Source organism: Varanus komodoensis, unplaced genomic scaffold, assembly GCF_004798865.1.
Source record: "Varanus komodoensis strain SLA01 unplaced genomic scaffold, ASM479886v1 scaffold41, whole genome shotgun sequence".
NCBI classification, from domain to species: Eukaryota; Metazoa; Chordata; class Lepidosauria; order Squamata; family Varanidae; genus Varanus; species Varanus komodoensis.
In genome coordinates this window covers 647,878-718,816 of record NW_025335954.1, presented here as the reverse complement: position 1 = coordinate 718,816, position 70,939 = coordinate 647,878, and the positions used below count along the sequence as shown (strand labels likewise).

The 70,939-nt window shown below is 46.4% G+C and overlaps 3 protein-coding genes across 3 annotated transcripts in view; 1 reads left to right on the top strand and 2 right to left on the bottom strand.

Moving 5' to 3' along the window:
- Positions 1-13,345: 13,345 nt before the first annotated feature.
- Positions 13,346-35,465, top strand: LOC123029792 (keratin, type II cytoskeletal cochleal-like). The gene is made up of 9 exons (XM_044443112.1): positions 13,346-13,720; positions 14,993-15,201; positions 23,734-23,794; positions 25,385-25,480; positions 25,605-25,769; positions 27,148-27,273; positions 30,617-30,837; positions 34,020-34,054; positions 35,105-35,465. The coding sequence occupies exons 1-9, from the start codon at positions 13,346-13,348 to the stop codon at positions 35,263-35,265; spliced, it is 1,449 nt and encodes a 482-aa protein (XP_044299047.1). The 3' UTR covers positions 35,266-35,465.
- An 11,168-nt stretch (positions 35,466-46,633) lies between these two features.
- On the bottom strand, positions 46,634-59,017 carry LOC123029791 (keratin, type II cuticular Hb1-like). The gene is made up of 10 exons (XM_044443111.1): positions 58,946-59,017; positions 58,001-58,243; positions 54,585-54,793; positions 53,459-53,519; positions 53,199-53,294; positions 50,983-51,147; positions 50,178-50,303; positions 49,023-49,243; positions 47,430-47,461; positions 46,634-46,926 (listed from the first exon to the last, which is right to left on the bottom strand). Exons 1-10 carry the CDS (start codon positions 59,015-59,017, stop codon positions 46,634-46,636), a joined length of 1,518 nt encoding a protein of 505 aa, XP_044299046.1.
- Positions 59,018-66,625: 7,608 nt separating this feature from the next.
- LOC123029790 (keratin, type II cuticular Hb5-like) overlaps positions 66,626-70,939 on the bottom strand; it is a 10,102-nt gene continuing 5,788 nt past the window's right edge. Inside the window, exons 6-9 of the mRNA XM_044443110.1 lie at positions 70,520-70,645; positions 69,146-69,366; positions 66,991-67,022; positions 66,626-66,876 (exon numbers count right to left, since the gene is read on the bottom strand). Coding sequence (XP_044299045.1) covers positions 66,626-66,876; positions 66,991-67,022; positions 69,146-69,366; positions 70,520-70,645 — 630 coding nt within the window. The remainder of the gene's footprint in view (positions 66,877-66,990; positions 67,023-69,145; positions 69,367-70,519; positions 70,646-70,939) is intronic.

The following is a 70,939-nucleotide window of genomic DNA, read 5'->3' as shown; positions in this document are numbered from 1 at the left end:
AGAAGGCAAAGGAGGTCCCGAGCAAATACTGAGCAGCATGTGGTCCAACTTGATGCCATACCCTCGGGGGCGGGGGGCTGTCAGGGAGAGGCAGTGTGGTGTAGTGGTTAAGAGCATGGGACTGGGACTCAGAGGATCCGGGTTCTAGTCCCCGCTCAGCCATGGAGCCCACTAGGTGGCTTTGGGCCAGTCACAGACTCTCAGCCCAACCTACCTCACAGGGTTGTTGTTGTGGGGATAAGATGGAGGAGGAGAATGATGTAAGCTGCCTTGAGCCCTTTGTAGGAAAAAGGCAGGATATAAATCGCCATATAAATAAATAAAATAAAATCCACCAATCAGGAGTGACCAGATTATTGGGCCATCCCCATAGGATGGAGTGCCCCTCCCTCACCCCACACACATGCATGCAACGTGCCATTCAGCGTGTGTGTGAGAGCCAGTGTGGTGTCGTGGCGATGAGCACTAGGCTGGGACTCGGGACCCCTGGGCTCTAGTCCCCACTCAGCCGTGGGGCTAACTTTGGGTGACTTTGGGGCAGTGCTAGACTCTCACCCCAGCCCTCCTCACAGGATTGTTGTGGCGATAAGATTAAGAGGAGGATGAGAATGTAAACTACCCTGAGTTCCTTGAAAGGAAAAAAAGGTGGGATAGAAACCTAATAAATAAATAGGCAAACAAACACAAAGAGGTAGGTAGGTGGAAAGTGTGAATGCGAAAGATTTCCTGGTTGCCTCTGACAAACTTGGCCCTCGAAAGGTGATAGGATGCCAGCTATCATGGCTGGTGTGTGACAGGAGGGAACTGTGCAATGGAGAATCTAGTGTGTGGGCTGGAGATTTTTAGAACAGGCACGTTTTTTTCAAGCTTTTCCACAAGCAGTTCCACAAATGAGGCCCCGCAGCTGAGAGAAAGTTGCTTGTCACCTCTTCTCTAGATGGTGGGGAAACCCAGATCCGGTCCTCTGAGGCTGATCTTAGTGGCGGAGTAGACTAGCAGAGTAGCAAGTAATATTGTGATCCCCCACTCCTATCAAAGGCACGGATACATTATTTTTAAAAGCAATTTAAATACTAAAATAAAATAACGAGAGATTAATCTGTGGTTTGATATCATCCTATTTATGATTCTCTACAGCATTTGACAGAGACATACAAGTAAACTTGTGATATTGTTCCCATATGGGGTGGGCCACATAGTTCAGTAGTAGAGCAAATACCCTTAGTAATAGAGACCAGATGATGTTACATGTACAGAAGGCAAATGTGTATATCACATGTAGTGATGGGTTTGGTTTAGTTTCCTCAAAGAATTTCTGAAAAATTAGCTTCAAAATGATTGTTAGCATTGCCTGGTGTCATAGAAATATCCTAGTGTGTCCCTCCACAGGGTGGACCGATGATGTCTTGGTAATGTATGCTTAATTATATATAAGCAAACAGAGAATTGCAGCTGCACATTTCAAAACAGAATGGACTCTGTCACTGTTCCACATTTCAGAAACTTCCTCTAATCTCCTGCTGGTTTATCTTTTGTCTCTGCCCAGGTTCAGACTCAGCCAAGCTGTTTCTCTGTGTCTTCCCTTACCTCTGGTGGATGCATTTCTCCAAGGAGGGAACGTCATTTTACAGTATGCCAGCAGACTCAAAATTATAGGAAACGTATGTGATAAGCTCATTCACATTAACTGAGGAGGGCCAAACTCATAACCATGCATTTGGGGCATGGTTTACTCCTAAGAAGATGAAGAACGTGGGTTTCACCACCTCCACCACCCCTGTTGCTGCAGATACTTGAATAAGGAATGCTTCCGCTCTCATTCTGTAGTGAAGGAAAACAACCAAGCCCAGGTCAAATAGTAAAATATGGAACAGAGCTGTAAACAGAACCCAGATCTTCTAGTTCATATCGCATTCCAGAGCCTCTCCCTCTGTACCACACACTGTGTTTGTTACGTCACTACAATACTTAGGGAAATATTTTGAGGTCCAAACACCCCTGTATCCACCCATTGGCACAGGAAATCCACAGCAGCACACAAGAACATCTGCCTTCCACTCCAAAGAGAAAAAAAAGAAAAGAGCAAAGCGCGTACATTGAGAACACTCCTATATCATAAAAACTAGATGCTACCCCGTTTCCCCGAAAATAAGACCTAACCGGAAAATAAACCCTAGCATGATTTTTCAGGATGCTCGTAATATAAGCCCTACCCCCAAAATAAGCCCCAGTTAAGATCGTCAGCCAGATGGATGCATTTAGTATGTCCGTTGCAACACAATTCAGTGTTTGGTGAATGACGATGTTCCAGAAGAAGATGACATGACTGTATTTGAATAAATGTAGATTTTTGTACATGAATAAATGTAGATTGCTGTACATGAAAAATAAGACAGCACCTGAAAATCAGCCCTAGTGTGTCCTTTGGAGCAAAAATTAATATAAAACCCGGTCTTATTTTCTGGGAAATACGGTCATATTGGGTCAAGAACATCAAGATGGAGGAGGCATGCACTGTTCTTGCATCTCAGAGTTTCTTCTTAAGGACAGAGCTTAAGAAGAAATTTATTGGTTGGACAAATATTAAGCGGAGTGCAAAGCAGACCTGCAGACCGCACCATGGTCCTGGACAGGGATGCGTGAGGAATCCGTCTGGGATGGGAGTTCATTGGATTCTCCGTGCTTGACTCCTTGGGCTCCAGCCTGCTTTGCAGCAGCTCTGAGTTGGAGTTCCTGGCGAGGGCCCCCGGCATTTGTGGGCCCTCGCCAGGAATCAAGCCCCACAAGCTACACAAACAGTGTTCTTCTGAGCCACCTCAGAATGCTGCACCTGATGCATTGGTCCCTCAGGGCTCGCCAGGGATGGAGCCCCATGTGACTGCTCTGCAGGGACATTCCTCCCCTGCCACACACGCATCAGCTGTCTGGGCTGCTGCACTGCTGTGGAAGAAGGTTGCCAGTGGCATGCCTTTTTATTTAAACATCATTTTAATTGTTAAAATATATGATCTGGCCAGGGCAACTTCCTCTTCCTTCTCTCTCCTCCTCCTATATTCTTTATTTACTTATTTTATACTGTTAATTTTAATTTTATATTATTGTATCTCAATGTATTTTTTGTATTTTTGTATTTATTGGTAATTTATTATGTTGTATTGTATTTCAATGTGTCTTATTGTGTTGTAAGCCGCCCCGAGGCTTCGGCAAGGGGCAGCATAGAAATGTTATAATCATCATCATCATCATCATCATCATCATCATCATCATCATCCTGCAAGTGTTAATGGACTCCCCCTCTGCTCAGCTCCCTTTGCAAGTCCGGGTCAAGCATGAGAGGCAATTTGTGAATGCTGGAGGAATGGATTCTGCAAGGGTTCATCCCAGCCCTAGTCCCAGTACTAGGCGTTCTGTTTCCTGATGTTTAAAGATAAAAATAGAGGGCAGAAACGACGGGAGATACGTCTGGTGGGTTACTGCATTGTGCATTACATATTTGTTTTGCCAGACTATAAACCAGCAAGGCAAAGATGTGACTCCCGAGAATTTTGGGTGCAACTCCCTCAGCCAAGGGTGAGTAGGAGTATTGGTGTCTTGCTGGTACAAGAAGCAGTGGGTAGAAAATATGGGCAGTGAACTGTGTGGAGAACTTCATTTTTTTCCTGTTTATCTGGCCTGCCAAATGAATGAACATTCCATTGCAATTCTTGATGGTTCTTGAGGCTTATTTTGCTTTACCACCCATGCTTTCTGAATTCTGCTTTAAGTACAGAAATTTCTAAAGAAATTCTGCAGTGGTACCATGCATGGTTGGGTGCAGCTTTTAAATTTCTGGATATTGCAATATGGTTCTCCAATTAAAAAAAAATAGCAAAGTCCATGCATATGGGGAATGAGCACACAAAAATGCGTATGAACTTTTGCAAAGACTTAAAAAAAATCTCAAAGTTCAGGGCAAACCAAAGTAAAGACTAGAACACATGAGAAATAGAAAGAACCAGCACCAGCCAATCTGCCTATACTCACTTGAATGTATCTTCTGTGCAGTCATAGGGAATCCATACTTTGAACAACAGTCCTTATGTAGCCAAAAGAACACCTTGCCTAAAGGTGGATATTCACAATGTCAAATTTCAGGTCATTTTCCTTCACAGCTCCTGCTTTCTGCCCACTCTAAAGTTGTTCCAAATCTCTGCATGTGAAACAGGATCTCAGTTTTTCAGACCCTAACCCTGACCAGGCCCATATCCCAAATGTCAATATGGGGCTGAAATACGGATACCTCAAAGCAGATTCCCCTAAATGCCATGTTTACCAGGATTTTTCTTGACAGCTCGCACTTTCTGGCCACTCATTACAAGTTCAAAGCCTCTACACTTTCATGGGAACCCTGGTGTTTTGAACCCTAACCCTAACCTGCACCCTAAATCTAACCCAAATTTGAGGCTGAAACTTGCATATTGGTAAATGGATTTTGGTAAATGGATGGCCAAGTTAGGGTCTCCGTTTCTTCCAAGAACATCATATCAGGTCAATTGATGCTTGTTTCAACGTGAAGACCTGTAAAATAATAATAATAATAATAATAATAATAATAATAATAATAATAATAATAATAGAATCCCAACCCTAACCAGGAGCTCATCTGAAAAGCCAATCTGATGCTAAAATAACCAGGCCTCGTGGTGGGTTATGAAAAAGGCCATATTTACCAGGATTTTTCTTGACAGTTCTTGCATTCTGCCCAGTTGAAACATGATAGAAGACTTTAGAACTCTGTGGGGATCCTAACCCAGTTTCTAAACCTAACCTGAATGTTAACCCTAACCCTAATTTAGAGCTAAAATGCTCATACCTTACCTGGACTTTCTTCCAATGGCCAATATATGCCTGAAATAATCATGCCTCATGGCAGGTTTAGAAAAAGGCCAGAGTTACTGGAATTCACTTGACACTTCTCTCTTTCAACCCACTCTAAACACTTTCAAAGCCTCTGGAACTTCCTGGGGACCCCAGTTTTTCAACCCAAACCACAACTGGATCATAACCCTAATCCTAATATGGGTCTAAATTACCTATGACTCAATGTAGATTTTCAAAAATCATTTTTGTTCACAGTTCATGTTTTCTGCCCACTCTGAAGTTGATCCAAGCCTCTGGAGCTGTGAGAGGATCTTGGTTTTCCAAAACCTAACTCAAATTTGGACCATAACCCCAACCCTAATTTGAGGCTGAAATGCGCATGCCTCAGGGTGGATTTTCAAAACCTCCACATTCACTGGGATTTTTCTTGCGAGCGCTCTCTCTCTGCCCACAATGCACTTCACACATGTGAAGCCTCCGGACCAAGGTGGCCCACCGCTCCCCCCCCCCCCCGAGGCCTGGTTCTGAGGCTCTCTGGCCACTCAGAGCCCCCCATTCCCCTCCCTAGTCCAGATCCCAGCGATGGCACAGCCGTGCTGGGGCAAACTCTCCTGAGGCTTCTGGCCCACCCTGCTCCCTTCTCTTTGGGACGAGAGCTGGGCCCAGCATGCCTCATGCCACCTCAGCTGGCGAGCCTCAAGCGCAAGAGGCTCAGATGGAAGGAGGGGCTGGGGGGTCACAGGGGAGGGTTTCTGGGAGGGAGAAGCCGGGAAGAAAGGGATGGGCCAACCCAGGGGAGCAGTCACTCTGCTTGGACTGAGGTCAGAGGAGGCGCTGCCTGTGATCTGTGGAGATCACAGGTCCACAAAGTGCCTAATGGTTAATTAAATATATTAACTGTGTGCATTGAATTAAATGAATACATTGCAAGAACTTTAATTCATGATATGGAAATGTAATTCATCATGCGGCCCCTGGGCTCCGCATCAAAGTCCTCATGTGGCCCTCGAGGTATGAAAAGGTGGGCCACCCTGCTGCAGACCTTCCTGGAGAGCCCAGTTTCTCAAACCTGAACCCTAAGTAAATACATGGAGGAGAGACTTTAGCAGGCTCAGGGACTTGCAGTGCTTGTCGAAGTGCATCAGATCTGGAAAACACACTCAGCCCAATGAGGACTGACCATGCTTAGTCCTGTTGACTTTTGGGAGAATGATAATGAAAAAACACATTGCGCGTCTGTGTTTTTAACGGAACGGAACAGAATAACCTAGAAGAGGTCGCGGCTGGCTGTGGGGCCCTGAGCAGAAGTGTTCCACTCTGTGATGTTTTCCTGCCGTTTCCACCTTCATGTTTACTGCTGCAGAGCCAGTGTGGTGTAGCAGTGAGAGGGTTGGGCCGAGGAGAGCCAGGTTCTGTTCTCCACTTGAAATGGCATGCACTGCATAAACATCAGGCCAGTCACTGGCTCTTGGCCTAACCTACCTCACAGTGTTGTAATGGTGAAATGCAGAGAAGGAACACATATACTGCTTTGGGTTAGCGCAAGAAGGAAAAAGTGGGATATAAATGCAAAAACAAGAAATACCTGTTCAAAGCCTTCTTCAGTCCTTTATGGGCACCCCACTTCCTTCCTTGTGTCCACCTGTGGTTCCCTTCCAGGCAATGAAGAGTCCATTTTGTTGTACATGCAATTCCCAGAGGTAGATGTGCTGCTAGAAGGCACGTCTGTCCTGCAGTCTCCTCTAAGGATATCATTAACTTCTGTTTTCAATATTCAGTGTACAGGTAACGATGGCTTATGTGCTGCTTTTCCACATAATTAGAAAACCTACAGGCCCTTGGGTCTGGGAGTCCATATATGAGAATCCACGATCTGTTATTACTGCTCTTGCTGTCTTACTGGTAAATTGCAAGCATACCGGCTGCATTCCCACATTATGCAAAGCCACCCTGGCCGTAAGCCATAGTGGGTTGATTGTTGTGCAAACAACCCATGGCGAGCCCAGCCAGAATTTGGAATGATGCCCCTTCCTCCCCTCCTGGTCTTCCTGCAGGTGTCCCAGGTGACACCTCAGGAAGAACGGGCCTTTTCCTCCTCCCTGCTGCTACCATGAGCACTTTCCAGCTCCTGCACCTATTTTTCAACTGTCGAGCTGGCTTTTCTAATCTGCATTCAGGCAGCTAAGAGCAGCCCCTTCACAGCAGAGGCACATCCCATTCCAAACCCATCCAATTCCCACTGAAGTCCCCTTTTTTTGCAAGGACACAGAGTTTTGACAGCTAGCTAGTTTTTGACAGCTAGCTAGTTTTTGACAGCTAGCTAGTTTTTCCCTTTGAAAAAAGGAGGTGTGCTCGGACACTTTCCCAAGTCCCTAGAGGCTTGGGACAATGTGCAAACTTTGCTTCCTGATGGGGCTTAAGGGGATTTTTTTTTTTAAATAAGCGAATCCCAGGGAATATTTCTTCTCATGCAAAGATCCCTTATGCCTTTGTTTCCCCTTGACAGTTCTCCTTCCGTGAGCTGTCAAGAGAAACCAAATGTGGGAAGAAATGTCATCTGCTACACCCATGTGCAAAGAAGCAGTGGCCCCACAGAGATTCCTTGCACACACATGCAAATGCCCTGGGAGAGATGCCAGACCAGATTAGCCTCAGGGCAATTTGTATTGTTTGCTGCCCCAAGATATTATGATTGCAACCACTATGACAGATGGCTAAGAAGGAGTTAGAATAGAACTGGGAAAATGGATGGAGGACGTGCTATTGCTGGTCAATGGCCAATGCCACTCATGATGCCTAAATTGATCCTCTGTCTTCGGAGGCTGTAATGCAGGCTGTAATGGCAGATACTCTGGACAAAATAAGAGCAGGGTATCAATTCCATGCCTTCCAGAAGCATCTTGCTGGTCATCACTATTGAAAAAATAAAGCATGATGATAAGAGTGCTGGTCTAAGGAAGTACAGCATGGTTGTTTGCATATCCTCTAATTCAGACTTCCCCAAGCTGGTGCCTTCCAGATGTTTTCGATCATCACTCACAGCATTCCTGACAATCGGTCATGTCAACTAAGGTTTCTGAGAGTTGCGGTCCAAAAGAACCTGGAAGCCAGCAGGTTGCAGGAGGCTACGTTAATGCAGTCCATTGTGGCACATGCCAGTCCAGCACCATCTTTAATGCAGGGGATCACAACGGCCTATGAATCCTCCGCTGGGCTCTGTCATGGTCATTTCTGCCTCACAGCTCCACTCACCTGGGCCTGTGAGCTCCACCTGTCCTCAGGGATGCCATGACATCACCACACTTCTGTTCCACCTACTCAGCTCAGAGGATTGCCAGGAAATGTTTGCCAGCAAAGATGGGGCAACGCTGTAACAGACTTGGCCACAGGCAAGCTCACGCCGAGCCATAAATGGATGTGGTTGGGGTCATTTCATGTGAGCTGGAGACCTGAAATATGGTGCATGTGTAGAACAAGAACCTCTGATGACTGCATCAGTATGCAGATACCATTTTTGTCGCTCTCTCCTTCAAAATTAAGGCCACAAGGCACCCATTATGAAATCTCAAGAAATTCCATTTATGCTGGGTGGAAGAGTAAAGTCTAAATAAATTATTGCTTTTTCATCTTCATCCCATTCCCATTTTTTGCCCATTTTAAAAATCCATTAGAAAGGATCTAATTTGAGAACAGCAAGACGGAAAATGACTGGCTGCTTCCCAAGGCTATGTATGTAACATCTGCTTATTTTTCTCATCTGCATTCTCAACAATGCTTAGCTTAGGCTTTCAAGTTCAGGGCAAAGTCCTGGGAATCTTGGCTGTCTTTTGAAAAGCAAAGCATTTGTTATTATAGATGTGAAGAGGATCTAGGCGATAGAGAAGCAGCATGCCTTAGCACTTCCGGGCATATCTTTCACTTAAGCCCTTCCAGCTCATATGTTTGTGCTTGAATCGGCATAGATACCCAGCAGAGATCTGGGTGAATGTTACCAGGTGGCCACTAAAAATGTGACCTTTCCAGGTGAACTTGGAGTTACCAGCTCAGGCAGGCATCCAGGGAGAGCCAATGTGGTGTATGCTTAGAGTGTTGGGCTAGCTGAAGAATGATAGTCCTCTGTACCAGATCAGCCTCTGTATTAAAGGACTGGGCAGTAGCCAATGTAGCATCAATTTTTAAAAAGGGATTGGTGGGGGGCGATCAGGAGAATATAGGCTGCTTAGCTTAATATCAGTTCTAGGTAGATTGGCTGCAATTGGTTGAGAGCTTTATTAAAATCAGTAAGTACACAGAAGGACCAGCCCTGCTGAAGCAGAATCAGCATGGTTTCCACAAAGGGAAGTCCTCTAACTAACCTATTAGGGTTCTTTCAGAATGTCAGTAAACAGGGGCGATCCAGTAGCCATGGTTTGCTTAGATTTATTAAATTAGGCTATGGAATTCACTGCCACAAGAAGTGGTGATGTCAAAGTTGAACAGCTTTAACAAGGGACCAAACAAATTCATGGAGAAGGCCATCAAAGGCTACTAGTCTCGCTGGCTATGTGCCACCTCTGTTATCAGAGGCAACATGCCTGTGCACACCAGATGCTGTGGAAATCGGGCAAGAGGAACCCTTGTGCCCGTCCAGCTTGGGAGATGCTATGGACAGCCAGTTCGCCTCTGTGTGAAAGGAGTGCTAGACCCAACGGACCACTGGTCTGATCTAGCATGGCTTCTTTTGTTCCTACCCACAGTTGCCTCTGGTCCTCTCCAGCAATGAATTGTGACACCCGAGAGCTTCTGTGCAATGCAATTTAGCACTCAGGTAGAAAACGGCACATCATTCTCACCCTGTATAAACAAAATGAGAGCACCAATAGCACTGAGTGCATTGTTTTCAGAGGTCCTCATATGGATTAACACAAATCTAACAATAAAGTCATTTATTTATATACATGGAGACAGAGATAATGTGCCCTTGTACAACTGCATACACACATCCTCATCCTCCTCCATTACCCCACTTTCTATCTTGATGGTGTTGGGAAAATTTGGATAAATCCTGGCAGAAAAACATTGCTTCTGTGTTATAAAATCAGTCCTGCACTCCTCAAACGCACCAGCTTCCAAGCTAAGTCACTGTTTAAAATGGCATTCCTCCCCCGCTCCTTTCTCTCATCTTTAGCTGTAAGCTACTGTAGACAGGCCATTCAGTCCAAATATGCATTATATACCTTCACAGTAATCCTTGTTGGAATTCATAGTTTACCAGGAAGTATCTATTTTGCTAGCCCAGAGCTCTTCATGTGCCCTGGCCAATCAGAATGGTGCGGATGCATTACTTAGGGTCTGAGTCTAGATAAGCTTATGAGTTCATGAATAGTTTCTCAGTAGCTTGAATTTACATGTCTAAGCAGACCTGGAGATGGGTTCAAGTTATTCAACTAAAGTGTCAATACACTGCAATTAGAAATATTGTAATGTCATTGTCACTGTATGATTGGCTGATCTTCCTTTATCTGTTCTGTATGTGATGACCTCAGAATCTTATTGTAATGTCTGCATTCTGTCATCAATTGCCCTGTACCTGTGTACACGACCGGGAGGGTATAAAATACCCTGCAGTTGTATTGAAACTTTGCAGCGAATTTACCTCTACGTGCACAGTAATGCATTATTGTGAGTCTACCATGGGAAACTGGGCCAAACAATAAAGCCACAGATGGTCTGAATGCTTGATCTTTCCCATGAACCTGAGTTTTATTTCCTCCTCATGAACTGAAATTCCGGGATTCTGACAATGGCAAGAAGACAGTCATTTATATAAAACTGTTAACTCAAAAGAATGATGTTAACTTTTGGGCACTGACATGATTGGGATTGATAATAGCGATAGCATGCACCGAAGAGTTAGCTGCTCAGGCACTCTTGTTTCTTTGCACTTCCCTACCTCAGGTTCTTCCTCAAAAGAGGGAATGGAGGAGGAGGAGGAGGAGGAGGAGGAGGGAGGCCTCTTGATGCATGATGTGCTTAGATTCCTTAATAGGGCCTGTGTGTGCTCATGGCTGCTCCATCTCAGCTAACCAAATGCCTCAGGCCTGCCTAGCTCAGAAGTAAACATGAGTTTCCTGGAATTAAGATTGAAATCGTAAACAGGCTTGCTAAGAACTCAACACAATTGAGACAGGGGGACTTCTTTGTGGGCAGCGTGTAAAGTTATGCTACATAGCTCAACTCATGCAGCAGAATAATGTCCGGAAATGGTAAAATGCACAGTATTATATCTAGGTAAAGACTGACATTTCTGAATGCTTCCTTGTGCAGAACAAGCAAAGCAAAGCAAAAGAACAGAATGACGACAACAACAAACTACTTCCGGATGAAAGGACCAGCTTGAAAATTTCTCCCTGCTCTGAAACTTTTTTCCAATTGTGAAAGGTCCCTTCCCTTCCTTCCCCTTCCCTTCCCTCCCCTCCCCTTCCCTTCCCTTCCCCTTTAATGGGCTTTGAAAAGTACACATGCACTCCACATTTGTACAGCTAAGAACCTTATTCTTCCCCTCCTCCTGTGCAATGAGGCATTGCTCAACCTCTTTGGACCTGTGGGCGCATTTGGGAATCAGAGAAACTGCTAGGGAACCCCCCCACCCCCATATGGATCCCAGCCAGGATGGGGCTAGCCCCCTAAAAGCAGCCATGGGGGCAAAAGGGAGCCCAAGAGAGGACTGTGCCAAAGAGAGAAACTGTGATTTGAGAGGCTGTGTGGGAGGAGGAAGCAGCAAGGCAAAGGCATAAAGTGGAGAGAAGAGCAAGGTGAGAGGAAAGAAAGAAGATTACCCTTTTACTGGCCTTTTTATTGAATAATAATGCCATATATGGAAGCCAATGCTCCATGATTTGGCAAGTAGCTACCATCTTTACTCTGGATGAGATACAAGGGAATGGTTATTTTGGAAAGGCTCTTGAAAGGACCTGCAATTAATTAAAAACTCTAAATTCTCTCGGTAGTTTCCTTTTTTGTTGTTGCAAATAAATCATTACAGAGCCAGCAATCTGTTCAGACTGAGACCACCCTCGTTATGAAAGGCCTTTATCGAGTTGAGATTCCAAGTTATGCCCACCACAGTTTTGGATGGGCAATATAACAAGGCGCCTTTTGAATGCAGCTTATGCACCTGTGGTTGAAGACATGGTTCATTACATGTTACTCTGTCCTCTATACACTGACACACCTGCAAGATTGTTGAAACCCTTGCTAGTATATGTCTATAGGAATGCCTTGGCAGAAACAGGTTCTTTTTCCCCCAAGTTATACTAATAGTTATAAGACACCCAAAGTTGCTTTGTTTGCTTTGGGAGTGAAATGATCAGGAAGAGAGAATTAGATAGAATTGCTATAAACTGCATTGGCAATGTAAAGTTAAGTAAAAGATGAATTTCTGTCTGTGGTATATTTTAATTTATTTATATTTATATTGTTTGAGATTCTTCATGTGGTTGTCTGTGCTCATACATTTGATGTATTTGTAATGGCCTTTTGCTAATAGAATAAACCTCTTGAATAGAAAGAAATAGCAATAACGGTAATAATGTTAAGGGAGCTTTGAGGTCCCTGTGGGCACCACACTAGGTCCTCCCCTGATGTAAATGTTATTATTGTTTTTGCTATTAAATGTACATCCCATTTGTTTCTTCTTGCAAGGAGTCCAAGTCAGCTTCCAGGGTGCTCCTCCTTTCTCTTTCATCCTCACAACAACCCTGTGAGGTAGGCAATGTGTGTATTATGCATGGGATGAGAAACCTAATGCCAGTCTTCCTGACTTGGTTCCTTCTAGATGTTTTTTGGAATGACTAGTCCCAGGCTTCCTGACCACTGGCCATGCTGTCCTGGGGCTCATGAGTCCTGGAATCCAGAAGGGCACCAGCTTGGGGAAGGATGGTCTCTGCAACATAATGGAATCCATCTTTAAAAAGCCTCCCCCTGCCCCAGAAATGGCACATAATTTGTGTGCAGTGGGACAGATCAAATGTGAGCAACTCCTAATGACACAGTGAAATGCTCCTCACGGTCCCCCCCCCCCCCCCCCTCGTTGCAGGCTGAAAAGTGATTCTGCCACAGACACGGAGGAAGCAAAGAGGAGAAGCAGGATTTGCCCGTGGGCAACTCTCCGATCCACTTGTCCTAAAGCTGCAAAGGTGGGTGAAAAGATGCAAGGTGCAAGGCGAGGGGCCGACAGGGCTTCCCCGGCTGCTTCTCTGCCTTCCCTGCGCGGAGCTCAGCAGGTTGAAGGCAGTGGGATGGCTCCCAGACACACCCAGCTCTTGCAGGCAGTAAAACGATCCCTCCTCTGCCCTCAAGCCAAGCCCAGCTCTTTCTAACGGATAAAAGGAGAGGAAGTGCCTGCCTGCAGGTTCAGAGGGTCTATGTCTCCCTAGCTCCACTGAGCCTCCCTGGCTATTTTCACATTTAGCTCTTCCAAGCATAGAGCCCAGCCTGAGCAGCCATGTCCCTGCTGAACTACTCCTCACGTTCAGCAGGCGGCCATGGTGCCTACAACCAGTACCACCGAGTCAACAGATTCTCCACCGGCAGCCTGTCGGGGAGCCCCGGCTTCAGCAGCACCAGCCTCTTCCACCTGGGCTCTGCCAGCAAGAGGATTGCCCGGGGTGGCCAGGGCTTCAGTTCTGGAGGTAGCCCTGGAGGCTGGTCTGGATATGCTGGTGCACGTCCATCAGCGGGCATTCAGGAGGTGGTCGTCAACCAGAACCTCTTGAGCCCGCTCAACCTGGCATTTGACTCTTCCTTCCAGAAGGTACGCAAGGAGGAGAAGGAGCAGATCAAGATCCTCAACAACAAATTTGCATCCTTCATCGACAAGGTGAGATACGTGACTTCACTAAGATCAAAGGAGTTTCTCTTAGGCTTTGTGGGTTGCAGCTGTGCCCTTAGACCCTCGCTGCTTCATTGCTTGCCAAAAAACTCTCCAGACCTTTCAGATGTTGCATCCAAGGCAGTGTCTGACCTTCACTTGTACAGACCGCCACTGTAGGACCTGGTCGCTTCCCCGCTTTCCTTCCCTATTCCCAGGAGACAATTCCCTAGTTTAAATGGCTGATTAATAGTGGAGATGAGAGAGCATTTCAGCTGTGATCATAACACACGCTGGACGTGAACTCAGTCAGTAAAAGATGTAACCTCTTCTAGATCTGGAAATGCCTTGGCTTATTTTTCTGTGAAGTTCAGATGTTGGCCAGCACATCACATGCAGAAAAAGGTGTGGTGAAGATCCAGAGCGGCACAATCTTGCCCTCCTGCTTCTGTGCATCGGAGCTTCCGTTCTCTAAACCCCCATTTGGAACCAAAAGCCTCCAAAGAGTGTTTAAGTCCTACAGCATCTTTTTGTTGTGGGGCAAAGTGGCTTGCTTTTAAATTCATGAATCTGAAGTTGCGCCAGTTTTACATATGGATCAACTGACTGATCAATTAAGACAGCACCATGAATGGTTCAGTGGTTATAGTGTCGAATTTGGGAGATCCAGGTTATAGTTCCCACTTGGCCATACTGGATGACTTTGGGCCAATCACTGAGCCTCAGCCTAACCTACCTTACAGGGTGGTTGTGAGGACAAAAGGAAGAGGAGGAGGATCATGCATATCACCTTGTCCCCCTGGAGGAAAAAAAGCAGGATATGAATGTAACAGAGAAAGAAAGAAAGACCTTAGGGCTACTGTGAGGGGAAAGATGCTGCAAGAGTTAATGTAAATGATCTTGAGCTGCTAGGATTTAAAGAACTTGAGAAAAAATGTCAGAGGCCTAAAAGTTCTGCAAGATGCCTGCTTGAATGCAAGTGTGGGTTGCTCGTGCTGAGCTCTGTCCATGCTCGACCTGCCTGACAAGCGGTGCTGATAACTGAATGTGTTATGAAAAGCTGCATTTTTCGCAAAGCTCAGTCTGCAAAGCTTTTCCACCCCTGCAGCCATTCTCTTTCCTCCTGCACCCTGAGCTATCTAACCTTCCTCAGAGAAGCTGTGCTCTTACCCCGTCACCCTATCTGTGAGCTGAAGGCCCTGCAAACTCCTCCGTTTCTCCTCCTTTCATGGCATCTCGAATTGTGCTGGAAGAACGATTTGGCCTGTTGGCATTTTGCAGGTTCGATCCCTTGAGCAGCAGAACAAAGTCCTGGAGACCAAATGGAGCCTCCTGCAGGAGCAGAAAAGCACCCGGAGCAGCATCCCATCTGTCTTCGAGACGTTCATCAGCCACCTGCAGAGGCAGCTCGATGCTCTTATGAATGAGCGGGGCCGCCTGGAGGGAGAACTGAAGAGCATGCAGGATCGGCTGGATGATTTCAAGCAAAGGTGATGTCTTCATAGCGACTTTGCAGACCCTGGGAGGTTGAAGTGGCCTCAGGGCATCTCAGGTCCCCTTTGAAAGCAAAGGAAGTGAAGAGGGAGGCATTTTATTCCCTTCTCTCTTAACATTCGAACCTGGGTCATCCCATGAAGCTGATTGGTGGGAGCTTTAGGACAGCTACAGGGAAGTAATTCTTCGTACAACATATAGTTAAACTATGGCATTTCCTGCCACCGAGAAGGGTGGTGGCCCCCAATCTAGATGGCTTTAAAAAGGGACTGGACAGATTCAGGAGGGAGAAGTGGCTACTAGCCTTGCTGGCTCTGTGCTACCTCCCTTACCAGAGGCAGCAGGCCTGCAGACACCAGTTGCTGAGGAGCTTGGGCAGGAGGAGGCCTTGCACCCATCCCGCATGAGCGATCTTGTGGGCAACTGGTTTGCCATTGGGTATACAGAGTTCTGGACAGGATGGACCTTTGGTCTGATCCAGCAGGACTTTTCTTATGTTCTTGAAGCAACCACACTCTAAATCAAGGAATCCTGCAGGCAGCGTGCTGAGTAGAACCCAAATCCAGCCCTTTGGGATTCCCTGGAAGGCCACACTCCTTCTCCTGGCCCAGCTGTCTTCGGTGGTTTCCTGGCTTTGCGCAGGCTTCTTCCCCTGTCCCCTCCCCACCATCCTCAAAGCCTGAATCCTCTTAGTTTCTGGCCAGAATTGCTTTCAGCAAGAATGTGCTGGGGGGTTGGCCCCACCCCTTTGACTTCAGCCAGACCTACCCCTGAATGGAGCTGTTGACAGCCAGTTGGAAGTGGACCTTGGCCCTCGGTCCAAAAGAGATTCTCTGCCCCTGTCCGAAGACTACAACCTATGTGTCTTTAATTAAAAGGAAAGCCTATTGATGTGAACAAGACTGACTTCCAAGCAAGAGTGTGCAGAATAGAAAACAGGCAGCGTGAATCTATGAACGTGTGCTCTGAAGTAGGTCTCACTGCATTTAGTGGGGCTGGCTTCCCCGAGAGTTTACCCTGCGTCTCTGCTTTATTTGCAGAGATGGTGGCATCTTCCAGCACATGCAGGAGGCCCATCAGCAGGGTAAGGGAGGAGCTGCATTAGACCCTAGGAGGATAAGAGGGCAATAAATGCAACACAGGTCTCTTTGCAGGGCTTCAGGCGCTGTGCCCAAGAGCTGGTAGCCAGGCTGCATCCAAGCATATCTCTTCCTGGTTACCCGCTGGGCTGCATGGACGTCAGTGGCCTCTGCAGGCGTGCCTTGGAGAATCCCAGCCCGAGCACGGCTGTGCCCTTTTGCAGAGAGGGTTGGCACGGCGTTGGCTTAAGCCATGGGAAAGTGCATGCCCATTGCTGGCTATGACTGTCTCTGGAACTGTTTCCCGTCCCTCCGGTTATGTGATAGGGCATAACCTTGAGAGAAGGGAGTGTCGATACAGACACATCCTTTGCTTAAGGTAAGAATCTAGAATAAATCTTAATGGAAGGAAAACTTAAAAGTATGGACAACACAGCAAAGTGGATCTGAAGCAGAACATGTTTGTTTAAGCCATGTCAGACTATCTCAGCATCTTTACCAGTCAACCGTTCCAGGATCCTTTGAATGAAATAATGATGAATCAACTGGAGTCAGCCTTAAATAGCTTTAGATTGACCCCCACATGTTCATCCTTCCAGGTAGTGTATGAAAGGCGCATTATGCCAAGGCATTGTATGCAGAACTGTGCAAAACCCGTGACCTATTCCCCAGCATCAATGCTATGTAATGTTTGTAGACACCCATACCTGACTCTTTTTTTTAAATCAACACATAGAAGATATTTGGCTTCAGGGTCAATTCACACAAAGCACAAAGTTTCTGTGCTTGAACACCAGCTGTCCCAATCTTCTAAGTTCACTTGAGGCAAGTGTAAGGTGTGAAGCACGTATTGTGGGATTGGCCAGCAATTATTAGGATGGTATTATTTGGGAACAGTGCCACTGTGACCTTGAGAAGTCCTGATGGTCATATCCAGTATGATACATGTTATTAATACAAATCCAAGCAAGAATCCAAGCAAATACTTTCTATACTGATCCCTAGTCTAGTTAGATTTTAGAAAACCCTGGATACAGTAATATAGTCAGCCTTCTCCAACCTGGCACTGCTCAAATGTTTGGCCTACAACTCTCAGCCAGCATGGCTAACGATGAGAATTATAATCCAGAAAAAGCTAGAGGGCCTCAGCAAACATAGGCGATCTGATCACTTGTTGAAAGACTTTAGAAATTAAAAGATTGATATGATCCCAAAAGAAACCAGAGGAAGGGAGATAAAAGGAAGTTGATAACAGAGTATGCTAAAAGGATGGCTTCCAAACTGTAGAAAGTAGCATTTGAGATCCATCTGGCAAGACACTGCATGCAGAAGTTTGCAAAAAGATATTTAAATCACCCATGTATTCCTCCTCCTCATTGCTTTGTAATGTTGATGGGTCTGCATCTTTCAATATTTTTGTAAGTGACTTCAGGGAATGCAGTTAAGTGAAGAGAACTGGGCCATTCCTGTGTTTAGAAGAGTGGATGCTGAATGCCATATATTTGGGGACTGTTTTCTTATCAGCTGGAAATGTTGGGGAAAAGGAAAGCCACTTTGATCACAAGATAGCTAGGGCCTAGCAAAGATTGCATTACAAGACGAAAGTTGTTCCTGGATGCATTTGGGTGAGCATTTCTTTTAAGGACATTGAAGCAACGCTTCTTCTGCCCAAGCCAGTGACTTGCTTCCTCTGGCATATCATGGGCCATCTGATCATCTGTATTCAGGAAACAGAGAAAGAATATCAGGTTTTTAGTAAATTTTAAAATGCAGCCTTAAAAATAAAGTTGCAAATCTGTCCACACATTCCACAGAGGCAAGTTTCACTAAGTTCAGCCTCTCTCTCTCTCTTTTTCTCTCTCATAGATTAGAAAAGTTTAGACTGTTGAGTTTGGGAAGATTTATAATGGAATATGATGGCAAAAGAAGAAGGGGACGGCAGAGGATGAGGTGGCTAGATGGAGTCACTGAAGCAGTCGGTGTGAGCTTAAGGGGACTCCAGGGGATGGTGGAGGACAGGAAGGCCTGGAGGAATGTTGTCCATGGGGTCGCGATGGGTCGGACACGACTTCGCGATTAACAACAACAACAAATGATTGCATTATGCAAGCATATCAGAGGGATAACAGACTGAAGAGTGAGTGGAAGCTCTGCTTAACTCTTTACAAGAGTTATAAGCAAATAGGTTTCACATAGTTTGGAACGATGTATGGTATAATCCTGCTTGAACTGAATGGCAATTATAGCTGTTCTCCTGCCTGCCTGGCTTTTAAACTATCAAGACTCGACGCAGATGCGACTCTGCTTAGCTCATATGTCGGTGCGGCACAGGTCTTTCTGGAAAGTCCCAATTCTGATTGGAGGGGAGGGAATCACACGCTTGGATGCGCCCTCCCTCCACCTCTGCCCAACAACTCTCTGCACGTGGAGTGCGCTCGTGGCTAAACCTGTTCTGCCGGACATGCCAGCTTTCCTTTGCAGAAGTGGGCATTTCTGGCTGCTGTACAGTTATTCAAGGGCATGGTTCCTTGCCATGAATTTCCCAATGAATTTTCCTCAAGAGGTGCAGCAGCCCTGATACTGAGAAGATTATTATTATTACATTTCTATGCCACCCATAACTGAGGCTCTCTCGGCAGTTCAGTAAGTCACCCAGGTCCAACCCCACTTAGCTTCCAAGATCAGGCAGGATCAGGCACTTCAGGCTAGGCTTGAAAGATTGGTCAGGTCTGCTGTAGGACTCTGTGTGTGTGTGTGGTAGGTGGGTTTTGCTTTCCTTTCCCTTGCAGACTGGGCCCTTGGTTTGGTTTTATGAGTCTCCTGGTGGCTTTGCCTCACAGTTAAACCACAGGCCTGGACTAGGCTATTCCAGCTTTATCTATTTATACAGCTTTTGCTCCTCTTTCGTCAAACGGTCGGGGCAGCATGCATCACTCACCGCCCCCCCTAAATTTTTTCTCCTCTTTGCAATCCTGCAAGGTTGGTTATTTATATACTAAAAAAGGGTGTGTGTAACTGGCCGACTGGCCCAACATCACCTTCAGGGCTACACAAGGAAGGATTTGGACCCAGGTCTCCTCACCCCATGCCCTCTCTCTTCCACACCACCATGCTGAGTCTCTAGATCTTGCACTTGGATCCTGCTGTTTCTCAGTTCTTAAGCTGTCATAAATTCCATTTCAGCTGTTAATGTTGCAGTGTGTTCACACCACCCACTTGTGTGTGTGTGCACCTCCTGCGCAGCCCTGCCGTTGAGCTGAGTTTCTTTTTGCACCCAGTTCAAAGAGTGGAAGAGCTTTTCCTTCCCCCTTCTTTTTCCCTTTGCAAGGAGCAGCTAAGGTGGTGATGGGGAATTAAAAGGCATCTCTAGGGGCAGCCCTGCATCTCATGCAGGCTGCTCTTTAAAAGGTCCCTCTGCGTCCCTGGGAAAGTTCAGTAGAGATCAGCTCTTCCCCCAATACTCCCCACCTAGCTACACTCGGAGTGTTTAAGAAATAGACAAGCTGGCAAGCTGGCTTACACAGGATGGAAAGAAATCCGTACTCCTAAATTCAAGGGAGAAGGATTAATTAGTAATCCTTCTTCAAGGGCAACCCAATTAGGCAAAACTGGTATTTGAACAGGTCTTCACCCCAAGGACCTTGGGAATTAGAGTTTCTGAGAGGAGTGCAAGGAACGATGTGTAACTGAGCAAAGTGGAGAACAGAGAGGTCAGAGAATCTACGCCAAAGAAAAGCCTCCAAAGACTTTGAGCAGGAGGCAGCGGTGCAGCAAGGGCAGTTCTCGTCACACAGCGCCGTGATGGCTTGGTGAGGAGGGGTGCGGATGTGCCGTAGCCTGCGGCGTTGGTGGGCATGTCGTGAGCGGAGCCGGCTGGTGCCAGAGGTCAGACTAGATGGCCCGGGAGACCACTTTTGACTGGCTCTGTTTCTACGTTTCTGTTCCTGTTTCTTGCTAAGCTTGGTCGCAGACCACACAGGCTGGGAGGAAATTCATTCACCCAGCAGCAGTGCACCGGTCCCTGTTGTAGTGCAAAGCATTCTGGGGCAGCATGGCCGTGAATGGGCACGCTCACTGGGCTCACCTCCCTCTGCAGGATTCATGACCCGTGAGGATTTGAACCCCGATCTCCCTTTGATATATGGTACACCTTTGTACTCGCTGCTTAGTATTCCCCAGTTCACTGATTTTGTCCACATGGATGGAGATGCAAGATTTTACTTTCTTCAGCCAGTGTTTGTTAAGTATAGCAGATTAATTTAAGGCGATTCAGGATTAATCTGCAGCACCTTCTGTGCATGGGATGACATTTCTGGCACACACACACGCAGCATATAACTAGGGAACAGTTCATTCAGAAGGACTCTTTAGAATGTTTAGAAGAATATGTGATTATTTTGCAGAGAGGAAATGCTAAAGCTGAGAACAGAGGACACTCGGTGAATCCCGTTGCCTTTTCTATGCCCGTTGTTAAAGTGCAAAGTAGAGAGCCTCACCTTGCCCCTCTCCAGATGTGTTTGATCACATCTGCCAGCATCTCCAGCCAACAGCCTCATTCAGTATGCTGGCTGGGGATGATGGGCACTGAAATCCAGCAGAAATGGAAAGGGCTGCTGTAAAGACTATTCTTTTTAGTATCTGACCATTCCGGTCCCGTGGATATTCATCTGTGTGGTCACGATCACACAGAAAAAGCATCCAGCTATGGAAATGCTGGACTATATTTCACACAGCCCTGTGTGCAAGCCCACGTGTGTGCAGCAACTCTTAGTCTGCAGCCCAAGAGGAGGATGTTCTAGAGGGCTATCAAGATCACAAGGTGTTCTGGGGAAAGTCACTGTTTTTCAGGCTAGGCTTTGCTGTAGAGCAGAGGTTGGAAACTTGGTGCACTGCAGAAGTTTTCATCAGAACTCCCCCAAATCCTTGACCCTTGACCATGCCGGCTGGTGCTGCGGGGAGTTGAAGCTGAACTCCTTTGGGGGACACCCAGGCACTTGCCACTGCGGCAGCAGGAGGCTAAAATAGGCTCAGTGCCACATGTGCCCATGGATGGGCGAACACGTGCTACTTGAGATCACTAGGATTCTCTGAGGGCCATCTCACCACTTGTCTTGCACCCAGTCCCTGTTTGGGACTGCAATCAAACACATATCCCATTTGAAATTCGTGCAGATTTCCTCCACAGGCTAAAGCAGACCGCAGGGGGAAAATTCTGCAAAATCAAACTAGGAAAGTCACCCAAATCAACAGCGAGCATGTCCCACAGTCTGCCGACATTTCTGGTGGGTGTGCATTCATGATATAGCATTTGGAACTTTGAACAGGATGTGCTTGCATAAGAATAAAATTCTTATCCATCCCTCTCACTCTTTCTTTTCTATTTAAAGCATTCCTTAATATCTGTGGCCTTTATTGACTCAGTGCCCAGGAATTCTAGTTTAGATTAGAGGATGATGACAATGACATTTCGTGCAAATGAAATTCAGAAATATTAGCACAAAAGAAATCATAATGATAGAAATAAATTGTCCAATAGACTGACAAAAGGGCAAAGTCCATTTAAACAGCTGGTATAAATGGCATAGAAGTTCTGCTTCCAATGGCACCATCTTTGCTTACAACACTTCAGGTCTCTTTTTTCCCTGCCAATGTCCTTGTTCAAGGACAGCGGCAAAAGCAGGAACAGCCCAGCACATGCGGATTTGACAGCACCGAAGCGGAAAAGAGTGTTCTGTAATTTGCCTTCTTGGTTTGTGTCAGGGTTGGCAAATACTGAAACAGAGATCAATTCCAGCCCCCAGGTCTCAGTGCTTAGGGCAGTTGCCAATCCAGTTATCTGCCATAAGAATGCAGAAAGGGGAACATCACTTCTTTCCCTTTGAAGTCACATCACATGCATGGCTCTCATATCCTTGAAGATCATCTCTCATCTTCAGATCTTCTAAGCCGGTGATTATCTCAGCAGGGTGGAATCATCCATTTGGTAGGTGCGCATTGTTGTGCTTGCCAATGTGGACTTTGGGTAGCTTTTGTTTCGGAACGGGTCCCAAGGAGTCGAGATTTCTGAATAAACCAGCATTGTTTCCTCCAAATACTTTCACCTTGCTAGAAGTGACAGCCACGGTCAGGAATCCATGGCACCTGATTTTTATCGAGGTGGAATTTTCCACACTATTGTGCAGAACAGAGCTTACAGCAAGCAGTATGGCCCCAGCTAGCCACCAATCCTCGCCCGCCATTTGAATATGGAATTTCCTGCCCCTGAAAATGGAAATATTTCTTGCATTACTCTTTATTTATTTGTTTGTTTGATTGAGTTATATGCCACCCAATTAGCTATGGGCTCTCTGGGTGACTTACATACAATCAAATAAAATATAACAATACAAGAAAACACTAATATCCATAAAATTAACCATTATAAAACGATCGATAATAATAAAAATGAATTAAATATATGGAATAACTAACTGATAAAGTAAAAAAAAAACAGAAGGGATATAAAACAACAATCCAATAATACAACATAATTGACAACCAAAATTAAAAACCATAAATTTACAGTTAAAATGGTAGCAGCAGCTAATTTTAAAAGCAAGAGCTCAATAGATTCACCCTTCAAAATAAGTGAGAAACTAAAAGGTCTTTGGCTGGTGCCAGCCTAATTCCTTGTGGGATCGAATTCCACAATCAGGGTGTCGTGGCGGAGAAAGAGCCATGGATCTTGACCACTTTACTCGGGGGAGGAATGCAGAGGAGGGCCACAGATCTTGACCGCAGTGATCAGGAGCGTACATACGGAGAGGGGCACTGCCTCAGATGGTCCGGCCCCAGGCCTTTTAGGGCCTTACATGTCACTGTAAGCACTTTAGGGTCTGGACGGCAACCAGCAGCCAATGTAGCCTCTGTAGGGCCAGCATGACATAAGGTGAGGTTGCTTAGCATGTGTGAGCAGGGACGCTTTTAACAGTGCGAGCAGGGTCTCTGTTAAGTGACCTTAGTGCCCAAGTTCAGGCACATGACCAAAAGTGGATTCCGATATAACACCCAGGATACCATTCTCATATGGCTTCGTGGAGACAATCCGTCTCTAGCTGGCTCACAGAGCTCTCTTGGATCCATGCTGCAATCCTGTACAATCTTACTGGGAAGTAAGCCCCTTGAACGCATAGCACTAACTTCTGAGTAGACAGGCATAACTAAACTCTTCCATCACTGCTCAGTGATTACCTTCCAAGTCGTGAGAATCTGGTCAGAAGGACAGTTTGAAAAGGTAGAAGCAGGAAAAGCAAAATGAAGGAAAGTGGACAGCAGTGGAAGTGAGGCGAACCATTGTTAATGCTGTTCATTTCCTTGGGCAGATTTTTCCTTCCAAGGCTATGTGCTGCGATTTTCTGACTAACCAATAACTGCATTTAAACAATCTGCTTCCTTCTCTTTCACTGTCAGATATGAAGATGAAATCAATAAACGCACAAAAGCCGAGAATGGTTTTGTCCTACTTCAGGAGGTGAGAATCCCTAACCCATCTTATGCCCTATTTATTCACACTTGCATGGCAAATATGCATGTTCTGCCTCCCAGGCCAGGCCAGCTGGGCAATTGCCCTGGTCATTCCCAAGTGGCAAGATTTTTTGTGCTGAGTACCCACATTAACAACTTCTGCCCGACTTGGGAAAACAGATGGGATGGGTTGGATTTGCTTTTCATCCCCACATTTTAAATTGGCCAGCAGCCTATATGTTTCCTTCCCGGAATTCCGAATTGTGTCAGATGAAACGTTAAGTGTAAAAGCTGCAGTGCAGGATGTATGAGTTTGGTCTGCACACATGGCAGAAGAGCTGGTAGACCTTTTCTTTTATCATTTTGAATGGGGCCACTTCGACTGCAGGTGAAGCGTCACATATTTATTTCTTCCATATTTATTTCCTTTAAACTCTCTTCATATAAAAATGAGAAGTCAGGGAATAAATGACCTCTCTGATATGCTAGTTTTCTACACACGAGTAGTTTTTTTTTTCCCCACATAGGAAGAATTCATTCGTGGAGCCTTGCCACACAGAATGAAGTGGTACAGTCCCTGCTCATTTTCCTCCCATCCCATATGCAGTTTATGTGAACTAGGAACCAAATCAGTCAAAATTCTGAAAGGAAAATCCTCAGAAGAATTAGATCTACTTTTTATACAGGATGAGAGAGTTGGGAGGATCAGGGGGAATATTTTTCATAGTTGTGAGTTGTGCTGCAATCTTGGATTTGCAGTGGAGGAGGGATGTCCCACACTTTTGAAAATCAGCTTTATTTAAAAGGAGTATCTAAAAAACTATGGTGTGGCTCAAATGCAATTAATCACACTAAACATTTCGTGTACTTCATTATTATTTCAATTGGATACCCAAAGCAAGGTGTCCATTGTGCAGGCACAGACTTTTTTTCCCCTTATTTACAAATCAAACAAGCGAGGACAGCAAAGGACAGAAGGCACATGGAAAGGACTGGCAACTTAGCCAAGGTCCAACAGATCAGGGCAATGTTGTTAAGGGACTAAGGACTGAATGGCACGTTATGGCAAATGCAGTGTTGGTGTTTTTTCTTTAATCAGTGACCAACACAGCCGCAGGATTGTGACCAAGATTGGCGCATTGGTGGAAGGGTGGTTCACTTCTTCTCTCCCCACACACTGATGTTCCCCCTCCTGCCTCTCTGATCATGGCCATAAGGTTTAGGAAACAAGCCTTAGCTATATGCAGGGAGCCAGGGGATTTTTTTCCGAGCGGCAGAGGTAGAAGGAAGGGATAATCTCTTCTCCCTGAACATTGTGGTCTTGTTAGGAGTCGTACACAGATGCACGCATATGTGCACCTTTAATTTAAAAGAATGCTCTTGGAGCTGTATGCTGCAAAGTTAGTGTAACATGTAGCTTGGCCCTGAGTTATGAGGACAACTCCATTGTAAGAACAACAGTTTTCATTGTTGGAGGATTTGCGCTTGGAATATGGAGATGGGAATTTCCATCATTTGCACATGGTAGCAATCATCTCCCCTTTCTCCTTCTCATTTCACTAACATTTCACTTAGATCTCTGGTTGTGCTTTTTTAGGATGTTAATGCTTCTTACATGAATAAGGTGGACCTGGAGGCCAAGGTGGTCGCATTAACAGATGAGATACACTTCCATCGTGCTCTGCATGAAGCGGTAAGTGAACTTCTGCATGGGTGCCATCTCATTTTCATTTTATCTCTAAATGGTGGTGTAGCTGTACACCATTGCTGTAATTGTTCTTGACCTGAAGAAAATGCATGTCCATTCAATTCTCCAGGAAGTAGAAGAGCTGAAGACACAGATCTCTGATACATCTGTTATCCTCCAAATGGACAATAATCGAGACCTAGACGTGGACAGCATCATTGCTGATGTGAAAGCTCAGTATGAAGAGATTGCCAATCAAAGCAAGATTGAGGCAGAAAAACTGTACCAAACCAAGGTGAGACATGGCGGGAAATGTAGGGCTGTTGGTGATGGACATTTATATACTGCCTTATCTACTAAAAAGCTACACAAGTGGTATACAACTTCTTGGGGAATAACCAACTGGAAGTACTGATTGTTTCCCTTTACAATGACTTGGAAGCCAGTTACGGACTTTACAAAGAAGGAGTCCAATCCATTACATTTCAGTTTTTTGCATTCTCTCTTGCTAGGCGTTCTAGCAACTTTGTTGAGAAATTGCACCGCCCATCAATTAATTCAAGGATGATTATTCCGGCTACCTCTTATTGCTTTCAGCACTGCCTCAGTGAGAAGCACAAAACTCCTAGCTTCTGAATTGCAGAAGCCATAGTGCTGTCACCATGAGTGTAGCCAACTGCCCAGAGAGCCTCAGCTATTGGGTGGTGTATAAATGAATTAAATAATAATAGTAGAAGTAATAATAATTGCTCTTTTCCCTCTTCTGCATTGCTTTATCACCTGATGACTGTTGCTTCATGCTAAACAGATGAACAGACATATGGTGATGGAGAAGCTTTACAGACAGGGTGCAGTATCTTGGCCATAACTTCTTAGTATTCACCCACCTCCCATTCACCTTCACCACCCCTTCCATCCTCATATTCCCCGCATCCAAACCTCAGCTCACTCATCTCTCTCTGTCTTTCTCCCTCTCCCATCCTTTCTCACACTCACACAAACGCACCCCCTCCAAATCAGACACATAAATATCACGTCACTTGATAGTATGCTCTCTTTTCTCGATCCCAGAATAAGGTGAGATAGCTAGACTTACTATAAAGTAAAAATTAAAAGGTGTGGGGAGGGGCGGGGGGAGCTCAGGATCAGCTGATCTTCTATGTGATTAACCTAATTTGTAGTTCGACTTCGAAGAATCAAGACCCTGGAAGGCGCTGTGCTGGTAAAGAGGAGGGTTATATAGAAAGGGGCTAGTCCTGTTTCCAAGGACTCTTGTTGTGTGTGTTCTGCGGGGCAAAGACTGTGATCTGAGGCATGCCCAGCCTGAGGGAGAAAGCCCGATGCTGCAGACCCAGGATGCGTGTCCGCTACTCCAGATCACGTCCCTGAGCCCAGCTCTTGCTTTCTGCCATGTAACTGACTGGCTGCCATTCACTCCTAGAAGGCAAGTAAAGCCAGAGTGGCACCACCCACTCCTGAGTGGGGAAGCCCTTGGCTACAACGAGGTCAAAACCCGCACGCTGTCCCCGAGGCTGGCTGACGCTGCCTGCCGAGACAGGCGTCCCCGGTGGAGGAAGAGGGACTGCCGCACCCGCAACGTGCAATAGAGGCTTCTTTTGCATCCTCCCCACACGCCCCTGTAACCGCACTGTGTGTCGCTGTGTTTGCTGCAGTATGAGCGCTCCCGGGCTGAGGCTGGGAAGCATGGAGATAAGCTGCGTGACCTGAAGCAGGAGATCTCGGAGTATTCCCGCAGGATCCAGAGGCTGCGCTCTGACATCGAACATGCGAAAAAGGAGGTGAGGCGGAGGGAAGGGCTTGCCCTGGCGCTCCCCTTCTTGAAGCCATGCTGTTGAGTTAAGGAAGCTTGGAAAGGGTGGGGTATATCCATGCACGGCCCAGAGGGACCCCACTCCCCACACCGCTTGTGACTTAATCATGTGGCAAATTCTGTCGGGTAGCAAATTGCTGATTCCTCTTGACCGAATGTGCCTTTGTGGCTTCATCTGATCCTTTGAAGTCTGGGCCTGTTTTCTCCAGAAAAGTGCAGGGTAGAATTCTATTCCACCCCGGGCTGAAGAGGGGGAAGGACCTTTGGCAGGGAAGCAGGGCGAAGGAAGCCATCGGCCATTGTCCTTTCCCAGAGGAAGGTTTTCCCAGCCATTCCTAGGCGTTTGATGAGAGGCTTTGCGAGGACTGCTTTCGATGAGGGAAGGGATGTGGGGAGAAAAGGTGAAACACCCTTTTCCTCTCCAGTCTTATGGGAAACCCATCAGAACCACATGCATTTCGCTTTGAAGACTTAAAGATCTGGCTGCTCTAATTGCAGGTCTCCCACATAAGATCTGGGCTGGCCCTCAGGAACAGTGGCAGCTCCAGGTTTCCGAGAGCCCTTGGACAAGGCACCTTCGGGGGCCCTGAGTGAACTGGCTCCCCTCTCCCCTAACCCTTGCCGCCAGCTCCTCGGCCTCTTTCCCCCCACTGCTACCACTCGCTTGGCAGGCTGAGAGCGTCTGCTGCACCTTCTCTCCACTCGGCCAGAGGGAGAGGCAGGAGAATAAGCAGCTTGCAAGAAGGGGAGGATGGGCAACTCCAGGGGGCTCCTATCGAAGACCCCTGCTGGCTAGGCACTGTGATTGACATGGGGCCGGCTCCCCTTCCCTTCTCAGAGGAACTTGGAGCCCCTTGCACTTGTCTTGAAGTACACAGTTAATGAGCCGAGTGCTGCAGTCACAGATGTCCCACATCACATCTAGCTTAGCTCTCCAGAGCTGCAAGTTGGCTTCACGACAGATCTGGCCGGCATGATTTCTGCTCTCTTCTTCTCTTCCATGGCAAGCGTTGGCAGTCTGCTCTGCAGACAGTGCACAGCGTGTCAAAAAAGAGAAAAAGGAGAGGGGGGAAGCCTCTTTGAGGGTGCCCTCAAGGACTGCATAGTTCCTGATGAATTAACCAAGAGCTTGCACAAAGCAGGGAGATAAGCCACTGTGAATCACTCCCCTGCAGCGCTTGCTTGGCTGGAGGGCAGGGCGTCTTCAGGAAACGTCCCTGTTGAAGCAGTGCAGATGGCGTGATCTGGGGAAATTTGCCTCTGGATGACGAACAGGGGTTCTGGATCGCAGACGTTCAGCAGCACAGTCCCTTCCATTGCATACGCACTGTGAGCTTGCATGGTGCTACAGGAGAGGGTGGCACTGGTGACGGAGCAATGGGAGCAAGAGGAGGACATTGCAGTCTGGCATTTGTGGCCTCCAGTGCTCTTCTCATGGGGGCCGCTGGCTGGAGGAAACAGCGGCAGGCCTGGCCCTGAGGCATCGCCAAGGCCAAGTGTGCGCAAGTTCCCCGTCCACTTCCACCCACCCAGAATGACCAGTAGCTTCACCGGCAGGTCTGCAACTGCATCTGAAGGCCCCTCATGCTGAGTCAGAGCACGGGTCCATCTTGGCCAGTACTTGCTACTCTGCATGGTGGTTGCTCTCCACCTCTCAGGCAGATAGGAGCTTCCCATCGTCTGCCACATAAAAGCCACCTAAGTGGAGATGCCGGGGACTGAACCAGGGCTGCTCTGCATGACACTCAGCCGTGGTTCATCCCTCCCCTGACACCTGAAGCCAGCTTCTCTAGGGTCAGACCCATTTGGCCTGTATTGACTGGATTCAGACAACACAAAGGCTGAGTCTGGGTTACCACGGACCCATGGTTGTGCTTGAAATATGGCTTACCATGTTGTTTGAACCCAGCTGCACTAACAAGCCATGGCACCTCAACCACGAACAGGCCAGGAAGAAAACCCATGGTTTGTTGCTGCTGGTGAATGGTGGGCTGCTCAGCATGGAGTGTCCTCTCGATGGGGTTCAGACAACACGATAACCCATGTGTCAGCATCAACACAATGGCTCAAGAGTAACCTATGATCAACCCATACTCAGCCCTTGTCTGTCTCATACCCTGGCCTTGGCCATGTCTGCACTTCACACCCAGTGCCTTCAGGCAGACATCTCCCCCGCCAGTGCTAGATCCTTTTGTCTGGAATGGACAAGAGCCGCCTTCGGACGTCGGACGTGCAGTCCAAGTGCTCGACCATCAGGTCCTCATGGCCTCCTTCCTTCCTCCCATCTGATTCGCTCCTTCCCACAGCTCTTGGCATAGAAAAGGGTGGGACTGAAACAGAAGACAATGTCAATTGCAGGCACTGCTGCAACTTCCAAAAAGGGACTGCATAATTCCAACGGCTGAGCATGTTTTGCACATGCAGGAAAATAAGGTGATAAAATGGACTGTATCGCTTTAGTCAATGGTGGTGGAGGGGCTGTATTGTAATGCATCCCTAGACTCAAGACTTTCTATACCAGGGAGCAATAGAGCATCTGATAGGTTCAGTTAGAACTGTTTTCCTTGATATACTGATTTTCTATGTGCAGGAAAGGGTTTTTACAAAACTGGCAGGAATCATTTGTTCCTTCTGCAGCTTCAGCATTCTACCCCCCTGTTCTGCTTCATGTGTAAACCTTCATGAATCCAAGTTATCCTTATTTGTTTGTTAGATTTATATCCGGCTTTTTTCATACAATGAACTCAAAGCAGCTTACATAATTCTCCTCCTCCTGCCCCACAACAACCCCCCTGTGAGGCAGGTTGGGCTGAGAGTCTGTGCCTGGCCCAAAGTCACCCAGTGGGCTCCATGGCCATGGTGGGACTAGACCTCAGAGCGCCAGAGTCCCAGTGCCATATTTTTAACTACTACACTTCATTGGCTTCCTATAATTATCTTTATTAGCTGCTCTGATTTGCTTATATGGTTATGGTGAGTGCAATTAGGAATGGCTAAACAAGCAGAAAAATATGAGAACAGATGTACCCTTCTCTGTCTTTTATTTATCAGAGGCTCTGGGGAAAAATGGCTCATTAGCACAGTAATGTAGAACTGTTGTACTGTAGACAGTACAATTTGAGATGGCAAGGAGGGAAGTAATAAGACCAAATGTTTTACTATCTTTCTTTTTAGCTCTCCCAACCCCTAGAAAACTAAGCGACAGCAAGCATGGTTCTAGGCTAGTTTTCTCTCTGATTTTTCTTCCTGCCACAGGTTCAAGGAAATGAATACACAGACCTTCTAAACGGTCCTGTCTCTTGTCTTTCAAGCGTTCCAGGCTGGAAGCCGACATTGTGGACAGAGAGGGACGTGGGGAGGCAGCCCTCCAAGATGCAAAGCTGAAGCTGAAGGGGTTGGAGACAGCCCTTAACCAAGCCAGGCAAGAGAAGGCCCGCCAAGTACGGGAGTACCAGGACTTGATGAACGTCAAGCTGGCCTTGGATGTTGAGATCGCCACCTACAGGAAGCTGCTGGAAGGGGAGGAGAGCCGGTGAGTGCCAGATGCAAAGCTTGGATGGTTACCTCTTTACCAGGGGTGCAAAGTTTAATCCAGGAGTGCCTTCCTGCAGGTACTGATCACTGGTCATGCTGACTTATGGGAGATGGTCTAAAACATCTGGAGGGCACAATTTACGCTGGTTTAGATTGTTAAAAAAAGTCAACTGGAGAGGTGTTCCCAGGCATCAGATTTCATTATATAATTTTAAAAACAAATGCTTATAAAATCACAGATGCTCCATGTTAGGAGAGACTTTTCTCCCATTATCTCTGCCATAAGACATTATGCATTCATCATCCAAAAATGATGCAGGGATACTTCTTACTTTGAAATTATTGTTTTTTTACCCACATGCAAATTTAATCAGTTAATTGACAAACTCATATTGCGGATGTAGTTTCGATCTCTTGAATCCAGTGACAGCTTTAGGCTTTATCTACTGTGATTATCTAACTGTCAACTGAAAATGGTATAAATAGTGATAGTAATACTGATGTGACACAAAGTTGCTTTGTTTGCTTTGGTAGCAAAAAAAAAAAAAATCAGGAAGAGAGAATTAGACAAAATTGCTATAAAGCTTAAATATAAATTTCTGTTCACAGTGTATTTTAATTTATTTGTACTGATATTGCTGAAATTCTTAATTTTGTTGTTTATGCGCATCCCTTTGACATATTTCTTCCGGCCTCTGGCTAGCATGATACACCTCTTGGATTAAGCAATGGTGTGAGCTGGGAGAGACTGAATCTTCTGTAGGTGTTGGCAGATTTGGTCGTGTAGCACAGGGTGCCACATTTCAAGCATGGTGGGCCAAATCTAACTCACCAGCATTCCCCAGAAAGCCCACCCAACCCTCTTTCCCCCAGCTGCCCTTTGTTGGTGGTTTCCTGGCTTTGGTGCCTCCCCTGCCATTCGAAAATGTTGCAATGCCTCCGCACTGAGAACTTCTCCAAAATGGAGTTCAGCCTTTGGACCAGAAGAAGTTAAGCACCCCTGTTGGACTAATAAGCAACTCAGCACCCTTAAGCCTTCTTCCACCCCAGGTGCAGAGCATGCGGGTCTTGTCTCCTGGCAAACCCTGTGGGAACGCTGGGTGTGCACACCAAGATCTTGGACTCAGGGCTGCAACAAAACACACCAGGGTCCAGGGTTCCCTGCTTGGGGGATCCAGTGGATTCCCATCCCCAAAGCAGATTCTTCACACAGCTCTACTTAAGGGTTACATGTATATGTTCACACATAAACAAGTTCATACATGTATATATATGCATATACACATGTGTATACACATACCGTATTTTTCGCTCTGTAAGACGCACCGGACCATAAGACGCACCTAGTTTTTAGAGGAGGAAAACAAGAAAAAAAAATATTCTGAATCAAATGGTTTACTAAACTATTTAATAAACTATAACAGAATACAGTAATACCATATTTCAACCTTGTAAAGTGAACAGCAGTCAACAGTGGCATTAAGAACCATCATCACTGTCATTAACAAAAGAGAGACTTAAAAGTTTGAGTACTCTTCTAGTTTTCGTTGAACCCATAGAACTCATCATCGCTAGAGTCAGGATTTATGAAGCTCTGTTGCTCACAATCACTGACATCACTTTCTTAGTCAGTAGTGGAATTATTGAAGGAATCCACAATCTACACCAGTTATACAAGAGCTGCTGCAGACAATTCAATAACAAATCTAAAAAAGCCAGTAATGTCCATGCTGCCCTACTAGTAAATAATAGAAAAAAACTTCTGACAAAAAATGAGATATTGTACGGTAAATCAAACACACAGCGGACAAAGTAGCCTTTGAAGAATAAACTTCATACCCGAAGGTAATGCTGTTCAAATATCCACTGATCCTAAAAAAAAATGTGTCTGATCAACTAACAGATATTGGTCCTTCTATTAACTTAATAAAGCAGGCACCGTTCTGATCCATGGAAAGCTTCCTGATAATCACAGGCACATTCCCCATCACTTCCCCATGGGCTTCATTAAAAGACGGGTTGCCATTTGAAAACACACACTGACCTGTGATTATCAGGAAGCTCACCTGCGCCGGGGGTGGGGGGGCGGAGCAGGGCGCGCTGAGCGCATGCCGGCCAGGTGGTGCAGGTGGGCCGGCAGCGTCCCGGCGGTGGCATTGCATGTCCCGGGCGTCGGGCACGCCATGCTGCACATCTGACAGGCTTACTGCACACACATATTCGCTCTATAAGACACACAGACATTTCCCCTTACTTTTGAGGGGGAAAAAAGTGCATTTTATGGAGCGAAAAATATGGTATACATACTGGTACATGTATGAAAAAATGCCTCTGTGCATGCACAGAGAGTGGCTTCCTGTTACTACCGCACTTCATTGCTACCTGCTTAGAACTCAAGAGCAGGCCTTCTTCCCAGAGCAAATGGAATGGCTTTCATACAGGCCTGATCCCTCACTCCTTAAAAATTGCCCATGGGCCATGGAAGATTGGCTGCGGGAGGTGGAATCTGAGCTCCCACTGGGGATACAAAAGTCAAGCTTGGTTAATACTCTATAGTCTGCTCTAATATTTTTTTTCTTTTTTGCTTTGATCAGTTGCCAGTTCTTACTTATTATTAAAATGTCAATTCAAGCGATAAATTCATTTCCACAATCCTGGTGACCAATAATCAGGTTATTATTAGTCCTTTCAATGTGCATGAAAAGTAGGCAACACCCATGATGCCCAGCCAGCCTAGATTCCTCCATCCTACCTTAAAAGTATTTCTGGAGTTCCTGGCACTCTTTTCACCTTCCCTGGCATCATGTGGAGGATGCAGAACACAATCCTTTTTTCTTTTCTTTTTAAAGAAAAGAAAGGGACGTGTGATTATGGTGGTAGCTTTGTTATGGCAATCTCCCTGCACCTAATGCCTCAGTGCTAGAGAGTCCCTATCCATTCCTGCTCCCTGAAATTCTGGTCCTTTTCAAATAGGGCAGGCCTGGTTCATTATTGTCTTCAGTTCTGACCTTACGCTTGTGGTTCCCCAGGAGACTGGACAGTGGGGTCTAAACAAACGTTTTTCCCAGTGCAACATGGGGGTCCCTATGGCTCCTTCTGGATGGAATATCTGAGAGCTAAAATCACCTGGGCATGAGAGCTAACCAGGACTCTGCATCTTTCTTTCTTTCCTGGCAATAGGTTGGCTGGTGACGGCCCCGGCTCTGTGAGCTTGAGTAAGTCAACTTTTGTTTCTTGAGCTTCCTGTCTGCAACCACATACCCCCAAGCACCTTAAATCTTAAAAAACACAAAGCCCTTGAACCATCCATTAGAGTGCAGGTGGCAAATCCTGACTTTCCCTCATGATTTCCCAGACTTTCCCAGTTGTTAATATCTATAGTAGGGCAACATATTTGGCTATATATGACAAGAATGGCCTGGCTCTGTGTTCTTGGGAGCTTTCTCCTATTCAGTCAGTGATCCTAAGACTGAAATTTTCCATAGAAATTGCCCCCCTTCCTTGTTCTGGACTAAAGTTTATTGATTGATTGAGTTTCTATTTGGTTGCAGCCTAATGACTCAGGATTGAGAGTGACAAATAAAATAAAACCAAGGTAAAAAGACAACCACTACAGCCATAACAGAATACCAGTTAAGGTTTCAATCCTATGCATCTCTTCCCGGAAAAGATGTCCTAGAGGTGTCCAGTATGACATCTAGAGAAAAGATGTCCAGCATGGCTGGCTGGAGAATGCTGGGAATAGTAAGAGTTCTTCCAACCCCCCCCCAAACAATCCCCCCCCCATAGGATTGGGCTCTAAATTAAACAAACCCACACCAGCTCCATATTGTCTGTGGAATGCCAACTCAAGAGCAGAGTTTTGCAGCTCTTCCAGAAAGCATCCCCGGCTGAATGTTGATGGCGCCCATTGCAAGTGGGAGTGTCCATTAGACCCTTTGCTGTGATCGAAACCAGCATTGATGAGTTTCAGATAGAAGCTTTTTGGCCTTGATTGCCACGCCTCCATCTCAGAGTAGGTCACATGAGTGACCCCAGCCAATTAGGGATCCCGCAGTGCATGAGATGCTCTTGCTTGGATCAGTAGCTGGTCAGATAGTGGTATCTCTGAGGACAAATGAAGTCACTTGAAAGGGAGCGTGGGGAAGGGTGACATTCGTGTGTTAAAGAGGAGTGCCAAAATTATTCGTCAGGAAGCCACCCCCATCCCCAAGCGACTACAGCATCACAGCTAAGCGCTCCGTCTTTCTCTTGTGCTTCTACAGCTGTGCTCAATGCCAGCGGAACTCCATATGGCCACGGAGGAGGATTCACCCTGGTTGACGGACTGGGCAGCGGAATGGGCATCAGTGCTGGCGGTGCAGGCAGCATGAAATCGACATTCACTGTATCGTCTGCGACAAGCAGGAGATCCATCAGACAATGAGCTCAACGAGCCAGGACCACCAGCGCCTGAGTGAACGCAGCCACATCTCCATCTCCCCACCTCCGACGACAGGGCAAGAAAGAAAATATCGGCCTGAAGAAGTTATTCTCTTCCAATAATAATTCTCTCACTGCACAATCGAACACTGATTATTGGAACGCTGCTTCTTCCTTCTGCAAATACCCTGCTCCCTTCCCACATCCCCCGCAAACAGCCTTGCTTTGGTGTTAATGCCACTGAGATCAAGGAGAGCTTTGCTGAAAGCGGGGTTAACCCAGGGAGCAAAGATCAACGTGGCCTTCCTGCAGCTTCTCTTTCTCTCCACATGTGGCTTGGAGAAGATTGGACTGTAGCTGGAGGGAAGGATCTGTCGGTTTCACTTTCTGCCATATTTGCATTTTTTAAACTCTCAAATTCCTTCCTTTACTTGGGGCAATTACTTGGGGCAATTTCTTATCAAAATGAAATCTGCACCATTCCCTAGATGGCACATATCTGGAGGGCACCAGGTTTTGAAAGTCTGGTCTAAACTAGTGTGGGAAATGTCACATTATCTGTTTTCGATGTAGAAATCAGAAAATGTGAAAGCAACAAAAACTACATAGGGAAAACTTTGGAGTTTTTTTCCTTTGTTTTGTGAAATGATGTATATTGTGATACATTAATTTTCTGTTCTGAGTTGTCATCATGTAAACTAGATCGAGGCTAAAATCCGATATCCACTTACCTGGGAATAAACCCCCTTTAAGACATCTTAAGTTTTTATGTGTCACAAAGCTGAGATAATCCTTTAACACGGTAATTAGGTAATCAAGTAACTTCTCAGGAGCTAGGAAGTCACTGAGAATACAATTATTTCACCAAGGGAATTCACTGAGAACCAATTTGTGCAGCAGCTTATAATCGAGGTTCCATGAACACAGAAGCCTCTGGCCATCTGGAATGGCTCCTTGTAAAGGCACCTGTGCAGGCCCTCTTCTGGCCCTCTTGCAGTGCATTCACTGCCGCTTGTCTTCATATCCTGCAGTACTGCCTAGCCTCTTCCGGTGGCATGGAATGACAGTGTTTCAGAGAAGGGAAGTCACTGCTGTCATTTGGTTCCTCTGTGTCAGAAGCACCTGGGCAGTGTGGGAATGAGCGAGAAACAGCTCTGAGGGGGCTGGAAGGGGATTCTTGCCTTGTTCCTGCTGCAGCAGTGAGAACCAAAAGCTGTGACGGGCGCTGCTGCACTTGTGAGCTTTCTTCATCGGTTCCTTTGGAGCCAAGTTACCAGGATAGATCAGAAAATCCACACGGTGTGAACTTTTTGAACTTCATGGATCTGTAGTATGTGGCATAATCAACAGATTGGCCTGTTTTTCCCTGTACATGTACAGACCACTTTGAATCACAAGATGCAACTTTCTGAGAGTGACACTGGATTAAAGCGGTGGGGATCAGGTTTAAGCTATAGGGGCAACAGCTGCTCCAGGTGCTCAGGCAGAAGGGAAGAAATGCTTAGGGGAATTAAAGCTGGTATGGACAGAGGAAGTCGAGGGAGGAAGTAAGTTGCATAGGCAAGAGAGGGAGGAAGCCAAACTGGGGGGGAGGGTGCAGAAAAAGATGAAAATGTGTAGCTCTAAAGATGAGTAAAGGTAAAGGGCTTCTATGGTAAAGGGCTTATATAAGTGCTCTGAGTAATGTGATTAAACTCTGCAAGGACGGTTCCTAAAACTGCACATAACAGAAATGAAATAGGATTTAGACTGAAAAGGCAAAACCCAGGAGGAATGTGAAAATGGAAATCTGTCCATTCTTCATTTTTACTTTAAGACAAATAAAGTATATATTTTAAAAAACAACAAAATTTGTTTTGCCCAGTGGGTCATTTTTGAAAGTCTATTAGTTTGGGTGAGATTTTTCTATGTCTTGCTGTTATACAGAAGAACGCTTCTGAAAGAAGAATAAAACAAACAAAACTTATTGCAAGTGCACAAATAAATTTGTGGAAGGCATGAATGACAACAAAAGGAAAAAGCCAACACAAGCCCCCTCTTTGGCTGATGCCAGCTGGTGATATCCTCCCATTTGAATTTGCCAGAATAAAATCATATCTTAAAGCCTATTCCTTCACTTTTTGAAAACTCACCTGTTTGCTGTTAGAAGCACAGAAGAAACGCCTCCACAAATTTCTGTTCCATGTTCCACCTTCATCTCTCTGAAGCTAATCCCTGCCTTCCATCTCAACTGAGCAACAGGCCAAGCCTATTCATGTCTACTCAGAAGCAAGTCTCACGTGGGTAATTGGGATTTGAGTGTATAGGATCAGGATTTTAAAGAATGAACACTAGGCAGCATGCTGGTTTCATGATGAGCGCCTTTGGCTAAGGCGAAGACCAGCATCCTGTGCTATTCTATTATGCACTTTGCATTACAGTGGAAACACTCCTTCCCTGTTATGTAGCAATGAATGGAAGTACCTGATCTGAGAGACAGGAGTGACCTACGGCTGTCTTCCCCTGCCGCCCCCCAAATAAAGTCAATCCACTGCTGCACCACAGATTCCTGTTATTTGTCAGTGTGGGAATTCTGCACACCAGAGAGAGAAAGAGAGAATTAGAGAGAGAGAGAGAGCAAAGCTGCCAGTCCAAACCCACGGCTGGTGGCGCAGTAGGGCAAAATTACAAGAAATGCCTTCGTTCTAGTTTTAAAGGGCAGCTGAATGGGAGGTGGGGCTTTGTAGCTGACCGGAAGGAGAACCTCCTCCTTCCATTCAGCTTCTAGAATCTACATTGTGACTTGCTCTGGGTTGCCCCCAGGCCAGCGTGGCTCCCCACTCCCCACTCCCAAAGGGACAGAGGGTAACTATTGGTGTGAGCAGGAGGGTAATTGCTGGTTGACAGAGCTGGGAAAGGCTTTCATCTTCCTCGAAGCAAGAGAACTAGTGTGAGGTGATGCTCGGAGCAGCATCTTCTCAGGGTGCTCTCAGGGTCAGTGGCAAGAGCCGAATTGAATTTCCTGGCACAGTTATGCAGTTCAGAGTGAGAAGCGTTGACCTGGATTCACTTTATGGTAAAGCAGGAATAGGCTCCCAACACCCCACCCTGGGGTTTCTCTTAAGGTATGCGTGTCAGGCATCAGGCCGAGAAACCAAATTTGTCCACCCTCGAGTGCTTCAAATGGCCACGCTCCTTTTCCCTGGCCCCCGGCCATCGTGGTTTCCTGGCTTTTGTGCAGCCGTCCCTCATTTTGAAAGGTTGAAATGCCTCTGCTTCGAATTAGCTATTGGCAGGAAGAACTGGATGCTGAAAGCTTGCTGGCACTTCTGGAATGTTGGTTCCGGTTCTTTTGCATCGCTCCAAGATCCTTCTCCAAAATGGAATTCATCGCACAGGCCGAAAGGGTTCAGCTTGCCCTCCTTAAGGGAACTGGGGGGATACCATGGCAAGAGCAAGCTGGCCACATGCTCACACAGTGCGGGATGTGCTCACCAGAAAAATGTGCGCCATTGTGGGCCCCAGCTCCTGGCTCTCCCCTCTGCACACTCGGCCCTGTCAGGGCTTTGGCCAGCATGTGGGCTGCTGCATGACTGGATCCATGCCCTGCGCCCCCCACTAAATGCATTCCGTCTGAAGCCAGTAGCGATTGCGGCTGCTTATTCAATCCGGTCGTGCCTGGTGCCACTGATGGCCTTGCTCTCCTATTCCCTGCAAACAGTTCTGCCCAACCTGCAGAACTGAATTCTCAGTGTGCCTTTGACCGCAAGTGATAAAGTTGCACAATGCAATGCTTTTCAAATATACACCGACACCAGACATGGAGATTTTCAACTCCTCTTTCATCAGTTTCTTAACCATGAGGGATCAGCATTATCTCAGCTTCTCTGTTAGATATTATCCAGGCCTTTCTGGCAATTGTTCTTGATCTCGTTCTTCAGAATTAATTTGAAGCTCAGAGGGAGAATCTATGCGTTCGCTTTTCAAAGACTCAGTCCACATAGACTTCCACTAGACATCGAGCAATGTACGTGCATATGTGGACCAATCAGACCCCACGTTTTCTTCAAAGGGGAATTTGTAGTACTCAGTAATGAAACCCAATCCCTTTGCTGATTTCCCCATTCACAGATGAATGGCAACTTTCGATAGTTTCACAGGGTTGTATCCAGTGTAGTCCCATTCACAGGCAACCCATGGAAGCGAATGGGACAAAGAGCAACAGCAGATATATAACTCTTAGTCATAAAGGAATGAATTCTGCACATGCTCAGAGGAACTAGCATTTGTTTCCAATGCATATATTTCTATACACTTTGCAGAATAACGAAGCTAAGGCATCCAGAAACAGCTCTGATGTTGGCAAGTGCATAATTGGCTTTACTCATATGTCTGGGAAGGAGAAGCATCCGTGGGCTCCTCGGGCTTGGCCAGCATTGCTTCTAGTTGCATGCAGAGCTTTTGCCAAACAGCACTCTACCCATGCTCAGAAGAACTCTTATTGCTACTTTGTATCTTCTCTGCCCGGATCCTGGCACGGAACAGATTATTTTTCTCCCTGAGGCAGAGATATCATCACCAGTGGAGGGCAATAAAGATGGCGAGAGTCTGGTAAGCAAGTCCTGTGAGGAAAGGTCAAAGGAGCTGGGCATCCTTCACTGGCAGAAGAGGAGACAGAGCAGCAGGAGGGATGGTGGCAGCCTCCAAATACTTTTAGTTACGTGGAGGAGAGCACAGACACATTCTCTGCTGCCACGGAGGTCACACAGGACCGAACGGGCTTAAGCTGGAGGAGGCCAGTTGTGGTTGAGCATTAGGAGAGATGTCTGAACAGCAAGAGCAATTCAGTAGCGATGGCCACCAGTTTGGATCTCTTGAAAAGGGGGCTGGAGAGATCCATGGAAGGGAAAGCCCTCCACCGCTGCCCGTCCTGAGAGTTCGGTGTTCCCTCCAGCATCAGAGGCAGGACGCTTGTGTACACCTGTCGCCGAGGAGGCTGGGCCAGGGGGTGCTGTTGCCCTTGTGTCCCACCCGTGGGTGTCCCACCTGTGGCTGACTACTTGATGAGCCCTTGTCTGAGCCAAGGCGGCTTTTTATACGTTGTTAGAAGTGGATCCAGTTATGCAGGTGGGTGAATCTCTCCCTTACTCATACCCGGGAGGTCTTTAGAAGGCTTCCAGCTGGGGATGGTCTTGCCCTGCTTTTCCTGCATTGAGCAGAGGACTGGGCAAATTCATGCCACCATCACCGCCTTCGCTGGCAGCTCAGGAGAGTTCCTGGTTTACATGTCTAGTCTGAAAGCCAGTATGATGTGGTGCTTCAAGTGCCAGACCGGGACTCAGGAGACCTGGGTTCAAGTCCCCACTCTCAGCCCAAGCTACTTCACAGGGTTCTTGTTGTGAGGATAAGACTGAGAGAAAGAGCTCTATCAGTCAAGAGTTAAAATGGCTGGGTGTAAAAGTGACATCAACCTCAGTGCTGCTTTGCCTTCATCATCTCCCCTGGAGGCGACGCTGCATACATGTAATCGCAGCAGTCCTGATAACAAAGAAAGCCACCACCCCGATCTCCATGATTTCAGAAGAGGACGTGAGCCCAGGGGGCTCCCCAGTCATCACCCAGTTGATGTGAGGCTGACATGAGGTTGTGAAACCTGCCCATCTGCGTGCAAGCGCTCGCGTGCCAGGCTGGAAGGCAATTTGCAAAGGAATCGGTTCTGTTGTTCAGTGGGAGAAGAAACAGCCCCAGCTCTTATATAGGTTAAACCTGCTATGCTAGAGCATCATGTTGCAGGCCCTTACATGCAAGCATGACTTCACCATCCTTCCTGATACAGCTTCTTGCCTCCTCAGGAGAGAGATTATGCCAATCCTAAGGGTGATGCAATTCCTATTTTGAAGCCATGAGACCAGTTTTGCTGTCCTGCTTCTCCCAGTTGCCTCTCCTCATTGTTGCTTTGAAAATGAGTTTATGGATTACTGGAACCCCACCCTCCCAACCCCACCCTAGGTCTCTTCCAGCTACATCTTCTCAACAGGCCACTCTTGCTTGGAACATGGAGGGAGGGGGGTGAGATTAGACCCAGTCTTGGTTCTTGTGCTGTTTTTGAGCCCCTGAAATTAGAAACTTGGGTCACATTTTCTCCTGAGGGCCAATAGCTGAGGGCCAAATCTTCTCCTCCTGCCTCTCACCCCACTTGATAACAAGCAGAATAGATCGTAAGGACAACAGCTCGGCAGGAATTGGAATGGCTAACAGGCGATTTCTCAGGCCAGATTATATGATGCACAAGAAACCATGTTCTGGGTGAAGCATTACTGCCCATCCTACCAATTACCCTGCCTAATACTTACCCATCAAATAGACATACCTGTCTTTCCCCACCCCATTGAAGGTCTAATAGCAGTTTTGACAATGGACCATGATTTAGCCTGGGGAAAAAGCGGGAAAAGAAGGAATTATCTCCCCCACTTCAGCACAACTGCTCTGATCCAGCTCCGACTTCCACACAACTGGATCCCTGATCTCCCTCCTGATGTGCAGTTTAGCCTCATTCTGTTGTGCAGGTGTGCCCCTTCCTTCCCAAACCATGAGAACGAGGTGCCCTTTTCGTTGATGCTATCTGTACAGCAGCTGTCTCCGAGGTATCCAGACCACCACCACCGTACGCCAATCAGAGCACCAAGACAGCGTATGGGATGTTCAGTAAGAAAGCTTCATAATTGCTATATAACTCTGCATAACTACCTACCTGGCACCATGGCTTTGCCCTTACTTGTTTCCTTTATATTCCTGCCAAGGAGGTCTATAGGCACCAAGAAGTATGTGAAATTAAATAATCTGGAAAGCCTCTACTTAGTCCATAAACCGTCTCTTCCTCTGCCAGTTTCATTCCCATGGTCTTAGATTAGAGGTACTGCTCTGTGCCAAGTGAATTTCTCCCCCACCACCCGCGTCCCGAAGAAGTCATTCTGACTTCACTACTTTGAGCATGATCAATCCATTGCACAATTAATATTGCTATGAAGAATATCCAGTGGGATATCTCTGCAGGACCATGTGGTATGAGATATTTCTTCCTTTCTGATGGTGCTGGGACCCGTGCAGTACATGAGAAGTAAGGATTCATATTGTGGCTCAATCACGTCCATGTTCTAGGGGCTCAGAGGAAAAAGCATTTCATTCTCTTTGTGAGGCCCCTGTACGAAGTCCGACATTCAGCCTACAAAGGCATGTGCAGTAAATGCAAGTTTCTGCTTAGCAATTTAGAAAACAGCCCAGTTTGGCTCAGACCAGTTCTGAAGCAACTTGGTTAGATGTTGATCTGAATTCAGATCACAGTGCCCCTCACTGACTGTTGTTGGAAATCAGAAAATGGTCATAATTTTTCCTGTTTGTCAGATTTGGATGAAATTTGCAGATATTATATCACTTTATGAGAGGGTTATACCTGGTAAATTGGAGACAAATAGGAGCAGGGGCTTTGTGTCACACACCTTTAACTTTTAATCTTTTTAAAAGGGCAACTTCTAATAACTTATTTCATTCTTTTGACAGAATTAGATGAAACATGACGAGATCATTGCCCCTCCTGTGGGGATCAGGCCAGCTGTGCTTCAGAAGAGGAACTGTTGTATATGAGCAGTAATTACTCCATTCCTAAAAGCAAAGCACCAGTTGCAAATATTCACCCCAGTGCCGTGAAAACCACTGTGTCTTCCAGTCATGTGGGCTGCTGCTGGGCAGTCGCTGGGAGAGACCCAGACAGTTCTGCTGGGGGTATCCTAGTAGCTACCCCCTTAGTAGGGATGTACACCAACCACAAGCCGGACTTCAGCCTCCACTTGCGCAGAGCGCTGGAAGCCTGCCCAGTCTGGTTCAGTCCTCTGGCTATCTTTTGAAATTCCCTCTTCTTTGAATTTGGCAACAGTGTTCTCCTACACGTGCATGCGCACACACGCACACATGTATTCGGGGAAGGTGAGCTCAATCCAGGGGGACAAACTGAACTCAATCCTAGAAACGTGAGAAATGGAGAGAACTGAAACCGGCAGATTCATCCGTTCCGGCCTCTTATCCAGAATGAACCTGTTGGTCCCTGTTGCGCTATATTGCTGCATCGCAAGCTCCCCATGCACTCCATGTCCTCAGGCAGGGCTCTTTCCCCAGAAATGAGAGCTGCAGCTGCAGCAGAGGGCTTGCCTGATAAGCCACACCTCCTGAAATCGCACAACAATTCAAGGCACAGAAACCCCGTGCTTGTTCGCATCTGCCACCCTGCCTGGCATCCTTTCACTGGATGCCTGGAATCCCTCCACGTGAGGCTCTGAGCTGGCCTTCCAGGAACCCCCGTTTACCTTTCCAAGGTTCCCCCTAGAGGCCCTGGCCCCACCTGCCTTTCCTTCAGCCACGGATGGGTGATTTCCCAGCTTTTGTGCCGTGGTTTCCTCATTCTGAAGGGTGGAAATGCCTCTCCTTTAAGCCGCAACATGCTGGCATTGCCGTCCCTGTCCCTTTTGCCTTTGGCCCTGCCTACAAGTGGCATGTGGCCCCCGAGAGCTTTTTTGGAACGGAATTCGGCCAAAGGAAGTTCAACATCCCTGCTCGATGTGAGAAGCACGTACTGTCCTGTGCTATCAAGCTATGCTTCCCCAGCGATGGCCCCCTCATCCAGATGCTAGTCCCACCTGCTCATGTCAACACCAGCTTCCGGTTGTTCACAGATCTTTGCGTCTTGCCTTCCACCCCTTCCAGGGCAGCCAGCGCAGCCATTGGAGGTCACACGCCTCTGCCCTTGTCCACCTTCAGAAGCGTATCTAGAGTCAGGGATAGGCTTTCGGGCAATTGCTGGTCAGGAGGTTGCCTGCTTCCCCGTGATCCAAGCCCGGGAGGGAGGGAGGGAGGAATCTGACATTTCCTTTCACATACATGGGATAATTTGCTTCTAGTGCAAGCTGCTCAGGGCCAGGTTCCAGAAGGTAAAAAAGGATGATACTCAGCAGAGACGATATTTTATTTGGTTTAGATTTGTATCTCCCCTCTCCTACCAAGAGTTCAGGGATCAGGAATGTGGAAGGATCGTCACAAGAACCTTGCTGAGATGGGGTAAGTCTCACAACACTCCCATCAACGCTCAAGGCTGATGAGGAGGTGCAATTGCTCAAATGTGGGGATTAGCAGATTTGCCCCGTCCTGTTTGTTTGTTTTTTAATTGTTCTTCTGTTTCGGTCTGCCTTGTGCATGCTGGTTGAACAAGATTTTCTAAAATTAAACTCAGGAATCGCAGCATATGCGGTCCGCCGCAATTTCAAGTTCCTTTTTTTATCTTTTCTCCCCGCTGTGTCTCTGGTGCATGTGCATCCATTGATAAAACGATCCCAAAAATGCCATCTTGAGGGGACTGTACACCGAGTTGCAGATCAATCTTTTTGTGTGGCATTTACTTGTGCGAATAGATGCAGCTGCTCACTGGCAGGAAAACACACACACGAAAAATTGTGATACAACTGTACCAACACTCACACTGATATTGCTTGGGGGCAATGTTTTAGCCATGCTCACAAGTAAACACCACAGAAAAAGAATCACAGTGCAATTGTGTGTATAATGAATTCCATAAAGAACAACATTTTCCAAAAATTAATGCATATCTAAACTAGGCGTGCGGCAGAGTCTCAGGGCAAGAGCCCAAATCTGGCTCACCTGGGGGCCAAATCCATCCCTCTGGTTCCCCAAAAGGCCACTTCCTCTTCTCTTGGTCCCCCTATTTTTCACCATCTGATTGAGTCTTTTCCCAGATTTTACAGTTTCCCCCATTTTAAATGGCTTCTAAGAAGCAGAAGGAGCTTTCAGCTACCATATGCCAGCATCATTCCCTTTTTGTCCTTTTTTGGATTCAGGCCCACCTGCCATTGGAATGCAGCACCTTAGACCTTCTCTGAAATGAAATTTGCCCCTTGCGTTGAAAGCATTTCATCACCCCCCCAGGTTTAAGCCTTCTAAAATCTGCCATAGGCAATCCATGTGGCAGTGAATACCATGAATTCTGTGCACTATGGGAAGGCTTGGTCTCTGTTGCTCCAAAGGATGCAGCTGGAACAGAGAGGTGGAAATTGCCTGGAAGCAGATCGTCCCTAAACATTAGCAGGAACTTTGCAATGTTAGGTGGGCTGTCCTCCACCAGAGGCAGTTCAATAGAGGCTGGATGGCCGTCTGTCAGAAATGCTGTAGCCGCCCCCTGCACTGAGCAAAGGGTCGGACAGCCTCATTTCCTCCAACGACCCTTCCAAATCGAACACTCTGTGATTCGTGCTCCAACTGCTCCCTTCTGTCAGGCCTGAAATTACTACCAATTTATTTCACAGGGTGAATGCTATTAGGAGATATACAAAGGAACACTTTCCAATCCATTCACCTAACATTCATACATTTATAAACCAACCGATCTGCCCCATTTCAGACATCTTTTTGTCCCCCGAACTGGACAAAACCTCAAACATTCCCTTTAAGGAAAGATGTTCTAGGCTTTCGCTCACCTTCAGTAAATAAAGAAATGGCATCTGTCAAGCCTGTTGCTTTTTCTTTTGCTCAGCAAAGCCAGTTTATTAGAAACAGAGGACCCAAGAGAGGATGGGAAATACAATGCAAGCAGCAAATTGTGATACAGAAGAGCCTGGGAGCACCGTGGGGACAGTCAGCCAGAGGCAGGATGGCACAGTGACAGCACGGTCCTCAGGACCAGGGCCCACCGTGTTCAAGGGGGCCTATTCCCAAGGACAAGAACACAGGAGCGCAGCTCCTAAAGCACATGGTATGGGTTGAGAAGGGATAATTACTCCATCTTAATGCCGGTCCCGGTATTTTGGAGAATGTGCAAGTTTTCAGCCTCAGTGGGCATTTCTAGGCATCTTGATGTATATTCACAAATATTCTAACCTAAAGGGGCAAGTTCTTTGATTTCACCGAAATTTGACGTCAGGATCTTGGTGTATAAAAGTGAAGAGGTTTCACTCGGACACAGTGGGGCCTTGGTGGAGATATGACCATTTAACAGCAATCAGGCAGAGGAGCAGGGTAGAAATGGCAGAGAACTTCCAGCATCCGCAGGTGGTTGTACCTGAAGCCGGTGGAATGGGGCCAGTGCACTACAGCACCTGAGGAAACCGGTTCATACTGCAACAAGCTTCAAGTAGAGTGGGATCTCTTGCACCTTGGCGAAATCGGTGGTGGCGAGGCTCACCGGAGCAGCATTTCTGAGCACACTGCTAGTCAGCAGGGGGCAGCAGTGCAATTTGCAAAGGGTGGTTGTGAAGGAGCTGTTCTGAGGCCAGCACTGGAATTACTGAGCGCTGGTGCTGTTGTTCCTCCACGGCACCAGGTTTCTATTTCTGTTCCTAGCATTTTCGCCCACACTGGCCAGGGGGTATGACAAATTTGATATTGGAGCCCCTGCCGCTCCCACAGGGGAAAGGGAGGCGTGTGTCTCCACAAGGGGGGCAAGGGTCAGCGTAGGGGGCAGGGCAAGGAGGCACGGTGTCGACACACACATCTCTGCCTGGGCCGTAGGGTGTCACTCGAGGGCCACAGCTCGCCACGATCCTTCCACTGGGCCCACACACGCCCTGGGGGCCACACACCGGTCGCGGGTCAGCATCACATACCACGGCACCCTGGCTCCTTTGCACAGCTGGCGTGAGAGTGGGGGAGAAGAAAAGGCATCTTGGTTGTATGTCGCAAACCAGAACCTGCCCGCCCCGCATATATCTGGTCTCACTGGGTGTTCCCTACAGTTGAAAAGGCTCAGGAAGATAGGTGGGGAGGAGGAGGAGGAGGAGGAGGAGGAGAACCTAGAAATCGGTAGGCCAAGTTTGGGTGATTATGTCAAAGCTGCAGAGCAAAGCTTTCCTCATACCTCCGTAAGATCCTTCCTACTCACCTCACCTTGCCTAACCTCTCTGTGGTGCGCTCTCCCTCTCTCCCCGACCCCTTCAGGACCAGCCTCCAGAGCTCTGACCCTCAACTCCCTGGTCTTAAAGAGCCCTCTTCCCATAGCTTGCCCCCCACTGCTTCCTCCCCTGGCCTCCCATGCCTTGAGAGTAGCCATACCCACAGTCAGTCTTCACCTTTTGTACATATTCATACAAAAAAGAAGAGGCAGGGAGCAAGGAGGAGGGGTCTCAGCATACTTACAGATGTTCACCGCACGTTCTCCTTCACCCAACCTAGAAAGAAACCGGTCGAAATTGGTTTACTGAGCAAATGTGTTCTTTTGCCATATGTTCACCCCTTCCCCTGTGCACTATTCACAGACGCATCTTGAAAAAATGCTTCCCGACTTTGGCATGGAGATGTAGAATGAAACTGGTGCTTTCCTTCCAGCTCTGTAACCTCTCCCTGTGACTTACTGGCCACCGTTGCCAATTCTTCATTTCTTATTATGAGATTTTCAGCCTGCCCCATTAGCCACAATTGCGAACCCACAGGAGGTGGTTGAGGCTCCATTGGTGAGGGTGTTCAAAGATGGGCTAGACATGCACATGGTGGGCATGTCGTGAGCAGACCTGGGGGTCAGACTAGATGGCCTGGGAGACCCCTTCTGACTCGCTCTGTTTCTATGTTTCTACAGTATGTCCTATGTTTCTATGTTCCTATAGCCACTGAGGCTCTAAGAGAAAGGCCCGTAGCTCAGTGCTAGAGTATTTGCCGTGTTGTCAGTAAATCCTAAGTACAAGCCCTGCCACCCCCCGCCCATTAAAAGGACCAAATACCAAATAACTTGCAAGACCTCTGCCCAAAATGCTGGAGGCCCTCTGCCCAAGACCCTGGAGAATCATTTCCAGTAGGAACAGCTGACTAGATGAACAAACTATCTGACCTGCCATGAGGCAGCTTCCTATTGTGGCTGTCTCTCTCTTCCATTCTCCACCAGCCCCTTGGATCATGTATGAGAGAAATCTATTGAAAGCCTTCTGTCTTTAAGCTTCAAAAACAGAGTTGCAGATTTATTGGCTCCATTCCTATGCTTTTAACAGCAGCCTGACATACACTCATTTAACAGGTAAGGTGACAGGAAAACTTTGCAGGCTATATTTTGGCATGACAGATTGCTGTCAACACACTAGAACAGAAAGAATGAACCTACTAAAAATATTGGCAAGGGCAAAATAAATGGGGGGGGGGGTTCTTTGCAATTATTTTAATTTTCCTTCTTCCATGGCCATTTATAGCAATCTTTAAGAACTAGTATATCCCAGCAAGGCAAACATATTCCATACTAACTATGCATTGTGTTCTACATTTCTTTTTAGGGATGGATGAATGTTCCTCTCTATTTCTTACCTTAGCAATCTTGCATTCAGTTTATCCTTAACTTGGAGATTTTATTTTTTAAGTTTGCATGAAAACTGATACACAGTTTTGTGCATATTTCTCCCCCTTACATGCATTTTTGTATTCAATTTTGCGTAATCCACACATTTGGTCAGCAGTTTTCCTTGTAATGAATTTCTGAGTGTTATTTGCACTTTCCCCAGGCAATCCAAATTTCTGAGGATGACTGAGTTTCAGTTTGTGTCTTGGTTTGAAAGTGAAAAAGTAGGTTTGCATTAAAACGTCTACAGAACAGAGTGCTTTCTACTATTCACTGTTTTCTGCAGATCCCAGTAGGCAGTGAAACAAGTGATTTATCAAGCCTCTGGTGACCTGAAGCAACTGGTGGGCTATACCTGGCTGGGTGGAACACAGGCTGTGCTAATCGAACCTGCCCTCTCTTCAGGCACTCACCTGTATTCCTCCCCGTCCAGCAGCTTCGTGTAGGTGATGATCTCAATGTCCAGGGCCAGCTTGACGTTCATGAGCTCCTGGTACTCTCGCAGCTGGCAGGCCATGTCCTGCTTGGCCTTATGCAGGGCATCCTCCAGCTCCGCCAGTTTGCATTTGGCATCCTTCACAGTGATCTCCCCACGCTCCTCAGCCGCAGCCACCTCCTCGTCCAGTTTGGCTCGCTGTCATGGCAAGGCGCGGTGTCTTAATTAACATGCATCAACTCAGCTGCTTTGGTTTTCTTAGCTGAGTTGTCTGGCTACTGCAATTCGAGGGACGGGCTGGGTGTGGGGCCACTAGGGATCTCTCTAGTACATGCTCCACATCAACCCAGAGGCCCTTGTGATGTTGTGAGCTTACCCAAGGATTCCTTAATTATTATTTCATATATATTTTCCCACTCCGTAGTTATTCAAAATTGCTTGAAGGGAGGCCCTTAGCTGTCCAGTTGTGCAGCTGGGAAAGAAGTTGCACAAGCTGAGCTATGCAGACTTCCTTGAGTTCCTCACATGAGGGAAAAAGCAGGATGTGGGTGCAATGTAATAATAACAAGTCTGAGAAAGAGGGAGGCTTGGGGCTAGAGGACATGTGAGAAGCAAACACCTTCAGACGTTACTTTGCTCTGGTGAGCCATGGCCATCCTCTCCCACCCAACTCACTTCGTGCCACCATGCAACAGCACAACAGTCATGGAGGGCTGCTTGTGTACGTGATGGTCTGGATCCATAGATTTACTCAAGGTTAGAGCAGTGCTATTGAAATCAACATGGCTTAGGTGAGTCCTAACTAATATGTCCCATGGATTTCAGTAGTCTACTCTAAGAATGGCTAAGTTTGGATCATTAAGGACTAGAAACCTGGTGCTAGTGATTTAAAGAAAGAGTGTGAGTAAATTATGTCTGGATGGTGAACTCTGTGCTTAGTCATGGGCTGTTGTCACCAAAGAGAAATGGAACACACAGAGCCCTGGCCTACTCTTCTCTATTTATTTCTAAAGTCTAAGTCGGGTGGGTTTTTTGCAAGCATATAGTAGCCATGATTTTTCCAATGCATGATTTTCAGTGTTTGCAGCTAAGCTAATTGTCACAATTCCAGGGTCCACATCTCTCTACTCACCTGAGCTTTGACATTTGAAACTTCCATCTCCAGCCTGTGAGCCAGCCTTGTCAACTCACTCAGTTCTTCCTTGACATTGCGCAGATTGTCACAGTGTTTGGCAGCGGTTGTTTTCAGTTCCTGATACTGAGACAAAAAGAGGACCAGGTTGTCGGAAAATTGTGGTTGGAAAACGGTTTAGTGCACATTTCGATTTAAGGTTACCCAGGTTTGCACTTTCAAAAGAATGCACAAACGGACACTTAAATCCACACTTCTCCAAATTTTGCAATGCGGTTCTCCATCCATCCATCTATCCATCCATACAAACAAACAAACAGCATACAAAAGTGTATCTATTGGAAAGAAGTGCACACAAAAATATGAACATTATTAAACTGTTTCAAAGCATTTTATGAAGACAATTTCTTGTAAAACGGTGTCTATTAGGCAAAATTGTGCATAAGAGAAATGCAAAAAATGCATATGAATTTTAATGAAAACGTTTAAAAAAATCTCAGAGTTGAGGACAAACCAAATATAACGCTGGAAAGAATTTCAAAGTTTGGGATGAGCTGAAGTCAGGACTGGAAAAACAAGGAATTGGGAGAAACGGAGACTGATAGATATTTCCATCCTGTTTAGCCACAGCACCTTTCATTAGGCCTCAGGTCCCAGTGATTGTGTGAAGACTGCCTCCTTCCCCTTGCTTCTGAGCACATGCTCGCCTCCGTCTTTCAGCCGAGGTAGAAAGCCAGTTCCAGCATAACACCAGCACCCCACAAAGGACATCTTCCACTGCCCCGAGGCATGCTAGGAGATTTACCTGGCACTGGCACCATGCTTCAGCCTCAGCCCGGCTCCGGGAAGCAATCTCCTCATACCGACGCCGGAACTCCTCAATGGCACAGTCCATATTCAGGCCGCGGCTGTTGTCCATCTGCACTGTGACGCAGGTGTCCGAAATGCAGGACTGCAGCTCATGGATTTCCTGCAGGAGAGCACACGCAAAGCATCCCCAGTAGTTTCTACAGACTTTTGCTTTCTCGCCCTAACTTGGGGACCAGACTGCGAGGCATCCTGTGTGGAGTGGGGGAATGGCTGAGATGATCTTTAGCATTTTCTGCTAAATGGTCCTCTTCACCCACCTAGCTGGAGCATTTCAGAGGGGAGGAATGGAGGCTGGTCCAGCTACAGGGTCACTCTTATCCTGGTCTCTCCAATCTCTTCTCCTTCTCATCCTGCAAAATACTCCCTCTTACTTCTCCTTCTTTTCCAGCCTTGGAAAGCAGCCAGCGTGAGCCTTTCCATGCCGGTTATAGCGGGGAGTGGTTCAGAGCCCCCAATCCCAGTTTTGAGGGTTAAGTGACATCAGACCTGGGAATCTGGATTATACTGTGGCACCTCAGATGCTCTTTGTGGGCCATCGGATTGTTTTCTTCACCTTTTAACATTTGCAGTTTTAAAGTTTTGCCTGTCTTTAATGTCCTTGTTTTATTACTTAAAGGTTGTGATGTTGTACATTGCCTTGATGGCTTTTTTTTAGCAGATAATTATTGGTAAGGTGGTAATTATTAAATAAGGTGGTAATTATTAAAGTAAGTAGATGGACTCAGGATTTGCTCTTCCACATGGCTAAGGAGATGTAAGAACTCATTTTGATGTACTTGGGCCCCCTCTACAGAGGCTTTCCAGCCAGTCTAGGGGATATCTTTGATAGACAGTCTGGAAGCTTCTGCTGCTCCACTTATCTGGACAACTTCTAAGAGACAGGTGGCAGCCTGCTGCCTGATAGAGTTGGGGGAAGTCAATTGTGCTAAAGGTCCGTCACCCATGCTACCTTGATGGCTTACCCTAAAAAACCTCTCAATACCCTGAGCTCAGCTTAGCCTAGAAGACTTTGGGACCTCACCGAGACTTCTACCCAGTCACATTCCCACTTTATCCCTCCTGATGGGCTCAGAGCAGCACACATGAGGCCGCCCCTTGAACCCCTACAATAGGCTGTGGTGCAAATTCAGCTGGTGCGATGTAGTGGTTAAGAGTAAGGGACAGGGACTCGGGCAACCTGGCTTCTAGTCTCCACTTGGCCATGGAGCCAACTTTGGGTCAGTCACAGGCTCTCAGCTCAACCTACCTCACAGGGTCGTTGTGGAGAGAAGACTGAAAGCAGCAGGAGGAGAATGCTGTAAGCTGCTTTGAGTTAATAAGAATAAAGTGGAATTGACATCTCCACTCCACCTTGGAGTTGTTATCAGGTATCCCTCCAAGCATCTAGACAGCTGCAGAAATGTTTAAATTGTCTTCAGAGAGTTGGAGTGTGAGCACCTCCCTGTCAGCTAATGGCTCTGGCACAGGAACTACTTATTTATTTATTTATTTATTTATTTATTAAAACATTTTTATGCCGCCCCATTCGCCGAAGCCTCGGGGCGGCTTTCATCACTAAGTACTTACCTCTAAAGCCAGTCCAAACTTTTCTCTCAACCATCTGAAGATCCAAATATGTGGAAGCCCAAGCCAAAACCTATCTGCCTGAGCTGTCTATAGCATATCCAATCCTAATCTGCTTTACTTTCACTGCTTTCCTATGTCCAAAAATCTCTTCAGTTTTGGATTGTACCCTATGTAGAATAGGAATGGGTGGAATTTTTTAAGAACTTGCCAAAATTCACAAATTTCTTCCTTAATGGGACAGAAAAAAACTTGAGCTGAATGTGGGAGAAACAAACTAATAGATTCATCCCATCCAGGCCCATGGCATTGAGGGCTTTGCTCTTAAAATTCTGAGATTGGGCCCCTGTGTTTTTAACCTGAGTTGTAGCCTATCTTTTTGGTTGCCTTGACCTCAACAGTTATGTGGTAGGCAGCTACAACATAGGCCTCCCCATGCTGGGAATAGCTGTACCCAGCTACTGAAACATGAATTTGGCTGGTGCAGATGGCAGAGTATTTCATTTCAGTTCATAATGTTCAAATTTCTTCATCTTTGGATGGAAAGGACTTGAGTTAAAACAAACGAACATTGAAACAGTTCCTTACCTCCCCAAAAGTTGCTCTATAAAAGCAGAGGTCTTTCATCAAGGAGTCCACTTTTCCTTCCTTTTCTGACTTGTCCATGAAAACACAGTCCACATCCTATAGGAATATGGAATTAGAATGGAGAAATATTGACAAATGCTTTTTGTTGGTGGCATTTGACCATTACCAGTCGAAGTTGAGGGACTGGTAGAAAGCTAGACCACGCATGACTAGATGCAACCAAGCCAAAACAAAACAACAAAGCCGTTTCTCTCACTTGCCTTTTTAAGTGTCACATACTCATTTTCAGAACATGTTCGGCGGTGACACTCCTCTTCAAACCTAATGAGGAAAGTGAAATGGTTTTTTTTCTCATTTGAATGAATTTACACCGCTTTGAGTAAACATTCCTGCTTTTGAATATTGTGTTTGGAATGAACCTGCCTGACTTTATTTTTAGATGAGCATACGGAGTTAAGACTTGGCTAAACTCTGAGTATGCTCCTGGATTCTCGGATCATAACAAAGAGTGCAGATGCTGTGTACCAATAACTAAACAGTGAAAACAAATTTACTGAGAAATAGAAGAGATGCCCAAGAACATGTAGAATGGCCACATGTCCTACTTTAGATAGGACAATCCTCTGTTTGAAGTTGTCCTCTCTGTGATGGGCTGTCTAGTCCATACCTGGTTTAAAGATAAAGAGTTCTGAAACAGAGCAGGAAGGGGCCTTGAATTTGCACATTCATGCTTAGTAACTGACCATCAAACTGTGCAAGAAATGTAGGTCACCTGGTCACCACAGTAAATGACAGCACTTCTTTCCAAATTCTCATACCAATTCGCATATGCAAGCTGCATTAAAATCTGTGCCACCTTGTCCCTTTTTAGGAGGAAGATGTACTTCCTCTTTCGGGTGATGGCTAGTTGCACACACTTGATGCATGCAAGGCATGTGATTTTCCCTGGAACATGGGACCCTTTCCCTGGAACAAGACCCCCTTGAAAGAAGTCGCCTTCCTTATCTAAGGCGAAGCTGACGTTCACCCACTCTTGGATCTGTTGCTGCTCCTGTGCTTTGCCCTGCTGGGACAACAGTACTTTGCAGATGTCATGTGTCATACCTGAATGTTCTCTGGGGTGCTTCATCCACACCTGCCAGAAGTATAACGCTAATGAATGGAAGAAAGTGTTGGTGCAGAATTGCACAACCTGCTAGATCCAGCCTATTAGCCATGCATTGCAGCTTGCCTGCATTTCAGTGCCCAGCAGGCAGCAAACCCTGGAAGTTTATCAAAGCCCTAGTAGACACATACCTGGCTAAGGGCTACCTTAAGTTTCGAGTTGCGCAGCAAGCTTTGGAGCTCTGCATGTCAGCACAGGCCAGAAAGACAGGTCACACTCACTTTTTCTTGTTGCACTCCAGAGTATCTCTCCAGTTTTTCATTTCTGCCTGCAGCTGTGTTCTCTCACATTCCAGGTGGTCAAGCTGTTTCTTCAGGATGGAGATATAGTTATTAAACATCGGCTCCATGTTACTTTTGCAACACTTCCTCTCTTGCAAGAAGTCCCACTTGGTCTTCAGCATCAGATTCTGCTGCTCCAAGAATCGGACCTGTTGCCCAAAGGAAACAATCCCCCACAAGGGTGATTAATTTCAATGGATGAATGTTTTCAGCCTGGAACTGATTCCATAATCAAAGGATCAAGAAAAGAGATCAGTAGTAATTCCAGATCCAGATGCAGGCTTCTGGCCTGCTGATTCCATGGGAACCTAGAAAAGCATGACAATTCACACATGGATCACAGCGTTAAAAGCAGAAATCTGTCTCACAGCCCTCAAATAATACAAAATATTTAGTTCCAGTTTTTTAATTCTGGATTCAAATAGTCTGAAAATTATGACATTTCATACCTACATCTTAATTTATTTAATGTGGATTTAATCTGAGGTTATGTTGAACTGAACTAGAATCTAAAACATATTAATTTACTGACAGCAGACGTTTGACAGTGGAACTAATTACTTACAGGCCTTCAGACAGAGACTGGACTGCCATCTGTTGGGGATTCTCTAGCTCTGGATTTCCTATACCAAGCACAGCATTGGACTAGGTGGCAAAACTCCATTTGAACTCTGACCTTATGAGTTTGCTGCATAAACTTCACTGTAAATCTTCCCAGTGTGATTCCACAGTAATGAAATCATGAAGCATCTAATAATGCCTTCCTTCTATATTTTCCCCATGCAGAAAGTGAAGAAAATGCTACTGGGGGGCTCTCTATAACACCAAAGACTGATTATCCCTCCTCCCCTGCACCTCCATTCCCAATTAATTGGGTTTACCTTGCATCCTATTTAGTGTCAAGGAAAGTATGCCAGATATAAATAGATGCCATGCTCAGAGGGCCCCTGTGATGGATGTGAAGTACACTTCATTACCATTATCGACATACTATATTGATCAGAGCTAAAACTCTGGTCAGCCACTAGAAAATTGATCAAGGGATCACAGGACCCTGGAAGCCATTCATTACACTGAATGGTGACTGGGGGCAGGGGATTCTCACTGGGGCTGGATTTATCCCAGGATGTTTCAGTTGTCCACCCATAGTTTGCAGAATCTGCTGTTTTATAGTGCTGAAGAGTTTGAGCTGACAAGTTTCAAGAGTCAGATCTTACCTCAGCCATGAACTCACCAGCTTGCCTTAAGAAGCCGTAATCCCCTTGGGTTTAGCCTTATCTGTACCATAGGGATTAGAATTCTGACTTTTGTAAGGATTACTAAAATAATGTACAGAAAAGGTTATGAACACAATTTTTGTGAACAGAGCTTATGTAAAAGTAAGTCATAAAATAAATGTTAGAATAAATCCTTGGAGATGCATTAGAAGAGCCTGGTGTTATAAATTTGTTTTATTTATGAGATTTGCAAGCTGACAGGGTAAACTCTCTCAAGGCAGCAAGACTTAAACCCATGCAAGATAATAGGAGAATAGGAGCAATGGTGAGCTCTAAATTAAGAGTTCAAAGGCAGATGCATCAGCCTTAGCAGAGGCCTATCTCAGTTATAGGCCAAGTTCAACAGGTGGGCCCACTGGCAGGCCTCAAATGATGGAGCCTGAAGAGCAGGCACAAGGGAAATGTGGCCTGTGAGTGTTCTGGTTGCTGTGGTTCCACAAATGTTAGCTGCCTTGGCTAAATAAAATCAATTGGTACGCCACATGGAGATCCACCCCCATTGTTGTGCCATGTGTGTAGTCACACATGTAGATAGCTGTATGTACAAATCTATCGCTTGTATAATACAATACCAGTCCAAGAATGACGTGTTGACTTGTGATTCTGAAAGAATATTTCAGAGGAATGTTTAAAATAGTGCCATTACTTTTGCCTTTGGAGCCTTGGAGGTTGAGAACAAAATGTCTGGATTTTTCAGACATACACCCAGTTCCCTTATTATGACAAGGCATGGATTAATTAACTGGCAGTTGCCATCAGGACTGAGAGAGGGCATGGCTTCTCATCCATTCCTCATGCCCACTTTTAAACAACCCAGGACTGGCCAGGTTGTAGGCAGTGAGGATGAGAAAGCTGGAGCACTGGGCTTTTGGGGTTTAAACAACCTACCAATTACTCTCACAAGCCAGGTTTAACCATTGACTTATTTAGTCTCTGAACAACACAATGATCTGGGTTCATGGGTCACAGTTACACCTATGATCCAATCCATAATAGGTTTCTGATAAAAAGCAGACGTGAGGAACGTGTGGGCAGCAGCCCACCAATTCATTTGCGTTCTTGCATGGATGGTTGATTTTGCATTAGACTTAGAAAAGCTGTGTCTGGAGTTCTCATACCACACCAGCACAGGCAAAGACTTGGCTTGCAGGTCAGTGTACATTTAGTTGGGAGTAAGCTCCACTGAATACGCAGGAACTTATTTGCAGAATAAGAATGAGCAGAAGCACAGCCGCAGTGTTGGATACCACCCCTGGCTGCCTACCTATGCACTACAACCTGAATGCACAATTTCTTATAGTGCAGAACACAATCCTCACTGGATGAAATCTTGTTCAAAGGGAATGGACCTCCATAAAATTCAATGAACAAGGTAAAGCAATTTCAAAATTAAGGCTTCAGAGGAAGGGAGAAGACAGGGGGTTTTTGGGCAGGAGGCAAGCAAGACCCATGGCCAACTCACTCTTGCATATGCCCATCAAAAGTCCTGAATACAGTCAAGCATTTGCTATGGGTTTTAAAACAGAACCCATCTCTGTAATAACTGGAGAGAAAGATGCTGCCAAGAACAGCCAAGGTAAAAACCTTGCTGGAACCCATTAAAGCATGTGTCCTGTTTCCAAGAGAGGCCTGTAAGTGGCTCCACAAGGGGGGCATAAAGGCAGCAGCCCTTTGCCACAGTGCCTCAGTGCTACACAGCCTTGTAATTCCAAGGCTTCATTTACCTATATCAGGGATGGGCAGATGTTTGGGACTTCAACTCCCAGAAGCCCTTGTCAGCATGGCCAGTGGCCAGGAATGCTGGGAGTTCTGGAGATCTGCTTGCAGCCCACCCCTGTTCTTCACATTTCTTGACTCCTGCTCAAAAGCCCTTAGGGTCAATCACCGTCGTACCACATTCCAAAGAGACAAGAGGGGAAGGGCCGCGCTTCTTCCTGCCTTCCCTACCCTGCAGCCACAGTGGCATCTCACAGGCCAACTTGTCCAGCTGACTTGAACCATGGAGAACTTCGGAGCTTAAGTACCACCTTCTTCATCCTCCTACCACAGGATCAGAGCACTTATTTGCCCACTCCTCACCTTGTCGATGAAGCAGGCGAACTTGCTGTTGAGGCACTGCAGTTCATTCTTCTCTTGGCATTTTACCGCCTGGGCCGTGGCATCGATCCCCAGGTCGAGAGGCTGCAGGAGCGTCTTGTTGCAAGTCACAGGGGTGATGCATGGCGGGCCGGGCACACAGACCCCGGCGGGCCGGTAACCACAGCCATATCTGGAGCCATAACGGCCATATCCAGTGTAGTTGCCCCAGTAGCCATATCCACACTGTGGGGGCAGGCAATTGCCAACAGCGATTCTTGGCCCACAAGAGCCCAGTCCTCCCAAGCTCCTGCTGCTAAAACACCTTGCTCCTGCGTAACTGACTGGGGCGACTCCAGTGCTGACTCCGGATGCACTTCCTGGGGGATGCAGGACAGCTGAGTAAGAGCTGAAATTTCTTGGGCCACAGGCAGGGCTTGAGCGGCAAGACATGCTTCTGCTGGAGAGCAGGATTCAGCGAAGAGAGCGGAGGCGAAAAGGCAGCGTGAAAGATGCAAACGCACTGTGCTGGACAGCCAGGAAGTGCATCCTTTATATATGTCTGGGGCAGCTGGGCTTGGTTGGCATCAAAACGGGGGATCCAGCAACTGCCCAGGATTTATTAGCGTGGTGTTAGTGCTGAGGGAGCCAACTCCTCAAGTGCTGTGTGTGCTCATCATACCGTTCAGCGGTGCTCACCTGGTTTTGGGGATTTCACAAAGCCGCCGCTTACCGCACCTACAATGCCGTATTAAAGTGCAGATTCCACCCTCCCTTTCTTTACACATGGAGGAAACGAGACTTGTAATTAACATGCGGATCTATCAAGAAGTTGGGATTTGGCTCGCCTCCCCTTCTTGGCTATGCTGGCAACTGGCTACGTGACCTCCCCAAATTGCAGTTTATAGACCTTTTAGTCAGGCTACCTCTCCCAAAAGATGCCTTTACGATCAGATTTGCTGTTTGCCCGCAAAAGATCCCTTTGATGTAGCCGAGGGTTTGCTGCATGACAAGCGGCATCTTTTGCAAAACATTTAAGCTGTTTAGGAAGTGGATCTCAGGGAAGGGTTGGGAGGGCCAACAAAAGACAAGAAATGCAAGCTCACTGAAAATAGTGCCAAGACTCCCACCCTGCTGCGGACCTCCCTCCATGGGGTCCTTCCTAGTGGAGATTGTCAGCACCACCACTCCCAGCTGGTGCTGCTGCTGGGCAATGTTAATGTCTTTATGGGTTTTTTCAATGGACATCATTAAAATATCTTTCCCTCACTCCCCTGCAGCTGCTCTGTGCTTTAAGACTGCTTCTACATCCCTGATGTGTTAAAACAACAACAAAATTGCTGGGCAAACCCAATTAAAAAACTAACAAACTAACAAACAAAACTCTGAGCGTATGGATTTCAAATGTGCACGTTGGCCCCAAGGCCCAGGACTTGTTGCACCACTAGGCCGAGGGAGCAGAATTTACCCTGACTGCACTCAGGTCTGTCACTGCAACCCTTGTATTTTTGTCCCGGGAAAAAAATAGCAGCTTTTCATCTAGACCACAAGAAGTGCCCTGCTTTTCTTCTGCAGTGCAGCTCCTCTTGAATCAAATCGAAGGTCCATCTAAGTTCAGCATCCTGGGTACACAGGGGTCAGTGCACACAGCTCCTGTATGACCAGCTGCTTATACAGGAGAAAATGAGGGGGTGGAGGTCCATTTGCCATCTGAGGAGGTCAGTTCTTTTGAGAGAAACAGGTTTGGTTCGTTGGCAGATACGATCTGATTGCAACCCGTCCGCTTCATCAGTGGAAGAACCCTTCCTAGCTGTATGGCTCTATTGTGTTTGTGTTGGCATGTGATGTGTGATTGGGATCTGCATTTATCACTCACTCCTCATTTTGGTAAAAAGGGAGTCGAGCGGACAGATGCACTGAGAAGCTAACTGAGGCTCTGACTGGGTAGACAGTTAGGTATTTTTGTTCTCACACACATATACTCGCATACTTCCTTTCTATGCCCAAGGAATACTCAAGACGGCACATGGGGTTTTCAAAACTACCAACACAAAATAGGCCAGAACAGACTTCTGAAAATTACAAGAAATTCGCAACAGCAATAAAACAACATGAAAGCGCGCGCACAGTACTAGATAAACACTTCTCAGCTAGGTGCTCTAATTAAAAAAAAAACACTGCCCTCCAAATTAAAGCAATCTTAGGTAATGACTTAAAAGCAGAGAAAGATGAGTTCATGAAACCTCCCATGAGAGCCTGTGCTATGTGGTTGTGCACTTATCTCTTGATTTTCCCCTCCTTGTTAGGGGTAATTGTCCATTTTAAATTGTATTATTTAAGTGCATATTGCAAGCTGTTCTGAGAGTACAGTGTTCTGCTGAAGAGCAGAAAACTGAAGACTTTGAGAAGAAATGATGAAACAGTTTAAGCGCCACAATCCAAAAGGCCTTTTCCCCAGTGTGTAGTTTAGTTGGTGTGGAAGCAACAGTAAGAGAGGAGGAAACCGTATGAAGCTCTCATGCAGATTTGTGTGGGAGAAAGCAATTCCTAAAACAGCCCATGTTTATAGGGTCTCCTGAAACAGACTGGCTATTTGGGATCTGGAATGTCATGGTCTTGAAAGAAATAGGTAGCCAATGGAGCAGGTGCAAAATTGGCTTCAGGTGCAGGGACAGGCCGTGACTTCTTGCTGCTCAGGATTGGGGATAAGGACAAGAGAGTCCTTCCTCCCCTTTATAAAGACAGTAGTCACCTGAACCAGCAGCTGACTCTTACTTTAAATCTTGCAATGAAATTGCATCCTCCAGCAAACCAGAAGCGGCAGGCTAACTTAGGGGTCCAGAACAGGGCATGGACACACAGAACTTGGTCTTCCACCTGAGAAGAATGGCTGGGGAGTTCAGGAGAAACAGTCAGCAGGAGTCCTGCAACCCCCCCCCCACCCCCAAAAAAATCTTCTTGTGGAAATGTGTGCCCCACTCTCCAGATTGGAAGTTCTGGTGTGTTTATGTGGTCCATTCTGCTGCTGTAAACAAAAAACTGCCCAAAAAGTCTTGAACCAACTAAAGCTTCCTGGCTAAGCACATAACAACAATTCATCTTGAATGCCTTAAGCCAGTGATGGTGAACCTATGGCACCGATCGCCCCAGCAGCCATGCACGTATTTGGAAAGATTAAGGGCTCCTGGCAACTCACTCATTAGCCGTGACTCACCGAGCTTTCACATGGCCAGTCAGTGAGCTGCCAGGGAATTCCTTGGACTGTGATTTTAGTAGAAGGTAGGGAAGGTAGGAAATACACTCAGGTAGGAAATACACTCAGATGCCTTTTTCAGGGCTGGCCAAAAGCTGGTGGTCAGTGGAACGTTGCCCCCTTGTGCTGGTGGCCAGCAAATTCAGGTCTTATTGCAGTGTTGGCACTTTGTGCAAAATAAGTGGGTACTGAGTCTCAGTTTGGGCACTCTAAACAGGTCGCCATCACTGGCTTAAGCTGTCTTTCCCAACCCTTTGCCCTCCAGATGTGCTGGGCTACAGCTCCTATAATATAGCTGGGAACTGTGGGAGTTTTAAACTAACACATCTGGAGGACACCAGTGTGAGGAAGACTGATCTATAGGACATTTAAGGGGAAGCTTAAATGATACTGATATTTACATGGATAGAGTTCAATACTATTGGCACCAAATTCAACCTAAAGCAAAATTCAAGGTGAATTTGGAGAGTACTTCAAAAAAGAAGCATGTATGGGTTTTCAAAGGAAATTAGACATTTCAGCCAAAAGCATGAAAGGTCTTGTTGCATGTTAATAGCAGTTAATTCACAGATGTGTTCTCTCTATGAATGCTAGCGACTCAAATAGTAGAACCCTCTCCATTTCCTCATCATATAGAACTGCAAAACTACAGTTCTGTTAAACTTTCATATATTGCAACAGCAATGAAAATTTTGGGCTAGTAAGCACTTCACTTGAATGTGCAGCTCTTGCAAATTACGTTGCTCAACTTAATTCTTCACAATTGTGACTGCATAGTTTCAAGTCAGTAACTTCCCACATCGAAGTGCAGCTGCTAAACCACAATTTACACTGTAAAATCTGTGCACCCTATAATTTTATTTCTAGGACACCCCAAAAGGCGTAATAGGCTGAACTGGACTCCTCTGAGTAGTATGTTGCTCTTGTTCATGCATTAAGCAGCATGGTCTTGCTGTGCTGGGCAACTTGTGATCTTCCGGAAAGTTTGGCCTACAGCTGCTCCTCCACGGTTGACTCTGCTGGCTAGGACTGATGGGAATCATAAGCCAAAACATCTGGAAGGCCAGAAGAGGCCAATGCTTGAATGGGCGGCAGACTCCTCCCTCACACTCCTCCTCCTGCTACTTTCAGTTTCCTCTCTAGTTTCAGCTTTGCCTGCTCTTCAACAAGCAGCTTGAGTTGGAGACCTAACAAAAAGAACATGAACTCTGCCTTCTTTTAAAGCAAGGCAGTTCATGAGTTTCAACCAAAAAAGGACATACTCCCTGTTTCCTCCTTGCCCCATTCCTAAAAATCGAAATATTTGAATAAAGTTTACCATAACAAGAAATTTTCACATGGCTTGCATTCACACATGCAGTGTCACTTCAAGCTGCAACCATGGTCTTTTGGGAACGAGGAAGTCACCGCTAGAGTAGACGCTACATTTCTGTCTCTTGCATGCAAGTTGGGGAAACATTTGCCTTGTAGAATAAACTGAACGAGTTGCTAAACTTCCTTATTTCTACAAGAAACTGTCACCTTTTACCATACTGTCTCAAGTATGGGCCAGGCTTGGATGTTATCAGTGCCATCAGGCCTGTTTGAACCCTTGTGGTATAGTGGTGAGAGTGGGGGATTGGCGACCTGGGGGATCTGGGCTCTAGTCCCTACTAGGACATGAAGTTAAACAAGTGACCGTGAGCCAGTTGCAGACTCTCGCCCTAACATACCTTTCAGGGTTGTAGTGAAGATAAAGTAGAGAGGAGGAGAGTCATGGGAGCCCACCTTTCAAAAGGTGAAAAAGATGGGATTGGAAAAGTGTAGTGCAGTGACACACACTCTTTAAGGGCACTTAGGCTGCCGTTCCACCATGCTGCATTAGACAGATGCAGCATCCACAGTGACACGCTCCTGAACATGGAGGACGTGGGCACAGCAGGTCCAAGGTAAGCATGGGCATCTGCTGGTACACGGCAGCCCTTTCCAGCAGACAGTAGAGATGTGAAGGCCAGGAAAAAATGGAGGTGGGGGTGGGGATGGCTTTTCTCTTTAAACACACACACACAGCATTCCCCCTGCTCCAACCAGGATTTTAGGTAAATTGTGTGGTAGGCGATGTCCCCAGATTTTTCTGTTTTCCCCCTCTTTCCCCCACAAGCCTTCACCACTGGTGGCTCATGGACAAGTTGACTGAAGGGGAAGAAAGCAGGTCAGCAGGGGTGGAGCTGAGGCATCATGAGAGGTTGGGCCAGCATTGTACAGAGGAGTGTTCGAAGATATAAAAGTTGATTAGCCAGCCATCTGGCACACAATATTTTTAATGGGACACTTTATAAGCCTGTTTATACCTTTCTCCATTCTCACAAGACATTGTAAGGCTGTTTATGATTTTTCCATTTTCAAAAACAGTATAAACTAGACTCACCAATGAGTTGTATTATTCCATCACCCCCCCCCCCCCGCACCAATCCTATTAAATAAGCTTACATACTCAGATTATGCTGGCCTGGCCTGGCTCCTTAAAGCAGAAAGAGAAACAGCAAGCAAACAAGCAAGTGGAGTGTTACAAAAGTGCTTTTAAATCCTAGCTCTGCCATTCAACCAACCTTGGAGTTTCACAGCTTGCATCGCGTGTCTGCATGCACAAATATGCAGCCCAAGGTCGGATCTATGATTACATTGTGAGAGGCAGATATTCCAACTTTGGGTATGACTTGAGTGGAAGTACACATCATACCCAAACAGGTTGCAAGTATCTATGGACTGACATCACCTCTGTGTTCTCGCAAGATAACATACTTTACTACAGGTGCAGAAGGTAGGACTGAATCTACTGGTACCTTTCTGAGCATAATACAACAGATCTGTTCCTGCCTATTGAGCAATAATAGCAGCAACATTACCCACCTGCCCCTCCCTGAAACCTACATTATACAGCTGCAACCGGCAAAACATGGCGTGGGTTTTTGAATTGTAAGACCGCAAGCTAATTCATTCAGTTTAGACAATCCAGATGAATTCCAAGGCCAGAATTTTTTTTAATTCCCACAGTAGGTCTTTTGTACCTGGCCCCAGCTGATGGATCTGAGGGTTCTAGTAAAAATAAGCCAAATGGATCCTGCAAGGCTGATATCTGCTCACCTCTGCCCTAGTAGCAATTTTACTCCTATATGCAATCAGTCCTTTGGTTTCCTTTATCTGCTGATGTGCAAAGAAAGGGTAGGGATGTTGAGCCCCCTCCAAACCCTGACTGTGAAGAGGACAGTCTGGCTAAAACATCCACCGCCAGCATGAGGTCTTCAACGTTTGGACTACAACTCACATCTTCTCTGAGCATAAACCATGCTGGCTGGTAGTGATGGGAGTTGCAAGCCAAAGAGAAGTTCTGGAGGGAGCCCTAATCCATGCTAAGCACTTCTAAAGAACAGCTTGAGTCCAAGGCCTTCCTTGTGTCGTTTGGAGTTAACTCAACCAGAAGATGGATTCTGTTGCTGTTGGCAGAAGCAACACAAATCGAATGAAACGGGTCGCTGATGTTGTTTTAGGAGCAGTTGCAGGATTGCCCTGCCCATCTGAAGAGGAGTAGAGGGCAAACCTCCTTGGAGCATCAAGCCACGTCCAAACCAACTTAATAGGTGCTGTTGCCTTAGTCCCTGGTTCCTCCCTTCTGGCCTGCCTTCAGCCAAGCTAGCTCCAAGCAAGAAGCAGCTGAGATGGCTCCAATGAGATGCAGGCTGCCCATGGCTCCTGCTTGTGCAGCTTTCTTCTGGCTGAAAGGTTGGCTAGTCCAAGTGTAGTTTAATCATGGAAGCAAGAGAAGTGAGAGGCCTGGAAGTGCCCACCAACACCGACTACCTGGATAGTAGTCTTAGCAGGTACACACAGGTCAACTGTTACACGCTGATGCATGTTGCTGAAGTGTACCATTAACACTCTCATGGCATAAGGAAATCCCAGCAGGCCGGAGTCTTTGCTTAGCGAGATCAGTTTATTGGAAACAGACGTTCACAAAAAACTCATTTGTTAAAAAAAGCAAACCCCACCCCTGGGAGTAAAGTCACGCACCAGGCTTAAACAGCTTCAGCTTTCTCATTTGCTATGCTTTGCTAACAGTCATGCAACGCTAAAGCTTTTTCACTGAAATACAATTTGGCAGATACATAAGGAGCTGAAAAGCAACACTGCCTCCTTCCCCATTCCCCCGAGGCTGCTTTGTTGTTCTGTAGCCTTTGTAGTATGAGCACTGAAACTGAACTGCTCTATTGCTTTCACGGTGAGGGGTTTGTCGTCTTTCCCCAACATCTTTTATTGTGAGAAAACATGCCGCTGTGAACCAATGCCTAGCTTAGAGCAACTATTACAAAGAAAGAGGCTTAGACGTATTTGGGGAGAGTAGATCGAATCCTGGTTGTTCACTGTGACAGCAAAATGGAACTTCCAAATACAAAGGCAGTATAACTCTACGTACTCAAAACTGTAGGCTAAGTACAGGAGTTCACAGGTTCTGAAAGTCCAGAGGCACTTGGTTAGCCGGCATGGAAGATTAAGACAGCTGAACAAGATGGATTTTGGTCAAGGCAAATATTTTACATTTATGTTTATAATCCTCATAGCATCTGTATAAACAACAGGCTTCCTAGGGCAAAACTCAGATCTAGATGATGTGAAATGGGCAGGGAAAAACTCAGAGTATTTATGAGTTCCGTCTTTTAACACTGCTTTTTCTGCAAGAATGCATTCACCTTCACATGAAAAATAATCAAGCAGAAATAGCATTATCAAATGAACAAACACTTTATGTTAATTGTGGGGGCCAAACTTTAAGAATAACATCTTAAAATCAGTGTTTCCTAATAAGGGGTTTAATCAAGTCGGAGAAAAGGTGCTGGATCATTAGGGTGGTCTTCCCTGACCTCTATCCTAAATTAAAATTAGTGACCACAGAAACAAACCGGTCTGAAGACTTTTGGGGTGCTTCTAAATGTGGCTTCTACCATATGATTGCTCTGCCTGGTTCCTGAAATTTTAGATCGTCTTCCATTTCCAACCCTCCCATGTTTTCCCAGTGCTTCTCCTGTGTTTTTCCTCCCCAGTTAAAATTTATTAAGAGAGAAAAGTTGCAATAGCTGCGCAACACCTTTTGACAAGCAGCACTAGGAGCTCTCTGCTTGGAAACACTTTTGGAGCAAAGGGGTGCGACTCAGAAGGTACTGCAAGCCTATTGTGAATTGTAAGCGACCTGAGGTCAGGGAGCATGTCTAGCTGGATGGAACTCCTTAGAGATTGTCCTGAAATGTACAAGAATTGCTGATTCAGGAGAAGAAAGTAGAATCAGCAATATAAGATAAAAATTCAGGCATCTCTATTTGAATGAAGAAACCCATGGTCTAGCTTTAACCTCTTGATCCACAAGGAGCAGCTGCTGCTACAAACTTAGCACTGGAGCCTTTTCCACTTTGGATGCTAAATCCTTGAGGAGGTGGAGAACAAGGGTGCCCGCAGGGAGGACCGCCCACAGTTTTCCCTGTGCTGAAGCCTGCAGGGCTGGAGGTGTCTCTTCCGTTGGTCAGAACACCTCCACCTCTTCCTGCACCAAGGCTGGGATCCACATTGCACACGACTGCGCCCTGACTCCTTTGTACAGCTGCGGAGAAAAAAGAAGCAGAAGGGAGTGCATGAAAGATGTATGCAGAAAGCTTCTAGTCAAAATAATTAAATTAGCATGACTTTTCTGGAGGTTTTTTTGGGGGGCACTTACAGATATTCACAGCACATTCTCCATCGCTCATCCTGGAGGGAAGGAAGTAGAAAGATTAAATTATCTTTTAAAAACTGAAGGCCCTGTTCTGGAAATACATGTGTGTTTCTGCCAAGCCTGTGGCCTAAGATGCAATGCAAGCTAGTGGGTGGACATTCAGACACAGGTATGCTTGTGTGAACTGGGATTACTCATCCAGTCATTTTGGTCTGGGTCCCTAAGGAAGCAATCTCCAACCAGGAGAACACACAGAAAGCTTAAGGTAAAGGTAAAGGTAAAGGTTTCCCCTTGACATGAAGTCCAGTCATGCCTGACTCTAGGGGGCGGTGCTCATCTCCATTTCCTGGCCGAGGGAGCCAGCGTTTGTCCACAGACATTCTCCATGGTCATGTGGCCAGCATGACTAAACACCAAAGTGCACGGAACGCTGTTACCTGCCCACCGAAGTGGTACCTTTTTATCTACTTGCATTTGCATGCTTTTGAACTGCAAGGTTGGCAGGAGCTGGGACAGAGCAACAGGAACTCACACCATTGTGCAGATCCGAACCGGCGACCTTTCGATCAACCAGCCCAGCAGCACAGCAGTTTAAACCACTGCACCACCTGCAGTCCCTAATGACTTACAAAAGGCCAGACTCAACCCACATCCCAGGGATGGACAGATCAGTCTATTTTCCCAGCTGTGCTTGTTCTGGCTCCTTTCTGCATTCGTTTGTGAATTCAGCACTATATCTGTATCTATATCTGTATTTAAATTCACATACATACACAGAAGAATCCATATGCATTTTTGTATAGATTTCTCTGAATATACACGTTTGCAAATGATTTTGCCCATATATATTTACATGATGCATGTATAATATATGTACATTTTGTCCATGTTTCTTAGTTGTGACTTGCATAGCCAAATTCTGAAAAAATGTAGACTTTGGTGTACAAGTGCATAGGTTCAGGAAATTTCTCATCCATCTATACAGTATCTGCTCCAGTAAATTCTTGAGGGGAAAGTAACCACCCAAGTGTGAATCACTGCTATTACCACACTGGGACAAAGGCTTTAAATCAAACTATCCGGCAGCCTGATATTGTAAATGCTGGTTGTCACCACTTGGAGGCACATTCATAAAACTTACTCACCATGTGAAATACGTGTGTATTTAAAGCCTCATTTGGTGCTCATTTTTGGAATGTCAGAATAGGAGTTTGTGATTCTAGCTTGATCTATTCCACTAATCGTGGGCAGCTGGGTGCAGAATGAAGAGGGATCCTGCATGCTTAAGAGCAGCGAAGAAGGGAGAATTTCAGTCAGTGCCACTTGCAAGTTTGCTAGCTGAAAGTTCCCCTTCTGTTCAACTCTTAGGGAGGCAGGGCCCACTCTTTCTTTGTCTCAGGCCAGACTAGGTCTCACTCCTGCCTTGGATCAAGAGACAGTCCAGCCTAAAACACAGCCAATACTCTTCTGGGGCTGGACATGTCCCTAAATCTTAGAGGACAAGATGTCTTTCAGGGAACGTTGTCCATGCCACTGGCGACCTCCATCTCAAGAACTCCTAATAGGTGGAGGCCTCAGTGACTGCTGCCTGCCACTGCAGGATGCTTGAAGGAAGTGGGCAGTCCTTTCTATGAGTCTGTTAGGAGGTAGCAGTGGAGACATTGGGTGCTTCCATCAGAAGTGTTCAGTCTTTGACTGGCAATCAGTCTTGGACTGCTGCTGGTTCAGCCTGCTGGCAGTTTGCCACTCACACTCTCTTTTCCATCGCTGATGGCTGTTACTAGTAAGGGTGGGCATTTCCCGCTTCCTCGGCCACACCACGGTGGTTCCACGAGCAAACAGCTTTGTCAACAGCCATTAGAGGTACATGGTACCTATACGGGTTGCATCTTTATGCATGCAGAATTAAGTCTGTCAGGAGTATGCACATGGCGTATGGGGGAGCCAGCACCCTCCCTCTTCGCTGTTCTCAGTCTGTACTTATTGAGACTCGAGCAGCTTCCTGAATCATGCATACAAATTTACTCAGATTATTTGCTCACTTCTCTGAAACAGTGCATTGCTATTACATAGTCAAATGGCTTCATTTTACTTTTCTGGGGGAACTTTTTCCCCAAATAGACCTACAATTATGTATGTAAAAGCCTCCTGTTTTCACCTGTATTCCTCCCCTTCCAGCAGCTTCCTGTAGGTGGCGATCTCAATGTCCAGGGCCAGCTTGACGTTCATGAGCTCCTGGTACTCTCGCAGCTGGCAGGCCATGTCCTGCTTGGCCTTATGCAGGGCATCCTCCAGCTCCGCCAGTTTGCATTTGGCATCCTTCACAGCGATCTCCCCACGCTCCTCAGCCCCAGCCACCTCCTCTTCCAGTTTGCAAAGCTGTGGGGGCAAGACACAGAGGAAAGGGAGGAGACAAAGACAGGCCCACATAGCAGCTGGTGTCCTGGAGAAAGCGCCACAAGTCTTTGGTCTTCAGCTCGAATGGCCCACATGACTGTTGCATGCCTGGTGGCCGTAGGAGAAAAATGCCCTTGTACAACTTGGGAAGGGTGTCCCTCCAGGGCTGCTTCCCATACAATGGGCAAGAATCAGTCTTCCACTTGTCAAGAAGCCCTGGAAACATGCCATGAGCTGCTTTGCTACAAGCTTGAGGTTGCAATCTGCAATTTTGCTCATGGCTGCCAAGCCTGCAGGTCCAGTTTACGCAAAATGCAGAATTAAGTGGCAGTGGCAGGAGGTCACTGTCCTGCTCAAGACGCTGCTGGTGGGTAGGATAGCGGAGTGCTCCTCCACAGAAGCAGCTCCCACAGCCTGCAGAGCTGCAGGAGGAAAGGTGGATTACTCCAGTCTGGAAGAAGCATAGCGCAGGTCATCACAACAGGGCAGAGCACTTACAGTGGTGGCCCCCAAACTGTGGAATGCCCTTCTTAGAGAAGTCTGCTATGTGCCTGCTTTGTTGGCTTTCAGTGTCAGAACAATTTATACTTTCAAAGTTCTTAAAAAAAAACACCTTTTCACTACAGCTTGTTTTATTTTCCATCATACATAAAATGCTTCCCCTTACCATAGTCTTTTTCCCTGTTGGGTTTTTGCTTTTTTTTTTTACAATCGTTTTACATCATTCTTGCCCCCTCTAAAACTTTAAAAAGTTGTCTTTGTTTTTATTGTGTGTGTCATCCCGAGAGCTTCAGCTATAGGGGGACTCAATTAAAATGATGATGATGATATTGAAGCCTGACTTAGCTCCACTCTGTACCGTGTGCACCCCCCTCCCCCATCATTTATAACTGGCGTGCAAAGGGACGAAGTAGCCTTCAAGCAGCAGTGACTGTTTTGGGTCCCACCTCCAACCCAGGGGATGATACACACAATAGAAGCCACCTGCTTTTTTCTTCTGTGGGCCAGTTGAAGTGTGGTAACTCTTGAATAATACAAACCTCTCCTAAGATGATAATGCTTAGAACCAGAATCTTATTCCATTGTGAACCATCAGCAACAGTGGCCAGTTTTGATGCTTCCGAGTCAGACTTACCTGGGCTTTGACATTTGAGATTTCAGCCTGCAATCTGTGAAGTGCTCTGGTCAGTTCACCAAGTTCGTCTTTGACGCTGCGTAGATTGTCACTGTGTTTGGTGGCTGTTGTCCTCAGCTCCTGATACTGCAACAGGGGAAATGATATGGCTGAGCAAAATGTCAATGCCCTGCAGAGCCACATGGGTTTGTCACGAGATGGAACCTGGGGCTTGCTGCACTTGAGCATCTCAGAGTATGAAAATATTCCTCTACCTCAGGGTGAGAAGCTTGTGGCCTTTTATATTCTGTGATTCTGTAATTCTGTATTTTTGGCCTACCCAACATGGCTGGTGGGGCAGGATGGAGGAGCAGGCCAAAACACTGGAAAGATCACAAGTTGCCCGGCCCTGCACTGCATGTTATGGGAGCAAGAGGGGAA

Coding starts and splice junctions, on each gene's coding strand:
- LOC123029792 (XM_044443112.1), top strand. CDS start 13,346: ATGTCCCTGCTGAACTACTCCTCACGTTCAGCAGGCGGCCATGGTGCC. Junction 25,770..27,147: donor AAAAACTGTACCAAACCAAG/GTGAGACATGGC, acceptor TGTTTGCTGCAG/TATGAGCGCTCCCGGGCTGA. Junction 34,055..35,104: donor CCCCGGCTCTGTGAGCTTGA/GTAAGTCAACTT, acceptor GTGCTTCTACAG/CTGTGCTCAATGCCAGCGGA.
- LOC123029791 (XM_044443111.1), bottom strand. CDS start 59,017: ATGCCGCTTGTCATGCAGCAAACCCTCGGCTACATCAAAGGGATCTTT. Junction 58,244..58,945: donor GGCAAACAGCAAATCTGATC/GTAAAGGCATCT, acceptor CTGCCCCCACAG/TGTGGATATGGCTACTGGGG. Junction 46,927..47,429: donor AGAACGTGCGGTGAACATCT/GTAAGTATGCTG, acceptor CTCTCACGCCAG/CTGTGCAAAGGAGCCAGGGT.